Source organism: Armigeres subalbatus, chromosome 3 (genome assembly GCF_024139115.2).
Source record: "Armigeres subalbatus isolate Guangzhou_Male chromosome 3, GZ_Asu_2, whole genome shotgun sequence".
Taxonomy (NCBI): domain Eukaryota; kingdom Metazoa; phylum Arthropoda; class Insecta; order Diptera; family Culicidae; genus Armigeres; species Armigeres subalbatus.
In genome coordinates this window covers 221,594,795-221,665,069 of record NC_085141.1, presented here as the reverse complement: position 1 = coordinate 221,665,069, position 70,275 = coordinate 221,594,795, and the positions used below count along the sequence as shown (strand labels likewise).

At 40.1% G+C, this 70,275-nt stretch overlaps 7 protein-coding genes and 1 long non-coding RNA gene across 11 annotated transcripts; 4 read left to right on the top strand and 4 right to left on the bottom strand.

The window, feature by feature from the left end:
* The first annotated feature begins 5,341 nt into the window (after positions 1 to 5,341).
* On the top strand, positions 5,342 to 9,055 carry LOC134220115 (integrator complex subunit 8). Its single transcript, XM_062699099.1, has 5 exons — positions 5,342 to 5,551; positions 5,637 to 7,046; positions 7,105 to 7,972; positions 8,033 to 8,495; positions 8,849 to 9,055. The coding sequence occupies exons 1-5, from the start codon at positions 5,440 to 5,442 to the stop codon at positions 8,966 to 8,968; spliced, it is 2,973 nt and encodes a 990-aa protein (XP_062555083.1). The 5' UTR covers positions 5,342 to 5,439; the 3' UTR covers positions 8,969 to 9,055.
* LOC134220116 (flap endonuclease 1) lies at positions 9,007 to 10,778 on the bottom strand. 3 transcript variants are annotated; one of them, XM_062699100.1, is made up of 3 exons: positions 10,625 to 10,778; positions 10,431 to 10,554; positions 9,007 to 10,154 (listed from the first exon to the last, which is right to left on the bottom strand). In XM_062699100.1, the coding sequence occupies exons 2-3, from the start codon at positions 10,510 to 10,512 to the stop codon at positions 9,094 to 9,096; spliced, it is 1,143 nt and encodes a 380-aa protein (XP_062555084.1). In that variant the 5' UTR covers positions 10,513 to 10,554; positions 10,625 to 10,778; the 3' UTR covers positions 9,007 to 9,093. The 3 variants fall into 3 exon arrangements, with proteins under 3 accessions (XP_062555084.1, XP_062555086.1, XP_062555085.1); XM_062699102.1 differs by having other exon boundaries at positions 10,431 to 10,523; positions 10,625 to 10,770; XM_062699101.1 differs by having other exon boundaries at positions 10,431 to 10,559; positions 10,625 to 10,759.
* Positions 10,779 to 17,901: 7,123 nt separating this feature from the next.
* Positions 17,902 to 19,134, bottom strand: LOC134225816 (uncharacterized). Its single transcript, XR_009983331.1, has 3 exons — positions 18,771 to 19,134; positions 18,333 to 18,711; positions 17,902 to 18,156 (listed from the first exon to the last, which is right to left on the bottom strand). It is a non-coding gene; the product is annotated as an uncharacterized LOC134225816 (long non-coding RNA).
* A 2,106-nt stretch (positions 19,135 to 21,240) lies between these two features.
* LOC134220113 (CDK5 and ABL1 enzyme substrate 2) lies at positions 21,241 to 26,055 on the top strand. Of its 2 annotated transcripts, XM_062699098.1 has the most exons (6): positions 21,241 to 21,372; positions 21,524 to 22,293; positions 23,095 to 23,812; positions 23,876 to 24,066; positions 25,443 to 25,647; positions 25,712 to 26,055. In XM_062699098.1, the coding sequence occupies exons 2-6, from the start codon at positions 21,830 to 21,832 to the stop codon at positions 25,850 to 25,852; spliced, it is 1,719 nt and encodes a 572-aa protein (XP_062555082.1). In that variant the 5' UTR covers positions 21,241 to 21,372; positions 21,524 to 21,829; the 3' UTR covers positions 25,853 to 26,055. The 2 variants fall into 2 exon arrangements, with proteins under 2 accessions (XP_062555082.1, XP_062555081.1); XM_062699097.1 differs by having other exon boundaries at positions 21,245 to 22,293.
* A 6,930-nt stretch (positions 26,056 to 32,985) lies between these two features.
* On the bottom strand, positions 32,986 to 34,107 carry LOC134225812 (exosome complex exonuclease RRP42). The gene is made up of 2 exons (XM_062706175.1): positions 33,924 to 34,107; positions 32,986 to 33,850 (listed from the first exon to the last, which is right to left on the bottom strand). Exons 1-2 carry the CDS (start codon positions 33,978 to 33,980, stop codon positions 33,008 to 33,010), a joined length of 900 nt encoding a protein of 299 aa, XP_062562159.1. The 5' UTR covers positions 33,981 to 34,107; the 3' UTR covers positions 32,986 to 33,007.
* A 3,846-nt stretch (positions 34,108 to 37,953) lies between these two features.
* On the top strand, positions 37,954 to 40,616 carry LOC134220111 (DNA mismatch repair protein Mlh1). Its single transcript, XM_062699095.1, has 3 exons — positions 37,954 to 38,083; positions 38,363 to 39,646; positions 39,772 to 40,616. Exons 2-3 carry the CDS (start codon positions 38,379 to 38,381, stop codon positions 40,496 to 40,498), a joined length of 1,995 nt encoding a protein of 664 aa, XP_062555079.1. The 5' UTR covers positions 37,954 to 38,083; positions 38,363 to 38,378; the 3' UTR covers positions 40,499 to 40,616.
* On the bottom strand, positions 40,537 to 41,925 carry LOC134220112 (succinate dehydrogenase assembly factor 2, mitochondrial-like). The gene is made up of 3 exons (XM_062699096.1): positions 41,768 to 41,925; positions 41,515 to 41,690; positions 40,537 to 40,881 (listed from the first exon to the last, which is right to left on the bottom strand). The coding sequence occupies exons 1-3, from the start codon at positions 41,783 to 41,785 to the stop codon at positions 40,608 to 40,610; spliced, it is 468 nt and encodes a 155-aa protein (XP_062555080.1). The 5' UTR covers positions 41,786 to 41,925; the 3' UTR covers positions 40,537 to 40,607.
* Positions 41,926 to 50,083: 8,158 nt separating this feature from the next.
* LOC134225811 (arginine-hydroxylase NDUFAF5, mitochondrial) lies at positions 50,084 to 51,420 on the top strand. Its single transcript, XM_062706174.1, has 2 exons — positions 50,084 to 50,367; positions 50,441 to 51,420. The coding sequence occupies exons 1-2, from the start codon at positions 50,234 to 50,236 to the stop codon at positions 51,288 to 51,290; spliced, it is 984 nt and encodes a 327-aa protein (XP_062562158.1). The 5' UTR covers positions 50,084 to 50,233; the 3' UTR covers positions 51,291 to 51,420.
* Positions 51,421 to 70,275: the final 18,855 nt, after the last annotated feature.

Genomic DNA, 70,275 nt, shown 5'->3' with positions numbered 1-70,275 from the left:
TCAATGGTATCTACATAACATGGAGAATGCCGGATAAATGTTTAATGGGCTGTGAATTTATTCTACGGCAATATTTATTAATCTTCACCTGGAAGATTCTTCTTGAATACAAAAAAGTTCCGTCTACTTATTTACAGATTGTTCCTTAGATTGTTATTGTTTCATTTTCAATGCTTTCTCGCCTATGTTATAGAGGCAGATGAAATCCTTCTGCTTTTATCCCTTGCCAGCAATACTTCCATTCAAATCCGTGATGGATCATATGGTAAACTGAGCTGCCAATCTAAACCAAAGCCATCAAACACAGTTCGAGCGTTCAAGCCAGCAGTTAAATTTAATTATCAAAAAATCATCGATTCCCCGATGGGAAGAAAAAAGAAAGAACGCATTAAAATATAAACAAATATTTTCCATTGCATTTTTTTTTCGTTCGGTTCCAATTCGTCTAAAAATTTTGACATTTTGGCTTTACTGGGTTCCTACAATAGGCGTTGAAAAATAGGTAGGGCAAGCATTATATCAGCCAAATAATTCTCCAAAAGTGGCTTTTGAGTAGCTCTAAAGAATATTTTAAGTCTTATTAGCACTGTTGACAGGGTTTTATTGCGACTATAGAGCCGAAATAAAGTCGATTTTAACGGCTTAATGGTTACTTGGGTTATTTCTAAAATCCAAATTTATATTTTAAAGGAAATTGTTGACGCAAGATACCAGAGCTCATCGATAACTTTCGTGCCGTCCCACCTACGGAAGAGGAAATCTCCGACGAGTAAACGACTCTCGAATCTCCCAACTGGCGCGATGCAACCATCTTGGCGGAATGTCTATCAGATTACTTTATTTATGGGTACTGTACACCTCCGGTGGTGCAAAGTAGTGCAAAGGGCCGACTTGAAAGATCTTCATCCTGAGCGATGTCTAGCTATCGCTTTAATCTGTTGCCATTGTCCGGTCGACCTATTTTATTTCTTTATTGAGACTTCGTCGTCATGTCTATTGGATGAATCCGCTATTATTGAGATGAGTAAAGTTTACGAAGTAAATAGAAAATTTTATATAATATTAGTTTAAATCTCCTCTTGCAAAATTGAAATTGTAAACTTTTCTTAAAATAAAAATAAAATATTACGCTGAACAATGATCTAAGATGGTTTTGTTTTGTATTTCTCTCTCTCTCTCTTTTGATTTCGTGAAAGAGCACAAGATATATAAAAATCGTGTTGAAAATATCATGACCTTCATATAAATCAACTTTTGATGTTCATAAGATTCCCTTATGAATTGCTTTACGTGCACTGATTAGACTTAATATTTTCATAAGACAAACTTATGAAAATCATTCTCGGTTCATTCATAAGAAAATCATATAAAACTTATAACTAATTTTTATAGCAAAAAAACATAAGATATTCGTACACTGAGGAAAAATTCTCGCATGATTTTCATAAGATCAGCTTATGGACGAACTTTTTTTTAGCTTTTTGCGGTAGACTCTTATGCATTGTATACGATTGCGAACAAACTTCATAAGATACCAACCAGCTTTTCATATAGCAACATCATGATTGCCATAAGAGCACTTATGAATTACGTTGAATGAATCGGCGAACAGAAAAGTATAGCAATCATAAGAGTGCGCTTATGAATTTCATTTATTATTCATTGTGAAAAAAAAACTCTAAAGACGTGTCGCAGTTGAAAAAAGGAATATGGCGATTCGCTTCGTTAATTTACCACCGGCTGATTAAAATTTTCGAATGATTCAATAATAGTGAAACAATATATTGTCAACAGATTTTGTTACAAGGTAAGTAAAAAATAATGCTCAAATACAATTTTTCTCACCAAAAACATTTATTTTAAACCAGCTGAATTCGTACCCGGACATAGGCACGAATAGTTGTGGATTGTCGAGCGCTGAATACATCCGAGACGTTTGTTGCACAGCCAGTCAAAATTTGATGCCGTCGGAATGCCAACATGTTTGCGACTTTTGTGTTTTGTGTTTTAACAGGTTACCTTTTAAGTGAACATGATAACTTTAGCTGTAAAAATCAATTATCTAGATCAATTACCAAAGTGTAAAACTAGATGGTGAAAAATAAAACTAAAAAAAAATGAAAAGTGAAAATTGTGAAGTGATTATTGAAAAACTTGAATTTACAACAAAAACGATAGTTTTGATAAAAATTAAAATTTAATACCAATTGACGAGCCAATTGAAATACATTTTTAAATAAAACTCGTGGATTTAAATTTTACGGAAAAATGTACAAATAAAAATTTAAAAAATCAATTACGTGCAAAAATATTGATAATGTTAAAAAATGTGTATCTGTTCATGCAATTGTGGAAATAAATACTTGCTTTGACTTTGACAAGTTTGACTTTATTTTTTTCCTCTCCTTTTCTGATTTATGTATTAGGTTTTTTCATGATGATTAAATCTATTAACGAATACGAGAGAAAACAAGAAGAAGACGTGCGATGGTGAGAAACAACAAAGTCGTTCATGGCAAAGTATTATGGCGAAAAGTAATTGTCTGTATAAAATTTTAAACGATTCATAATTAAAAACATCAATTCAATCAATGTGAAGTGCGAGAAAAATAAAAACTACATTTTAGGTGCATTACACGAAAAAAAAATCAGAATAAATAAGAATAAGCTTTTAATTTTTCTCGCACTTTACATTGATTTGTTTTTAATTATGAATCGTTTAGAATTTTATGCAGACAATTTAAAATCGTCGCCATAATACTTTGCCATGAACGATTTTGTTGTTTCTCACCATCGCATGTCTTCTTCTTTTTACCTCTCGAATTCATCAATCATGATACTCTCTATTAAGATTCATATCTAATTGTTATGAGAATCATAAGATTGACTAATGGTATTGAATGAAGTGAGAGTTCCTTTCCCAATGGTTTTCCATAAGAGCATCTTATGAAATCTATACTCTCTTCATTTTGAAATTCATACTTTTTTTTACTGCGCTAAATCATGAGACGATCTTATGACCATCATAATTATTTCTTATGTCCCCATTTCATAAGCAAAACTTATGACGGTCATAGGTGCTTTTTCCTCAGTGTACACATAAGTTTTAACGAGTCGTGATGAAAACCATTCCGACGGTATCGAATTATCTGCAGCGAAGCTTATCAACCATGTATATATTGTCTATCCGGAATAAATTTATACCGCTTTTTATACCGAAGTTGGATTTTTCTCCAGATACAGGCAACTTTTCCAACTTCGTAAGTAGTGCGCTGGATTCGCCTAAAGATGCGCTAAACAACGCATCAATTAGTTTGACAAATAAAACTTCGGAAGAAAGTTCGGTTCGGAAGTCCCGACTTCCGAATTCTAACTTGGTGCTACGCCGACAATATTCTGATGTTGGCGTTCGAACAACATCAATCCGGAACAATCCGTGCATGCCCTGGGATGAGAGCACCTGGTTTGAAATAAATGTGTTTTTGAGTAAAAGCTCGAGTAAAAGTGTATTTGAGTATTATATTTTCTTACCTTGTATTGTCGGCGTAGCACCAACTTAGAATTCGGAAGTCGGGACTTCCGAACCGAAATTTCTACCGAAGTTTTATATGGCAAACTAATTGATGCGTTGTTCAGCGCATCTTTAGGCGAATCCAACGCACTACTTCCGAAGTTAGGAAAGTTGCCCGTATCTGGAGAAAAATCCAACTTCGGTATAAAAAGCGTTCAAACTTTGTTCCGGATAGACAATAACGAAAACAAAATCACTTAGTCTGTTGACAATACTAAAGCACTACTTGAATGACACATTACAACATTATACTATTACTAAATATTAATTAGTCGGTGGCAAATCAGCGAGCAAGTCGTTTCAGATACACGGAAGCCTCCATTTACCCATTAATGGGTACTTTCGTACCCATTTCGAAGAAAAGCGGCATAACTCATTTAATGGGTAAATCGCATTTACTCATTAATGGGTACTCTCATTGAACTTCAAAAAATGAGTAAATTTTACGCCACGTTCTTTGGCAGAAAATGTATGAAATTTACCCATTATTTTTTGAAAATGCTCTTTCAAAATTGCAATTTATTCAATATTTTGAAGGAAATTTTAAGTAAATACAAAACATAACAGTTTATCGGAACATGGCTTTTTATTTTATTTATATCTAAACATGATAGTGATTTATACAGCATCCGGATAAAAAACCTTACATTTTTCCACATCAATTGTTTGATTTTCTTTCTTGGTAAAATCGCACAGCGGTGTTTTAAACACTTTATCCTGCACTCTATGGATCGCCCGGTTCCGTCGGTATTCTGGATTATGCTGTCTCCTCAGATAGCAGCTCCCAAAATACTTGCTGCAGGTGAAGTGTTCTGATCCGCCACTTTTTGCATCATCCGTATTGTGTTTCTGTAATGGGCAAAAAATCTTTTATTCAGCTATTTCAGCTGCCAATAATTACACATACCTTATTCTGACAGCCCAGCGTTGCAATTCCTCCATAATTGAACATTAAACTAGTTTTTTGTGCCGATTTTAAAGAGATTGGTTTTTCTACAGCAGAAGGCAGGCAAAATGGCTGCTTTTATTTTTGAACTTTTAGAAGGGTACGATTGACCCATTATTTATTATCAGAGGACATTCTCTATAATGAGGTGAAAATACTCATTTCGTGTTGATAAAAAATCACCCATTATTTGACATATCGGTATTGAAGCAAAAAATGGGTATATGAAACCCATTAAATGGGTACTTGTCAGCTTCCGTGTAGCCATATTCTTTTTTCAACTAACACTTTTCGGGAGGGTTTTTTCACAATGAATAATAAATGAAATTCATAAGCGCTCTCTTATGATTATGTTTCGATTCATTCAACGAAATTCATAAGTGCTCTTATGGCAATCATAATGTTGCTATATGAAAACCTGTTTGGTATCTTATGAAGTTTGTTCGCAATCGTATACCATGCATAAGGGTCTTATGAAACCAGGAAAAGCTAAAAAAAAGTTCGTCCATAAGCTGATCTTATGAAAATCATGCGAGAATTTTTCCTCAGTGTAGTTTTCTTGGTTGAGTGGCATGTAAACAATTTACCCAAAGCTGAGTTTAATTTATCCAAAGCGGACCTTGATCAACCCAAAATAGAGAATATTGAATTTACTCAAATTTGGGTTATTGGGCTGAGCAACCTCGGTGAGGTGTTTGCATCTTGCTCTATAGTTTTGATAGCAAACATGGGAAAAAAAGGGAAAACTACCCAAATTTGGGTAAATTTTTTCTGCGATATTCTCAATAGTGCGTATATTGAACTCAAAGTTTGGGTTGATTTATCTGTCCGTGAAGACCGTGAAGACGGGAGCTCACCTTTTGAACGAGTGCTGGATTATTGCTAATTTATCTCTTAAAATACTATTGAAAAAATAACAAAAATGGACATTTTACGTCCAAAAACGTTTCCTCTCTCAGAGGAAACAATTCTGTGGTTTGAATTCCTTTTGAAGCCTAATTTGCTGACGAAACATCTGACCAAAGTATCTCCTGGTATGTATGCACAATGTGTTTAGAATGGCAAAAACCTGGGCAAAAACTATATCAATTAAGATTTTAATCAAGCAATACTTTACAGATCCATCTGCTACGGAACTGATAACGCAGTTTCTTTCGATTGCGCCAGAGAATCAGAACCAAAATGAACTTAACTCCCCAGAGGCGGATAGCATGAACAAGAACGAAGGACTCAAGTATAGCAAAAAACAATTGGCACTTAAAATTTTGGCCCTTAAAATAGCCGCCTTCATGAGATGGGATCTGGATGTGCTGGAAAAGGAGCTACCCTTGCAGAGACAAGTGCAACTACTAAGTGATTTGTGCAGTGTTACTGCCGGAAAGGCAGTGAACCTCCCCCTTTCGTTGGTGCACGAATGTCCGATAATCGGGCCAGAAGGCTCAAAGCATTCGCTCAACTTTGCTCTCACTTTGTACCACCGTTGGGTGCTGCGTGCGCAAGTCATTCGTGGGTCTGCTGCAAAGTCCATGAAACCGTTCAACGTGGTGACGGGGGTTCCGGATACAAGCCCCTACACCATGAGGGACGATTCGTTTATCAATTCGCTGGAACCGTTCACTAACATTAGCATCGATTTCTTGAGTCAGGTTATAGCTGATCCGGAACCGTTTAGAATTCTGACGTATGATTCTTTTGTTGCGCTAGATGCACACGTCGAGGGTGTCCAGCAACGATTCGATACGGCCGTTGTGATTTCCAAAGAAGAACTGAAGGCCCAGATACATTATGACCTATGTTTGCTCTATTTGTACGTCCAGAAGTATGAATTGGCCAAACAAAACATCCTTCTGAGTAAAGAAAATTATGAGCTGCTGAAGATTGAGTACAGTAAGAAATCCTCGCAAACTTTCTTGTACTGTAGTGTGGACGAGGAACAACTTTACGGATATATGCTGGCATGCGGCGTAACTGGAGAACCGATAGGCTTATTGCAGCGTTTGAATGAGTCGGTGTTCAATCATTATTCGGACATTGTTGCTATCCTAAAAGAGGATAACATCGCACGGGAAATCCCCATGACTCAGAGGAAAATTCTAGAGTTGAACGTGGAAGGTTTTGTGTCCATGGGAAGCCCTGAGTCACACACGAACGACCAGAGAGAATTGGAACTTGCGGTAGTTGCTCTGAATGCGATCCGCCACGTGCTGGACGGAGATGATATTCTTGGATCAAACATTGCTTTCCAAAAGTATAAACCACAACAGATAAAGCTGCTGGAGCTTATGCTGCAATATGGAGATGATCAGTATGATGATTTTAGTCTCTCGGATCGAGAACTGTTGAAAAGGTATTTCATTCAAACGATCGGTGTTATGAGTAATGCCAACGGCATAGAATCTGTGTTGAAGACATATCAAAAAATAATATCCTACCAGGAGTACGAAGATTTGAAAAAGCAAAAATCCAAGGATGACGTTCAATTTAGTGGAATCGGGGTTCAAGCTGACTGGACTGTTTGTGAATCGAAAAGCAAGTTTTAATGGAAAACCCTTTAAAAACAGTTTAACAGTTTTTTTTTTAATTTCAGTGCTGCGGCTTGATGTTGGAACCTACGAGCGCCAGTTGATTACTTGCACCCATGCCAGCGGGGTGCGTAAAATGTTAGTTAAACTAGCGGGAACAAACCCGACTAAACCTTTGTGGAGTATCAATCCTAGCTGGTCGATCCCTCTGTCCATGAAGCAGCTATTGGTGTCCTTGCAGCGGGGATTCCTGCAAGACTTTGCCTACATATTGGTTGGTAAATCTCGCGAGCTTGCAGCGAAGAAAGACTATTCAGCAGCGATTGCATTGCTGACCTGTCTCAAAAGCGAAACGACGAGACCAGAGCTGGCGAACAATCCCTTAGTACTAAAACTGGGAAAAATGGCTGCTTGGGAAGGACTTTTAATTCAAATCCAGCAGGTACTGGACGAATGGCCAAAAAAGCCAACCGATCAGGTACAATTCATTCGAAACTGCAAACAATGTCTTAACGCAAGCACAAGCAACGATGTAGCTCCCCGCGCAAAGATTCTCGAGCATTGTGCCGCAATTCTGTTGAATTTGAACGACTGGAATAGCCTCCTGACCCCAGATAAACGGTATCCTGCCTTGGAGCTCAGTGCTGCCATTGCCCAAGCTTATTTGGATATCGAAAAGTCCAAAGGTCAGAAGAAAACTAACCGCGAGGCATGGGATTTGATTTTGCAAATGTTCATAAACCAGCAAGGCTCTCGACGACATCCGTCAGAAAACAGCATGCTGCTACAGCAATTTTTCTGCAAACTGAGGGATCCCGTGGTTATTTCCATTGTTCTATCATTGCTGTCTAAGTTGCATAACATTTTGAAAGATGAAACCAATTTAGACCTAAACGCAGAGTACATGTTTCTTTGGCCGACAAATGTGAATAAGTAAGTTGTTTGTGCCATGTGTATGAGATGACCTTTCAGTAAAAGATTTCTATTTTTCAGCCCAGCTATCTACAATCTCAAAATACTAGACGAAACTCTCAACAACTTGTTACATCAATCGCTGAAATATTATCCAAACAACATTCCTTGGATAAAGCTCAAAGGCGATTTCGAATTTGCGAATGGCAATTTCGAAGTTGCCATGCGTTATTACGTCACTGCTCTCGTGTCTGGCTCGGAATTCTGCACGATCCACCTACAGCGTCCGTTGATCGACGACTTTATTGTTCGGAGAATGATCAAGTGTAGTTCCAATCTTGGCTGTTTCATGCAAGCGGCTATCTTGTGTCAATTTTTGGACGAAACCGACTACGGGTTGGCATTCAAGAGCGTCAGCGAGAAGACATCAAGTTTCTCCGACGCCATGGATTCGTATTACAGCTGCATTTGGGATCCCACTTTGTTGGAGTTTATCGTCAACTGGCACTTCAAGAAAGGAGAACACAAACGACGGCTTCAAGCGGTAAGTAAAAAATCTGTTTATTTTTGGCTTAGTGCAGATACACATGGTATTAGCTGTTTTTTTCTACGAGAGTTCCAATTATCGGTAACGGTATCCACCTTGACAGGACAAAGCACATGTTACGCAAGATACAATTGTGCTAATTCTACAAAAGCCTGTAGAATTGTCGATTTCAACTATTCTAGCGTGAAACTATTTTGTAATTCAAATTAGGGGTATCGACAATTCTCACTTCTGTCGCTCTAGTATAATATAAAACAAAATCTCACTTCATCCGAAACACCTTACCTCATATGATACGTAGAAAAGGTACAAATTTATGATTTGGTTCGTCAAAAAATATTTGTTTTCAGATAACATACCTGGGACAGTTGGAACTCAACGCAAACAACAACGAGGAAATAAAGCGCGAGGCTGCCGCAGCACGAAAAACACGTTTCCTTCGTTCATTGGCCAGGCAATACATGCTATAAGAAAAGTAGGAGATTCGAAGGAAACTTACAGAAAGCACTGTGGTGAATACATATGTTTATTGATGTAGGAAAAACGACAAATATAAATGAATAATGAGGTTCAATATAGAAAGAACATTCCAACTTTACTTCGGCTTTCGGCCCGGCTTGCCTCCGGTTGTCTTCGCTTTCTTCGAAGCCGGTGTCTTTTTGTCTTCGATTTTCCGCTTCGGATTTGGTGTCGATGGTAGTACTTTGAAGAAAGAATCGAGCCTTCCCTGAGTTGCCGTCGACTTGGTTTTCATAATCTTTTTGGCCCCGGCGCGGATGCGATCTTCGTTGAACTGGCGGTCTCCGCACAGGTACTTCACAAGGCCCTCCTCGTCCGGCTCACCCCACTTAAGTTCCACTTCATCCGCGTTGGTAACATCGGGTTCCTTGAAGAGCACCCTGGCTTGTTTGTAGTTCCAATCTTCTGGCACGATATACTTCTTGGTATCGAGGTTTTCCAAAATTTTCTCGATTGAACGATGTTTATTGATCAGCTCGATAGCTTTCTTTGGGCCGATACCGCGGATGCTGTCACAATAATCGCATCCCAACAATATGCACAGATCAATGAACTCATCGCGGGTTAGTTCAAGACCTTGCAGTAGCTTATCATAATTGAACTCCTGCACTGGCATCTTACGAGCTTCACTAAAAGTCAAATGACGAAGCAGTACGTTCGAGCCAAAAGTCAAAGCATCCATGTCCTCCGTCGCCGTGGCGTAGACCTTTCCACCTTTGACCAGCGCGGCACACTGAGCTTCAGCTTCACAGGGAGCATCCACATACGGCACTCCCATCAGTTTCAACAGCTCTTTGGCTTCATTCGAGTGTTGCTTTGTGACTTTTACTAAACGTCGATTGAATTTATCAATCTCTTCGGTGGCACCAGCTTCCGTGGCCTTTTCCAACGCTTTTTGAGCTTCCTCTCGTTTCTCTGCACGTTTGGATAGTTCGCCAGATTTTAGGTCTGGGGGCTTACCATCAAAAACGTATACCGGCTTGATGCCGTTCTCCAGCAGTCGAATCGTACGGTAGAATGTTCCCATCAAATGGGATGTTGTCTCTCCGTCGACGGATGTCAACTGAGCACCTTCAGCTCGTACCGCGATCAGAAATTGATACAAACACATAGACGCATCAATAGCAACCTTCCGACCTGTAAATATTATTAATAAAGACTTTTAAGTTTGCATTTGCAGTATTTTATATAAATGCAATTTAGTGGCAAACTGTTTGTTCTGGCAGTAGAAAACCGGACTAATGACACACTGGTGGTATAAGTACCATGGTACAAGAATCTTGAAATGAGTACCGTATCGATTATTGTCTTTATTAAAGATAGTCTTGGAATAATTTTCTTGTCCTCTTGTAGCATGGTACAAGTACCACAGGTGTGTCCTTAGTATTAATCTATGTATAAAAAGGGACCTACCAAAAAAGTTTTTCATTTCCCCTTCCTTCACAGCAAATGGAGCCAGATCGGCAATCAATTGGGAGAGCCCTTTAATTCCCATGGCGGTGTTCGCTAGTTGAGTCAATATTTAAAATTGTGTATCCTGCATTTGAAAATATACATATTTTTACGATGAGCTAATTAAGCAATGGTGAAATCTACAATTTACTTACCAGGTATAAATAAATTTACGAGAAGGATAAATAAATAGTTCAGAGCTGTTCAGAGAAAAACTTTAGTGACAACACAGCTTCAAAAAATCCACAAAAAACGACAAACGCGACAGTTTGCCGCCAACACGAAAAACGCAAAGTATGCGAAAATGACTTTTAAATTATACACTGAAACTAAGTGTGAAGTAAATTTAACCATAGACGTGTAGTAAAATTTACAATATCAAAATATTGTTGAAAGAAATGCTCAGATGTTTAAAATAACAACAATGTTTTCGAAAGCACCATAAACTTTACCATGTACATGGTAATAATAACAATATGTTTTTCTGTCATTTTTTCGCCTGGAAAAAAATCAAGCTGCTCATACAGTTCCTCTGTTATTTAACTAATTTAATAAGACATAATCCGTAAAACAACCATAAAATGTTCGAAATTTCTATGTACGGATAGACAGCTAATTGATGGTTAGTGTGAATATATTTTAAGAAAAATGTGAAGTAAACATAGATTTCTCTTATTTAGCTAGAGATGAGATTCCGGGGTTTCGTGAATTTATTGCTGCGAATTAGAAGTCAACTTCAGCAATTAAGCCCCAAACGCAATACAACGGAACGGCGACGGAAACGGAAAATTTGACAGTTAGCCCATATATTTTCTGTCAAATTTGCCGTTTCCGTCGCCGTTCCGTTATATTGCGTTTGGGGCTTTAGTCATATTTTAAATGGTAAGGTTCTTTTTTGTTAATTTTCCTTGATCTTATTTATAATTTTCGTAGGACTTGGACTTACGACGGCATTTGAGGTCACTAACGAGGCGAAAAACGATCGACATTTCCAGCCGTCAGGTGGCGAAGATGTAAAGATGGGAAAATTTTGCTTGCGCTGAAGCGATTTGAGGAGCAGCAATTTGCCGTCATCCGCATCTTTGCTACGTCGGCAAAAACCACTATAGGGCACTGCACGGACTGCTTTGTCTCTTTTTCGCTGCGAAGAAATTAGAAAACAACAAGGCCAGTAAACGTCAAAATTTATGAGGAACGAAAGAGAAAGAGATGTTTCCGTGCAGTGCCCTATATCTGCTCATGTTCAAAAAAAAATAGAAAATTTTGCGACCGTTTGTTTCTCTATAGCAGACCCCACACGAGGCATATATTGACAATACTTTTCTCATCAAACTTTTCATCAAACTTTTCTTCAATATATTCACTGAATAGCCGACATGGCCATAGCTGAAGAAAAATTATAATTTTTATTGAACTAATACGAATCAAATAGCGGTATAACCCGCAAAACACGCACACACTGAACCGTCATCGACTCCGGTGGGCAAACTGCGGAGAGAAACGATGGGAAATATTGAAAAGAACATCAAACTTTTCTGCTTTCCCTCAATATTTACTTCAATATTTTGGGTTCGCACTCACACGATCAATCTTTTTCTTCAATAATCAAGAGTTTGTCAAACTTTTTCCGTCGTGTGGGGTCTGCTTATAATCAGAGCAACATGATTGATGCTCATTCTAAAATCTGTTGAATAAAGATTAAAAATGCCTATTTATTTGCAATTTTCAATTCGTTTGACAAATCAAGACAAAATTTTCAAAACGACTTATCTGCTTTTGTAAACAAAGATTAAAACGTCGATTTGACGAATCTGATAGCACCCCCACGCAAACCAACACCACCAACAGGTAGCAGAAACCTTCAGCTACCTATTGATGGTGTTGATTTGCGTGGGAGTGCTATCAGATTCGTCAAATCGACGTTTCAATCTTTGTTTACAAAAGCAGATAAGTCGTTTTGAAAATTTTGTCTTGAAATGAGCCCTGAGTGAGCCCCGCATAATTACAAACTGTAAATGGATATTTTCCCGTGCGTTCGGCCACAGTATCCTATACTGTTGACAACTGTAAATGAACAATCTCATGTAAAGTTTCAACAGTTTGTGGTACGGTTATTTGACAAATAACAGTATGTTGAATGGGTTGTTAAGTTATGTCACCATAAAAAATCGGCTGTTTTCGCGTGCAAAATTTTCGCTCGACAGTATGATAAAATGTTGACATATAATGCAGGAAATATAAAACTTTTTAGGAACAGCATGTTGTATATTGACATTTAGTGATGATGTCAGGTAGTTATGGTTGAATCGACCGAAAAATATTTGATAACCGCAACGTAAACTGTGAAGTTATTTCTTACATCGTAATAATGATTCTGACCATATAACATGTTGTTTTTTATTATGCGGGCCCTAACGCATAAAAATACTACATGAAACAGTTAAATATACTACAATTTTAAATGCAACAAATCTCGAGCAACATATGATTAGGGCCGAAAAACCAACAAAGCTGAACCGAGAAAAATGAGGTTCAAATTTTCTATGAATAATTTAATTCATTTATTGAAGCAGAAACTCATTTCATTGCCAAAACCATGTCAATAGTATATGTAAATGTAAATGTAAATTATATTATAACAGCAGATCAAGATTAATTGAAAAACCATTCGAAATCTACAAAATTTCAGCTTAAATAAAAATCGCGCCGTTTACTCGCATCACCGGCAACACGTTTGGTTTTTAAGCCGTTTGCTCAAAGCTCCTAACACCATCGGATTTGTTTAGATTTGTGAGCCAGGTCAGTTCTGCTATATGCGATATTAGAGATGGGCAAAACAGCTCATTGCATAAGCGGATCTGATCCGTTCAGTTCATTGAAAAGAGTCAGCTCCTTGGATCAGCTCTTCAGTTCTTTAATGCTACATATAATAAAACATAATTGTTAATATTATTATTTTAATTATTGTTCAAAAATTTGAAAAATTTATGTCATTCATTGATTTATTCATTCGTTCATCATTCATCTATTCACCTTTCTTTGAAATTTTTAAAATGTTTGGCTACAGTGAGGTAATAATTTCTATTGAAAAACCGACAATTTTAAACTAATAACATTTATTACGCTTTTTCTGACCGTCTAGTTTTGAAGTCTAGGAGTTCATTTAGAACTATCACATTTATTTCTATACAAAAACTAACTCAACGTTATTTTCTATTCATAATTCTAAGTTACATTTTGTTGATAACGTTTCTCAAATCGTTAATTTAAATAATTCAGTCCCTAGTCTCTGATATGTATATGAACCATATCACGTGTCATAAGTTTTCTCTTCATACTGGGTGCAGTAAATCAATGTCTTGTTTGCGCGCGCTTCTAACCCTTCTAACCATGCGTAGTTGACATTTTCATACAAGCGAGCCCATTCATCTATATTGGTTCCCGAAATGCGAGAGAAATAAAAACAAGAGAGTAAAAAAATACAGAGCACGGTGCTACAAACAAACCGAGTGCACATGTAGCAGTATGCTGGCGGGAAAACCCGTCGCAAGTAAAAGATCCGCTCCGTGCAAGACACAGCACCCAGCTCGGTTCGTTTGAACCACACGGTTCGCTCGCTAGAATCGGTCGCGACTGATCCGGATCGAGATCCGTGTCGCACGGATCTGAGCTAGTGGCGCAGCTCTCGCTTCCATGTCACAGCAATTTCGAGACGGACGACGACATGAGCGGAACTGAGAGTTGTTCGGATCTTCGGATCTTTTGCTTAGTACGGTTCGTTCGCTACCGCACTACTAGGTATCTTTTGTGTGTCCGTTCGTAGCGCCGAGTATGTGGGTATGGGTTAAGAAATAGGCGGCAAGCTAGATTATTTTTGCTTGTGTGTTTCTTATTCCTCTCTGCAGCAGAAATGATTTCTGTTGCTTGGCTAGATGGTGCTGTCGCTTGGCTTGAAGAATAATAAACGATCAGCACGTGCGCGGTACTGGACTGGAATGCTCATACAAGCTCGCTTGTGTTGTGTACCGTGAGCGTGGTATTTTCGTTTGTGCTGTACAAAATACAACAGCGCGCGTACTCGAGTGCGTACGCTCGAGGGAGTTTCTCTAGGCGCGTGTTTGACAATGATTTCATCAATTTAAAGTGAGCTGCTGAGCTGGGCTTCTTTAAAAAAGATCCATGGCTCATCAGCTCAATGAAAGGAAGCGAATCTTTGGAACAGCTCCTGAGCGGAACGCCCATCTCTATGCGATATATCGAAAACCTAATAAGAATATACATTTTAAAATAACTTGAAGCTAGTTTTTCTAAATAAACAATATAAAGTGAACGGCCTAAAAACCAAAGCAAACATTCCGCATGGTAGTTAAGGGCGCCAACAAAGGACTTAAAAACCACTACGATGCAAATGGTTCATAAGACGTTCACTCAAAATAGCAATTAATGTGTTTCTTAAGAGATATCAAGTACGGAGTTTTAACTAGCATGAAGAATAATTTACAAAGCAATCGTTCATACCAGAAAATCAAAAATCATGGTTTTGGTTTATAAGCCGTAATCATATGTTACGCGAGAAATGGTTCAATTTTTAACTATAAATTTCGGTTCGGTTGACCATGTTCTATGGTAATTTTGACATTTGTTTGTTTATTATATAGCCATGGTAAAAAATACTACGAACATTGTTAAAATAAATGCGGCACGTAGTCTGCACAAATCAATTGGTGTTGTGCATTTAATTTAAACTATCAAAATGGTATTTTTTACTACAATGCTGTTTTCAGTGTAGGTTCACGGAAATCTGAGCCTACACTGAAAAAAACTTTGTAGTAGAAATTACAATTTTGTGGTAAAATCTGGGTGCTGCGGATAGAGCCGCTTTTCTGCGCTCAAGCGAGTAGAGGGATATTTTGAACTCACTCCCATGAACAAAATTATTTTGCAGTTACTTGGCTGTCAAACATTTCCCGCTCTTCGAATTTCTCTTTCCACGCTGCATGAGGGCGCACAAATGCGCTAGACTCTACATGACTTTACGATTGTTTACATACAATCATGCTCCAATCAGCTGCTGAATATCGTGAAATTTCGTAACGAGTGCTTTTTAATTGCATTCCTACTAATTTTCCGCTAGAAATATAATGTGAAAATATTTGTTACAAAGAATACAAAACTCAAACAAAGATTATTTTTAATTTTTCCTCAAAGAATAACAATACTTCTCGATATTAGATCAGAAACTAACATAACCACAATCTTCAATGTTTGGCTCCGGCACAATAGAAAAGTTTGGCTTCAGTTTGACAACCAAATCGATTCTATTCGCACCACCCAGGGTAAAATTAAGAATAGTATACCGACGTTTTTCAACCGAAGGGACAAATCGCTTAATTTCATCATAAATGTAGTAAATCTGACTAATATTATTTTCAATTTTACCATAAAAATTGTTATTTAGCATAGACTCAAACAAAATAGTTGATTTTACCACACATTTTTACTATAGTAATATATATATATATATTATAAAATATATATATTTTCAGTAAGAATAACCATGTAAGCGGTTGAATAAACTATTTTTATCGTAAAATAGAGCATATTTTAGTTATTTTAAGACGATTGGCACTTCGGTTGAAAAACGTCACTGTTCTCAATATTACCCCTAAAATGGTAGTTTCTACTATAAAATTTTTCTCAGTGTACACTGTGCCACCAAAGTACTCTTTAATGGGTAAAAAAGTACCCATTATAAAGTTACACTGAAATAAATCTAGCATAGTTTTCCATCAGAAATGTCTAATAAGTTCAACGTGTTGCTTAACACGTAAGCATTATATGAATTCCTATGAGTAGTACGAGGTAAAGTATTCATATTCATAAGTGCAAATATGAATAATAATGACAACAGTTCATATTGAATGTATGTGCTCGTTACATGTTTGATATATATGCTGTGCACATAACTCCGACCGATCTGCTTTTTCTTGTCATGTATTCAGCGGTGCTAGTGTTTATTGTGCAATGGCGGATCAGCAGAGAAGCGGTTTTGATATTTCCACTCAGTTTTTTTTAATCTTGATGGTAAGTACACACAAAAAAAATACACACGTTGGTAAATGTAAGAACACCATTGGTAATTTTAAGAATATTCGTTAGTGATTTTCAGTAGAAAGTAAATAGTTGTTAAAATTACCAATGCAAAGATTCTTATTTCAATAAAAACTATTTCTTTTCAAATCGAATAACACGCTTGTCAAATTAAAAGTTTTATTGTTGCCGTAAAAATTCATTATACTGTTAAATTAACAATTTATTTTGCTTGATTTATTGTCAAATTCACAATCTGTTTCTCAAATTTAATGATTTTCATTTGGCTAAATTTCCCATTGGGAATCAAGAAATATTTTGTTTACATTGAAAAATCTTTTTATTTTTATATTAAGGTAAATTATACACATAATACACATGAAAAAGTAGATGCGATGCGATGCTGAAAATGATATTATTTTAGAATAGAGCAAATCGATCTCCTTTTCTGATGGTTCGGAGACTCGATCCTCCGGTACAAGGGGTGTCTCACATAGAATAAATTGAATTTATCTACCGAAAATTAACAAAGCAACCGAAGCGACTTTAATTCGATTCAAATTGAATTTAATTGCAATCCCAATTGCTGATTTTAGCAACACAACGAATCTTTGACATCATTTGTCAAACCGAACAGTGACATTCAATGTGATAGTCATTGTAAACATGTCCTATTCTATTCAACGCGGATTAGGAAATACAAAATTAATTGTTCGAATTCCAGAATGTTCATCTTGGAAGTGCAAATATTTTGAGCAGCGTACAAAATGTTCTACGTTTATCATCTTCAACGTGTATTCATCCTTTCCTATCAAAGGAACATCCAATTGTTGATCAGGAACTATTGTTGAATCCCGGAAAACACTTTGTGCTGCTTGGAACATATTCCTTTATGCAATCAGCCTTTTGAATGCTCCTTATTTGGACATAATATGTCCGACACCCCGCATTGACCAGCTTCTAAAAATAATCCTTTCCAATGAGAAATATCCGAAGAATAATCGCTATACTTCTGAATAGAAAAAATCTCTTTCTTCGATCTAAAGCTTGATCTAAAGGATGTTTTCGAATCCGATACGTTGTCCACCTTCTGAGCATAGTATATGCAATACAAGATACAAATTCATGCCATGGCAGGCATAGATAACATTTCTATGCATTTCTATAAAAACATTTCTATGTATCTAAAATTGAAGACAAAGGTAGAGGAACGCCTAACAGAAAGTGATCGATAATTTTAGAACCTTGAATAGCGATCAATCTGAGAAAAGCTATAGTAAGACATTTTTTCTAGAGTTATTTTATTTTTATTATTCAATTCTCAAAACAGAAGACGAAGTTCAGCGAGATTAATGATGTTTTTAGACTTAATTTATTTTGTTTATTTTTGAGCACCATAAAATTTCGAACACATTTGAGTGCTGCTTTTTTCAAAAATATTTCGTACCGTTAATCTTTACTTCTTAAATACGTTTACCGCCCTTGTACAAAGATTGACAGTCCGTTTATTCAGAACATCTTAACACCTACAGTTACAGGTACAGAAACTGCATCCTGAAATTACAGTTTGTTGAGAATATTTCCAGTCCCAGAAAGCCTAAAATATGAAAACATTATATTAATAATTGAAGTTAATAAGTTGTTGTAATATCCTAGGTTGTAATAACAGAGATCCTGAGATTTTGCAAAATTTTGTTTTGATGATGGAAAAAAAAACTTTTCATGATGTCGTTGACAACGTGAAAAATCCACGATTGCTTTGTCAAAAATTACAGTTCAATGGAGGGAAACAGTTCTGTCAAAACGAATTAGGTGCGTTGCAATACTGATCGAATAGTATCGTATGTTAGGAATCAATGCCATTCGCTTCAATCGACTTTATTTCGATTGATATTCGCTATCATTAATAGCGGTGAGACACCCCTTGCTCCGGTATCAATAAGATTCGGTTCATCTGCCTCCTCGTCCATTTCCAAAATGTCTATAAATTTACATCTACCCATCTCCGCTAGTTTTTCTGACAAGACCACTGAGTTCGCAGAATCACAGCACCATGCTGAAGCTATAGCACTTTAGACCAGCTGGTCCGCTCAACCATGGACACTTAAATGCGATACTCGCTAAATGGGATCGCCTTTGAGACCGGGTAGTTCTGTAAGAACGGAAAAATTATCAGTATTTGCAAAAAGGGACGCTATCCTTTGAACTCACCTGAAAATGCTCCTTCAAATTGCGCTTCAAAATGGTGAAATGCGGATGCCCAAAGTTGATCACCAGCTCTCCGCTGGATCGAATTCTTCCTTAATGTTCGAAATCAGAAGATTCCTTATCATCTGTGTCACATTCAAGTGCTCGCCCCTGCGTAGCCGACAGGGCCAAACAATAGTGTTTGTGATCACTATGGCTTTTACCACTTCCGTATGACCGTACCGACCTTTGGGGCCTCATCCACCAATCACGGCTTTACTCCGTCTACCGGGAAGTTTTACTTTGGCGAGTTTATGTCCGCCATCAGAACAACCTGGGGCGTTAGAAACTCGCTTGCTTTGTCACAGTCTGGAGGGCCAGCAAATACTTGGACTGTACAAAAAAAATAAACAAAAAAGTTCAGTCAGTTGCCAGAAAACTTGTTTTTAAAACAAGTGTTGCCAAATTAAATGAAAACAAAAAGGTTGATTAAAATCTTTCGTACTTTCATTTGAAAAGTTTCAGCTTTCAAGATCACAATTTTCGGTCATAAATTTCTTACTGAAAATAAATACTTTATTCTCAATTTAAATATTTTACTATTCAAAAGTACCAAATTTGATCGACTTTCAATTTCAAAGTACAAACTTCTTAAAAACACAATTATTTTTTTCTCTGTGTATAGAAAATACTTCCTTATTTTTTAATCATATATACTCGATTAAGTTGAAAACCGGAATACGGGACTAGCGAAGTTGGATTTCTCTCGCAATCCGTACGTTAAACCTAACTTCGCTAGTGGCGCGCTAGTCTAATTAGGGTCTAATTAGACTAGCGCACTACTAGCGAAGTTAGGTTTAACGTACGGATTGCGAGAAAAATCCAACTTCGCTAGTCCCCCATTTCGGTTTTCAACTTGACTAGCGATAAATAATTTTTACCGTGCATAACATTAATATTTTGTATATAGGATTTGGCAAGTAAATCATCACCGACGCTTGGATTCCTGCTGGACAGGAGCCCTCTTTTTTCGGAACACGTCGAAGGCCATAGTGCGTAGTATTCCCAAAAAAAGGTAAGTCTTTGTTATTAATAATAGATAAAATGTATGTCCATGTCTCTGTTATTGATTTTTAGGGAATTTTGGATATACAGTGAACATTCGCTAGTTGGGGCGCTTTTTAGTTGGGGGTTCGCTAATTGGGGCGAACCCCAATTAAAAAGCAGCTAAACGTCAGAATGTGATGTCAAAAACGCGTTGACGTTTTGTTTCCGTGTTTGGCGGGATCGATATTTTCTGGCGCGTAAAATTATCCTTTGTTCAAAGCAAAAAGTAAACAACATTGACGCTTGTCAAAACGCCCCAATTAACGAACGGCATTCACTAGTTGGGGTGAGGTCGTGCCCCAATTAGCGAACGATCACTGTACCTAGTCGGAGGTAGTTATACACGAATAAAAAAGTCCAATAGAATTACAATAGAAATTATTGTAACAATACGATAAATTTAATTGTATATACAATAAACTCTATTGTTGCTCACAATAGAATAACAATTAAGAATATTATTTTCCACCATAAATCCTATTGTAAATGGAAGTTTTACAATAGAAAATAGGGGTTGTTAGTTACCGTAACAACAAAAAAATCGTTTATTTCCGAGCCGGTGACAAGCGTGGTGTCATCATCATCAATAGACATAGCCCGCTGTCATCATTGAAACGCAGTATGAAGAAAATTATAGCCCGGGACATCCTGGCTACGATCTGGCGATGGGCTAAACAATAGGATGTCAATAGCCTGTTTATTTCTCGAACAAATTTTTGCAATTACAATAGAATTTATTATAATTCTATTGTCAACATTTTTCTGTCAATAGATTTTATTGTACGTTTATTGGAACAACAATAAGGAAAATTAATTGGTACAATAGAAGAACAATAGAATTGATTGTTCATAAATAAAATGTATTATTGTAATTTCATGATATTTTAATGTATTTCTATTGTATTTTCTACTCGGGTATTTTTTTTAAATATTTATTATCCGGGAAATCAAAATGAGCTCAACGCTCAGATTTCCGTGTATCGTGCGGCGGCTCAGTTCGAATGACATTTCTTCAGAACCAGCCGCCTGATGGGCCGCTGCAGTTGAAAAATAAAAACATTCGAAAAGAAGAAAATTCAAGTTCAGTCGTCATAGACCAGTGCATGATGACGTAGGTTGACAGTTCACAGAGCTTTTTCACAGGGACTTAGCCTCTGGCGAAGCTTCCGATAAAATTGTTTCGTCATTTTATTCGCATGTAGATGTACTTTGCGATTGATTTCATGCTGAATGCAAAGAATATCATTGAAATATTCGGATCGCAGCAATTTTAAACTAAAAATATGAATTTTAATTTTCTTCTCATCGATTTTTCTTCTAACACCTTATAAACAAGCTCTGTGAACTGTCAAATAAGTGAGGTTAGATCAAGATCTGGCATTGGTCTATTTCGCAGGCGGAGACCGACATTATTTTTTTTTCAACTACGTGTTTACAAATCCATTCAATCTCCGGGATCGTGTTTTGTCGCGTCAGGATTTTTTTACCAACAAACGAGTGCTATCATATTCTTTCTCCAGTCCGTCGTTCGATATATCAAGCTGAAGAGAACTGCTGCTGAAGCAGCATTTTCTGCTCTGTGGTGGAAGTTTTGTGTTGTGTAATCTGAGTGTGTGGAGGAAACCGGAGGAGCTGCACGTAGCTAATGATTATTGTTTGTTCTATATTAGTTTCCTTATCAGCAGAAACGAAAGGAACCAGCGGAGAGTGTTTGGCCCATAACGACCGCGAGGAGCGAACCTACCTTCAAGATGATTCCCAGTAAAAAGAACTGATATTTGCTTCGCGGCACCACTTGGAAGAGGATCTCTCTACCAATTCGGTTTAGTAATTGGGTTTGTCTTTGTGTTTTGGAAGGAAGTCTGGTGGATTGATTTGTCTGTTTAGTGGAAGTGCATTCAGCATTGAATAGTTTAAGCGAAGTGAAGAAATCGTAAACCGACCTCGAGTTCGAGTCAGCCGTACTTCTCCAATTAATGGCTAGTTCTATGAACAGCAAGTCCCGTTTTCGTCGTAGATTGGCTGCGATCTCCTTTCTGTCCAACATTTCGCTGGACGGCACCCACAGAGATACGAAACTTGGCCCCTTACACGGTTCCGGTGCAGGCGGTGGCCCCCTTCATTCCAATTTAAACAACAACAATGTCGACGGCGTACGCACAGGCAATTTCGATGACTCCTCCGAGGATAACATCGACGACCCTGGGATGGGCCCAGACGGTGAATTCGCGAACAATACTGAGTATATGGAGTCCAAGCTGATGGGAGGAAATGCAAACGGTGCGACCAACGGAACCATTGTGCAAGGTGCTACTGTGAAACGAACCCGTGCCCGAACTGGCACGTTTGGCAAGAGTCCTGACAGGAACGCAGTTCATCGGATTGACAGCGAGGGCAACGTGGTGTTCTCGAAAGTCACCTCTACCGCGTTAAAGGACAGGTAAGATTTTGCTTTTGTTTGTTTGAATTATTGAATAGGCAAATTAATCTTTATTTCTGATTATGCGCCTGGAGTCAAATGCTTTATTACCTACTTGATTCATTTCATTTCCTATAAAAAGCTCAATTTGGTGTGAACGTACAGCCTTTCAAAATATTTTGATTGCACTCGAAAAGCAAAACCATATTTAAATATAGGTATACGTCCGGAGATAATTCAGTATCAGTAAAAAAAAAGTACCTCCTATGAGATTCGCCAGAGAGGATTCGAGAAATCGCTCTGCTGTGTCCAGTTGATAAACATTTCCAGTATGGGTAGGACAAGCAGGATTTATTTCCAGTTTATGCCGGTATTCACATCTCTCGTTCTATCGTGCCAAAGGTTGTGAGTTCATCAAACTCCGACAAAAATTTGATTCCACCGAAAATAGACAGATTTTTTCAAAGGTTCAATCGCCAGACTGTCTAACAGTTTGCGATTCACATTGAATATTGATAATGAGGATGTATTATAATATCCCTTGTAAGAATTTGTTTGGAATTATATGAAGAATTAAAATAAGTCATGTGGCGATATGAAAGAAAAATCTTCAAGCACAAGTTATAAGTGGATTGTGGAATAAATAATTCAAAGAGGACATTGTGTTGAGTTAAGATAAGGCAGATGACTTGATCAAATCAATTGAACGTAAATTGTCTTTCAACTTTCTTTCGATTCAAGCAAATAGAAGTGTTTAGACGTTTAATTTATGCTCAAGCCAAGTGCGGTGTTACTAATTAAGCTATTTGTTTGCTCCCACAGAGAAAATGTAAATCCCAACGACAGTATTCATTACTATCATCCCGCGGACAAGCGGGCCCGGGCGAACTCTACCTCGTTACGCGCAGGAGCGCCTGGTGTAAAGCGTACACTGCTAGTGAACGCTACCGGTGACGAGAAACGTGAACTCCCGAGCAATAGCAGCACGGAAAGTCTGATTCAGGGTCGTCGCAATGTCTTGATTCACGAGCCCGCATCACGCGAGGTTAAATTTTTACCCTCAAACATAGGGCGTAACTACAATTTCCGCGATGAGCGCGTCGTGCTGGTCTCGAAACGCAGTCCCTGTTTCTTGTTTTCGGTGATTCCTTACTATAAGGGAAAATCCTCGCGTGCTGAGATACGTCGTGAGGGACGTCGTCGTAATCCATCCGGTACCAGACCGTTGTCTTCGATCAACGATTTACCATTCGATGCGTTCCGGCTGCTTGGTATCGAACGGGGTGGCGAACCAGGTCAAGAGATTTCCTACGGATATTTGTTAATCCCTTCTAAACAATACCACAAAGAGAAGAAGCACGAAAAAAGCTCCCGCAGTGGATTCGAAATAACAAATTTTGCATCGTTGGAAAACCACGCCGCTGCACGGTACTACAGCTACGAGTCCAACCGTAATGCCACCGCCAGTCCCTCACAAAACTTGAACAGTTTAGATGCAGTGAAATGTGACCTTGAAGACGGATTCGCCTCAATATCAGGAGTATGTGAAGCCTAATCAACCGGCGGGACTAGTCGGATCGCTAAAATTTTCTTTCACTTTCAGATGCAATACTCGCCGAACATTTTGGACGACCCGGAGTTGATCGCCGGCAAACATCGTACACTGTTGACCTTCACCTCGTACATGACCTCCGTGATCGATTACGTGCGTCCATCGGATCTCAAAAAGGAGCTAAACGACAAGTTCCGAGAGAAGTTTCCCCACATTCAGCTGACGCTTAGCAAGCTAAGAAGGTGAGTGATTGTTTGTGGAGCGGTGAGACGTTATCATTTATTTGCTATGACAGCAACCTAAGCGACAAACTGATAACGGAGGAGTATTCCTTTTGTCCTGGTTATTTATTGGATCTACAAATAAATGAAATCCATCCGCTACGTACATATTAATACAGATGCAGCCTAGTGAGACGTAAGAGTTTATTCAGGCAGCTATCTCCCTCGGTATCAGCGATGCTTTATTGCTATTTTGCGATTCATTTGAGGTTGACGAGCGCCAAGAGAAGTTTTATCATACAGTTTGTTTATCTACGACAATATTGATAACAAATCAAAATGATAGACTTACAGACAGAAAATTTTCTAGATTTAATTCGTTTTTAAATTGCTTGCAACTACTGTTTCCAAAACAATCAACAAAATTGTTTTCTCTGACAAACATGACCATGGGCGTGACCGTAGTATCTAACGGGTGGTCACTAAAAAATGGGAATTTCAATACTAAGTATATAAGTCTTCAATACTCTATGAGAACATTAATGCTTTCAGAGCTACACCTCTTGATGAACTCCTAGGTGTTAACAATTGATCTGCTGGGGAACGACTTCGGCATACTCTGGAACTCCTTGACTAACCACTTGCCCAAGTTTTGTGTAGGGGATCCTACTGATGAAACTATTTCTCGCATCTCTGTACCTGGCTAATGTATCTTTGGTAGTCCTTGGATCCTTGGTAACACAGTGTTCGTTATTTTTACCCGGCATTCCTTTATTGATCATTGCATTTTGACAATTTTCCAACATCCCCCTCTAATTGATCAATTTTTAGTGTATCCAGTTTTCCGCGAGCGGTAATGGCCGCCAGCTTGCCTGCAGGTTAGTCTCTGATTTGACATTTCTGGAGATCAACTGCACCCACCGCTCCGAGCATTCTGACCAATGTAGCATATAAGAAGGTGCTGATTAAGTGAATTCAAGCCTTCTTATATACCACATTGATCAAAATGCTCGGACGGTGGGTGCAGTTGACCTCCAGAAATGTCAAATCAGAGACTAACCCGCAGGCAAGCTGGCGGCCATTACCGCTCGCGGAAAACTGGATACAAACACAGCTGATCCCAAGACGAATCGATTAGTGACAAAATCTTGTAAATCGGTCCATCTGTTCGTGTGTTACAATGTCCTCAAAGGAAATGCAAAACTCATTTTTATGTATAGAAACTAGAAAGAAATTAAGAAGATTACTGTCTTCGTTAAACACTACAATGAAGAAAGGGTCCATGCTGTTTCAATCTCAATTATATAATCAACTGCTCTAGCAGCACAGCTGCATCGTTTGGCATGAACCTTTCGCTGCCTAAACAATGTTCCAATTTATGTTATTTCCATTCACAGTATTAAACGCGAAATGAAGCGTATCAATAAAATGGACGGACGCATCGATTTCCTAACCATCTCGCAAGCATACGTCTACTTCGAGAAGCTAATCCTGTCCAATATGATCAACAAGGACAACCGCAAGCTATGTGCTGGTGCTTGCCTGCTGCTCAGTGCCAAGCTGAACGACGTCAAGGGCGAGGTGCTGAAAAGTTTGATTGAGGTAAGCAAGTTGAGAATAAATAACAAGCATCAGTCAGTATTCAACTGTGAACTTTTTTTTGCAGAAAACGGAAAGCGTGTTTCGTCTGAACAAGAAAGAGCTGATCGCTTCGGAGTTTGCCGTTCTGGTGGCGCTTGAGTTCAGTCTGCACGTCCCGACCAGCGAGATTCATCCACATTACCAGCGTCTTCTGTACGAGTCCTAGGGCCGTTCGCCATGCATTGCAGAACAGAATTACTCAGATGATGCTATTATTGAACTTGTGCTATTTTCCCGTTGTATTTAGTTTTGGTTCTATTATTTGTACTCCGTATTTTTGTCGTTAGAATTTATTGTTTTAAACTTTATTTAACGTTTAAAATTTGAAAAAAAAAGTTACGTTTATAATAAAACAGTTTAAATACTTGAGTTACATGAATATCTTTTATACGAAAATGTCCTGCATGTTAATGAACACGGCTTCTATTGATAATGCGTCTAATTATGATTTCCAGTTGATTAACTATTTGTCTATTTGTCAATTGTGCCACCAAAAACACGAAGTATAGGAGAGGAGAAAACAATGATTTTGTGTTTCTCTTCTGTAATTCGAGTGGTCACAAGTGAGAGGTCAATCTGACAAATTTTCAGCAGCGTAGTCGAGAATTGTCTCTGAAAATTACGCTTGTGACTTTGTTGTATACTGCCCTTATTGGAATAGCTCTGTGAAATCTGCAGTGGCGTGATATACCCATTCTACCGCCATATGAACATCGCTGCATGCTGCTCGGAATCGAAAACTGCATGCTGCTCGGAATCGAAAAGAAAGACCACGATACAAGCAGTCCTCGTTGCAAAAATACTGACCGGCGGAATCGATGCCCCTGCTATTCTAGCTGAATTGTATACTGCCGCTACTCGCATATCAGTCCCATTTCGGTTTTTGTCACTTTCGAGCTAACTCCGTGAATAGTATTCAACTTTATCATACTTCCTCATAATATGATAAAAAATGAGACTTTGTTCGGGAGAAATGTGAAAAAATACCAAACCAACCTTGTCCCATATTGAATGTACCCGCATACCAGTCCCATTAAAAATTTACATAAGCTGATTGCTCAAAATTCAATTATTTTTTCATTGATCTGAATCGTTTTACATTAACTCATTGAATGAGGAATGACTCTGCAAAATTTGAACCAAATCGCGAAATGTTTGAATTTATTAGATTTTTTAAAGTTTTACATGGAAAATGCGTTTTGAAACTTCATCGGCTATTATCTCAGTATGCGAAAAACCAATATGGGACTGATATGAAAGTACCGGCAGTATATTTATGTTCCAGAACGACCTCTACCTACCTGGATACCTGGTTGGCTACAGCGTCGATACACCTATGTCTCACGTATAGTAGAGCTCCATAATCTTAATCCAAAACCTTGGGCGATATTTCTCCAGTTTCCCAGCACGTTCAGAGTCCCCATGTCCGATTCCACCGCGTGCAGCCAGCGTGTTCGTGGCCTTCCACGAAGTTGCCGGCCCCTATCTGGTTCTCTGTTGAATATTGTTTTCGCTATTCTTTCTTCCGACATTCGCATCAAGTGACCAGCCCACTGAAGTCTGCCGTATTTTATACGATTCACAATACTTTCTTCTTTGTATACTTGATACAGCTCATGATTCATGCATCTGCGCCACACACTATTTTCTAGTTTCCCTCCGAGTATTGTACGCAGCACTTTTCGCTCGAAAACCACGAAAGCTCTCCGGTCCGCCTCTTTTAACGTCCTTCATGTCCATGTCCATGGTGGAATCAGAGTTTTGTATAGAACAAATTTCGTTTCCGTCTGCATGTTGCGGGACCTAAGCTGGTTACGTTATCCGTAAAAGGCCCTATTCGCAACAGCAATACGTCTTTTAACTTCACGGGAAACGTCATTGTCACATATCACAAGCGTTCCAAGGTAAACAAATTCTTCTACAACTTCAAACACATCTCCATCAAGCACTACCTCAGCACCAACACCGTTAGGTCTTCCTCTGTCTCTACCTGCCACCATGTACTTTGTCTTGGTATAGTTAATGGTTTAGGCCTATCCTCAGTGAGACAAAAACCTCCACTACTGCTCTGTGATCGATGCCAATAAGATCGATGTCGTCCGCAAAGCCCAGGAGCACATGCGACCGTGTGATGATAGTGCCGTTCCTCTGCACGCCAGATCTCCTAATAGCTCCTTCGAGTGCAATGTTGAATAATAAATTCGAAAGTGCATCACTTTGCTTCAATCCGACTAAGGTCACAAACGAGGTTGACAGTTCGTCTGCAATTCGAGCCATCCAGCGTTGCACGTTCGTGTTGCCTTTTTTTCTGCGGTGGATTTGTTTCTCTTCTGCCCTTGCTACACTGTACCGCTCTCTGTTGGAACGGGTACGAGCCACTAGCAAAGATGCATCTGAACACGAGAACGCATGTTCGTGTTCAAAAAGTTCTGAACACTGCACACTGTTCAAGAGCACTGACCTAACTTAGCAACTTGTATCCTAGGAAAACAAACTCAAGCGACGGCATGCTACTCATTTTTCGGCTAGTAATGGAACACGTGGGCATCTAACGGATAGAAATCAAGCACGCTCGTATGTTTTTTCATAGTTTCAAATCTAAGGAATCTTAGTTACCATGATCGTTTTGCTTGCGTACCAACCCAGTGCACACTGAACTGTGTTCAGAGTTCAAAACTTAGAACACCAAGGGCGCGGCTCATGTTCTGTTCAGGATGCATCTCTGGCCACTAGCAACATTTTCTCGTGCGTCACCTGCTGGCACTCCTAACCAACCATTTCGTTGGCGTCGCTATGCAATGCCTAAAGCCCTCAGTCCACTGTTTGTCATAATGACAAATATTTGTCAAGTTGATCCGGACATCTACCAAACCGATTAGAAATCGACATGGATATCAGACTGACTTGACAAATATTTGTCATTATGACAAACAGTGTACTGATAGCTTAACACTTCCTGCGCTGTTGTAGTCACAGCTTCGAGGATATTTTCCCACAATCTGTTGACGTCGCCAGATCCGGTGGCACCTCCAGCACCATCTTCGCTCGTCCAGCTTCTGGTGGTACTGTTCAGCAACTCCGTCAACTGACAAGCGTTGGATATTGAAACGCATCGTTCTGTTGTTTCGTGAATTCGTGACGCTGAAAAGTCGCATCCGAATTTTTGCAATCACAAGGTAGTGATCTGGAATGGTAGTGGTAGTGGAATGAAGGCTTTCCGTACCAATCTGCGATCTGCGCATTTGCATCCCCGATGACAATCTTTACATCATATGTTGGGCACTCTTCGTAGGCCTTATCAAGGCTCTCGTAGAACTCATCCTTTACGTCATTAGGCTTATCGTTCGTTGGGGCATAGATGCTGATCAGGCTATAGTTGAAGAATTTGCCCTTCATTCTCAACACGCAAATGCGGTCGCGTATCGGCTTCCACCGGATAGCACGCTTCATCTGATTCCCGATCACCATCAAGCCACCTCCTCGTTCTGCTCTGTCACCGCCGCTATAGTAGTGTGGTACTTGAATGAAGTGTTCGCTATGGGATCCACCGCCCGAAATTTACGATCTCCAGTTCATTTCCTGGATTGCTGCCACACTCACGCCGACCTTCTGCAGCTCGAGCCAGGAGCTCAACTCCAAAATTATGGGTAGGAGACGTGCTTCGACATGTCCTACTTGTCCCACCCACTCACGGCTCCACTGCATATATTGTAACATTCGTAAAATGTTCCAACCAAAAAGAACTCTATTTTGGTGTCAGTTTTGCTCACAAAATTATGAATAAAAATCTTTGAAAGTAAATGTAAATAACACACAAGAACTTGAATTTATTCATGGTGGGCTTCGTAGCCGTGTGGCTAGTGGCGTCAATCATCTAGACGCATGAGCTATGGAGCGTGGGTTCGATTCCCGCCCCGGTAAGGAGGGAACTTTTCGTGATCGAAAAATTCTCCACTGGTTCACTGGGTGTTATGTGTCCTGTCCGTTGTCTAGGTGTTAAGTGTTCAGTCTGTACGAGTCTTCTCCATTCAGCTCGGTCCATGGCTGCACTTCGCCAACCACGCAGTCTGCGGAGGGTCCGCAAATCGTCCTCCACCTGATCGATCCACCTTGCCCGCTGTGCACCTCGCCTTCTTGTTCCCGTCGAATCGTTGTCGAGAACCATTTTCACCGAATTACTGTCCGACATTCTGGCTACGTGCCCGGCTCACCGCAGTCTTCCGATTTTCGCGATGTGAAGGATGGATGGTTTTCCCAACAGCTGATGCAACTCGTGGTTCATTCGCCTCCTCCATGTCCCGTTCGCCATCTGCACCCCACCATAGATGGTACGCAACACTTTCCTTTCAGAAACTCCCAGTGCGCGTTGGTCCTCCACGAGCATCGTCAAGGTCTCGTGTCCGTAAAGAACTACCGGTCTTATAAGCGTTTTGTAGTTTGGTAGTTTGTTTTGTAGTTTTGTCAGTTTGGTACGGCGGCGAACGTACGATTTCCAAAGTACGTACGATTTCCAGCCACTATGCGTCTCAGAATTTCTTTGCTGGTATCGTTATCGGCGGTTACCAGTGAGCCCAAGTACATGAATTCTTCAACCACCTCGATTTCGTCACCACCGATAGAAACTCGCGGTGGGTGGCTTACATTGGCCTCTCTTGAGCCTCTTCCTATCATGTACTTCGTCTTCGACGTGTTGATGACTAGTCCAATCCGTTTAGCTTCGCTTTTCAGTCTGATGTAGGCTTCCTCCATCCTCTCAAAGTTACGTGCCATGATATCAATGTCGTCGGCGAAACCAAATAACTGGACGGACTTCGAGAAAATCGTACCACTCGTGTCAATCCCTGCCCTTCGTATTACTCCCTCCAAAGCGATGTTGAATAGCAGACACGAAAGGCCATCACCTTGCCGTAACCCTCTGCGCGTTCCGAAGGGACTCGAGAATGTCCCTGAAACTCGAACTTCGCACATCACCCGATCCATCGTCGCCTTGATCAACCGTATCAGTTTATCCGGAAATCCGTTTTCGTGCATTAGCTGCCATTAGCTGGTCCCGATCGATTGTATCATATGCGGCTTTGAAGTCGATAAATAGATGATGTGTGGGCACGTTGTATTCGTGGCATTTCTGCAATACCTGACGTATGGCGACCACCTGGTCTGTGGTAGAGCGTTCATCCATAAATCCCGCCTGGTACTGCCCCACGAACTCTCTTGCAATTGGTGTTAGTGGGCGGCATCAAATTTGGGAGAGTACCTTGTAGGCGGCGTTCAGCAATGTGATTGCACGGTAGTTGCTACAATCCAACTTATCGCCCTTTTTGTAGATGGGACACACGACACCTTCCATCCGCTGCGGCAGAACCTCATCCTCCCAAACCTCTAGCCAGTGCATCACCACCGTGTTTAAACAGCTCTCCTGGTAGTTGGTCAACTCCAGGGGCTTTGTTGTTTTTCAGCCGGCCAATCTCCACCTGGATTTCCTGGAGATTCGGAGCCGGAAGTCGCGTGCTCCTAGGTTCATTTCCATACCGCCACCGTTGTCTGCCATATCGCCGTTCAGGTGCTCTTCGTAGTGCTGCCGCCACCTTTGGATCACCTCACGCTCGTTTGTAAGAAGGTTCCCGTTTATGTCCCTACACATATCGGGCTGTGGCACGTGGCCCTTACGTGAACGGTTCAACTTCTCATAGAACTTTCGTGCGTTATTAGCGCGGTACAGTTCCTCCGTCTCTTCACGGTCTCGATCTTCCTGCTGGCGCTTTTTCCTCCGGAAAATCGAGTTTTGTCTGTTTCGCACCCGGTTGTATCGTGCCTCGTTCGCCCTCGTGCGGTGTTGCGGCAATCTCGCCCATGCTGCATTCTTCTCCTCAACTAACTGCTCACATTCGCCGTCATACCAGTCGTTTCTCTGATCCGGAGCCACCGTGCCTAGTGCAGCGGTTGCGGTGCTTCCAATGGCGGATCGAATATCTCTCCAGCCATCTTCAAGAGATGCTGCGCCTAGCTGCTCTTCCGTTGGGAGTGCCACTTCCAGCTGCTGCGCGTAGTCTTGGGCTAGTCTACCGTTTTGTAGCCGCCCAATGTTTAGCCGCGGCGGACGACTCCGACGCGTGTTGTTCACCGTCTAGAGTTTTGAGCGCAGACATACTGCAACGAGGTAGTGGTCGGATTCAATATTCGCACTGCGGTAAGTGCGTACGTTCGTGATATCAGAGAAGAATTTACCGTCGATTAGAACGTGGTCGATTTGGTTTTCCGTTACTTGATTAGGTGATTTCCATGTGGCCTTGTGGATATTCTTGCGGGGGAAGGAAGTGCTTCGGACTACCATTCCGCGGGAGGCTGCAAAGTTTATGCATCGTTGGCCGTTGTCATTCGATACAGTTCCATGTTCCAAGCTGACTGGTGATCTTTTATTCGTTTCCTAGGTCGTTGCCGATTGTATCGAGTCGTATTATCTTCTATGTCGTTCGTAATGGTTGTTTTTAAAGGCGGGTTATTGGGCCTGCGCAAACCTCCTGTCTCGTCGGAGGGCCGTCGTGTCAGGGCTGTTTAGCGTCCCACCTAACACCAGGACTTGGGACAAGTTACAAGTTACAATACGTATATTGTATACAGAGATGATAAGTGAGAAACTTTTTCATTCTCTTTTCAATGCTAGTGGACTCGCACCACTGAGAGGAGACTGACGCTTGCCATCGTGCGCAAAATACGGCCTCTTCCAGTGAGGAAGGTGGCTGCGGCGAAAGAGACAGCTTTGCGGCAGATGGCCGCCAGCGCACGGTGGCAAAAATGCAAGATGCCTACCTCGGCACAGGCAGACTCGGCTGGTGTTAAGGGTAACAATCCAGAGGCGGCTCGAACGTATAGGAATAAAATGTCGGCGACAGAGTCTCGATTAGGTTACCGTGGGCGATATTAGGTCTGTTCCATGCCGTAGAGTAGGCGGCTATCAATGATAGCCTGCCCGATCTTTAACCGGAGCCTCCTGTTGTTGGTTCGATGAGGCTTAGCAGAAACTATTAACAACCGATACACCACGGCTACAATAAGATTTTCCGACGGACCCTTCACATTGCTGCTTCGAAATAATGTGGCTAGGTGTGGCTAACCTGTGCTGGTTGCAACTGATTCAGCCATAGTGCATTACTTGCATTGGAATCGACGAAAGCAAAGCAAAGAAAAATCACCTAGTACCTATAAAAAAAATCTCGGCAAAAAGCTGCCAAGTTACCAATTTGAAACAGTTTCCCTATAATGATTTTCTCTAAATAAATAAATTAAAACGAATAATAATGCTAATTATTAAAGCTAAAATATTCTATTTCAAAAACCCAAATATTTCCTTTTCCCCAAGTGGCTTGGTGTTATTCTCTTCATCGGCCTTCAACGCGGCCATTAGGGCTTTGTCCAAATAAGCTGCAGCACTTACCCCTAGGTCCAAGCTTTTCATCAGCGTATCCGAATGGAAAGAGCCTTCACCAGAAGTCCGGATCGACGTGACTGATGACTTATTACCCTTTTTACGCGATACGCCAATCACAACGCTGATTGCACTGCACTCCTCTTCTTCTGCCGAAGGATCAACCACACAGCAGTCTCCAATCTTGCACACAGTCACCAGCAGTGGGGCAGCGTCAATATTCAATCGTTCGCAATCATACGGGTCGTCGGACAGTATGATGTCCATAGCCCCTCCGTCCAATTCCGCCGAGGACACCCGGGGAAGCTTAGTATTGTAGAGAGCCGCCTTGACGGCCAGGGACACGGCATCGAAAAGATTACCACCGCATTCAAGAATCAGGATGTCCACGTAAAGTTTCCAGCATTGATGCTTAGCCAGAATACACAGCGGCGTCAGATCGAACGCTTGTTGGGAAAGGTACGCCTTTGACAGTGTGTTGGATATTTCAGTGGCCAGCTCTTCGCCGCCACGTCCCTCGAAATCCGGCGTGGCATTGGCCGAACAGTCCACAAAGAACTCGAGTTTACCCTCCTTTGGCCGATTGGGGCTGGGAATGTCGATGTCGGCCTTCACAGCCACGAGTATATCCGTGTTTGCCAGGCGCAGTCTAGCCGAACCCATTGCATGTACGACAACATCCGTTTCCAGTTCCATTGGGCGGTAATCACGGTTCGTTCGGCCGTCATTGCGGTAATCTTTCTGTGAAATTGATCATTAAATGATTTTGATTAAACGCTTTTGATGTGAGTTGTCTGGATTTTCTCCACATTACCTGAATTCCATGTAGAATATATGTCTTTTCGGCTTCGCTTAACAGAACATTTGCCATCGTTAAAACTAATTTATAGGTAAGTAAAATAAACTTAAAAAGACGCTTTTAGTTATCGGCCATAAGATATTTTGGAAACATCAGTGCATAAGCACATGTCATTATTTTTGTTTTGCTCCGGATCGGGGTTCTGTCGCAGTGTTCGAAAGTTGCGACTACGATGATGGGACCATCGAATCCATCAGACCTAAAGTTACTATGAATATAAATAAAGTCTGGCGGAGTTAAATAAAACGGTTATGTTTTTTCAACTTTTTTTTGGAAAAAGAATTGATTAATTTTGATACACATATTTGAGTTTGCCATTAAATTTTTTAGGTGTATTTCTTATATTGCAGTTTGCGTTGGGTTCGCCAAATGCACGAAGTTGCAGCAAACATGCAAAAGATCTTGCATACAGTGTTGCTGATTAATTTATCTTTCAAGAAGATTATGTTATAATCGAAGTCGTAATGTTTTGTCATCCTATTTAAGCAATATATAATAAGCTCTTACTCCATATTTAAAATATTGTGATAGAAAGTCATTGTTTTTTACTGGAAACTATGATAAAACTAATAAATAAAGTGCCAATGTTTAACATTCTTCCCCTGAAAAATAATTAAAATATGTTAGCACCACTGCTCCGATGTACACATCAAACTAAAACTAACGTGAATCCAATGCATAACACGTCTAAAACAGACGAATAAGCATGAATTTTGACAGCTCGTTCCTGTGCAAGTTGCTTGCAGGTTGTCTGCAATGCTAATTTTATTTGCAAATCGCAATACATATCATTAAGCGCCTACTTTGGCAAAAAATGTATTAGAAATCTTAATAATAGGGTAAATGATATATTTTGGACATGTACATATTTTGGACAAGCCTGAGCTTCTTCGATCAATTTTAGATAATGTGTAGGAAAATTTTTATCGAAAGTATTGCGCTTTTTGCACTTCATAAGAGTTTTGCGAGATTTTTTTTCTCACAGTCATCTTTTTCTCACACTCAATACACTCAAAAAAGTTTGATTTTCCGTGTATAATTTTTGTGGGTGAGTGCTCAATCTGAAAACAAATAGACGTCAAATCATGGCGGGGATCGATTTAGTGTACACGCTCACATGTGACTAACGAGTAATGGGTTATAATTGGGTAAATTTCAGTAACAAAAATCGATCAACCCGAAATAAGAGTGAGTGTGAGAAAATGAAGCGGGCAAATCACAATCTACACATAACTCTTCAAATTGGTGAAATCGGCAATATGATCATTGCATACTTTTACCTCAGCTCTAGCGGCTCCTAATGAGAATTCACAAATCAACTATTATTTATCTTTAAAATTACCTAAAATGTAAAGCTTTCTACCAAAGTGCCTGTTGGACGCCAGTATGCAGGAGAACATGCATTATAGGACTCTTCGTAACATGCACCTGAAACACGTTTAAATTGGTTAAAACGGCAATCTTGAGGTCTTGCGGCCAAAGTTTGATTGTAATTGAGATACTAACATATTCCAATCGCTTAACATGAACTTGAGACGGATGGAAAAGGAGTGACCAAAATGAAGTTATGTTTTTATGCATCAGACATTTATTGGTCACTCCATGTACAGTACATGGATGAACCATTAATTGCCAACTTTCAGGCTGTTTTCAATGATATCGATAAGATTGCGAAACAATGTTAATTTCTGGTTTAATCTGTGTCGGTTAAGCAAATAAATGCATTTAAATGAATGTGGATACGTGTAGGTAAGTCATACCATTGAGATCTGTAGGTGGCCATTTTTAAATTAGGAGAAAATGACTCTGTCCAAAATATATGCATTTTCCATGTCGAAATTATATATTTGATGTTCAAAAAGAAAATATTTCAGTTCGCAGTATATCACAGTTTACACCTAGTAAACGTAATTTACTCAAAAATTGAGCAATGGAGACACAAGACTAATCATAGGTTATGTATTTGGATGAACCTAGTGGTTTTCAATTGTTTTATACTATTCAATCTCGATATATTTTCTAATGAATGTCCTATGCTTGTCCAAGATACATCATTTACCCTATATAACATTATTTTTTTACGTATACATGAAATACGGCTTTTCGCATTATGTTTTTTCCTTGAATTTCATCTGCTGTAGAAATTGAACACATAAACAATTTGTTAAGAAAATTATTTTGAGCTTTTTAGTGGAATATCTTCACTTGTCATAAGACGAGTTTGTACCATCCCATTTAATTCCACAACTTGATTGTACCTTGACAGATACGTATTTCAACCTCAACAGTAAGGTCGTCTTCAGTGTTTCGTACTTGACTCGACTTATGAGATGGTTTAAGTCGAATGGGATGGTCTAAGTCGAGTCAAGTATGAGACACTGAAGACGACCTTACTGTTGAGGTCAAAATACGTATCCATCAAGGTACAATCAAGTGGTGGAATTAAATGGGATGGTACAAACTCGTATTATGACATAAACAATATTGAATAAAAAGATATTTTAGTTACTAGATAAACATTTTTACCATAGATATAATTATAATATACATTATAATTATATTATAATTGTTTTTACTGTCGTCAGGAACATCTTTTGCTGGCGAAGATAGGAGATCTAAATGTCAATGAAGGAAACATACATACGATTTGACATTTGTTTCGGACAGCAGAACAAAGGGAACTGCTGAAGCTACAATCTTTATCAAGTAACTAAAGTATCTTTTGTTGAATATACAATAATCAACAGAGTTAGAGAACACGTAAAAAAAATTAATGTTGTTTATTATTATTATTTTTTTTTAAAGCTTTATTAGAGTGATTTTAAAGTTGTTGACAAAGTTCATCACTTGTTTATTATTAATATTTCAAGACAAAATTTTCAAAACGACTTATCTGCTTTTGTAAACAAAGATTCAAACGACGATTTGACGAATCTGATGCTCTCCCACGCAAACCAACACCATCAACAGGTAGCGGAATCCTTCACCTAGCTATTGATGATGTTGGTTTGCGTGGGAGAGCTATCAGATTCGTCAAATCGTCGTTTGAATCTATGGTTACAAAAGCAGATAAGTCGTTTTGAAAATTTTGTCTTGATTTCTAATACTTTTTTGCGAAAGCAGGCGCTTATTGACATGTATGTATAAGAAAAAACTTATATATCGCATTAGTCACATACATTCAGAAACTTTTCATTAACTTATGAATGTTATTAGCTTTTTGATATGGGGTCATTCATTAGGTTGCATAATGAAGAGTACATATAAGTATTTTCGAATGGTTTTTTTGCCATAACATATAAGGTTATTTTTTTAAGGTGAACAACGATGATGATGACTAACCTTTTTTTCTTTATCGTTAAATTCATCATTTCGGTTTTTGAAAGAAAGGAACAACGGAGAAACCGTAAATCTTCACTCAGCTGATTCGGTATTATAAAACAAAATTTGTTTAATAAAGATTCAATATATTCATATGCATATGAGTGTTTTTTTCACCCATCAATTAGGCTTTCTGCGAGCGTTTACGCAAACGCACATTTCACTCGCACTTTTACTCAGTTTGTTTGCAACCACCAGCAGCTGTCACGGCAAAATCAAATAGGATTGTTGGTGAGAAATGTCGGCAAGACCCCAATTAGGCTTTCAGCGATCGTGTACGTACACGCACGTTTCACTCACACTTTTACTCGGTTTGTTTGCAACCACGAGCAGCTGTCACGGCAAAATCAAATGGGATTGTTTGCAACCACGAACCTGCGTTCGTGTTGGTGAGAAATGTCGGCGAGACCCTAATTATTGGTTATTTCGCAAACAGCCGTGTTCGTTGGAGTTTAATTTTTTTCAGTGTGGGAGGATTAAACTGGGAAACCGAAATGCGGAATAATCGCGTCGATCAATTTCGATGTGGCACGAAAAGATAACCAACGCAACCAAGTACCGACGAATCAACAAACCACAATAAAAATACACCAAAGGTATACCGTATACGAGAAAGGCAAAAACTGTCAATAAATAGACGGAGGCGCAATTTACGATACTAGTTTGTGATACAAAATCGAATTCATTAATGAATTTTCTCGTTATGCGTAAAATCCAGTGATATTTTATACACTGTCGTAGCCAAGCAAATTCGTCTTACGATTTGCTTCTTACCAACGAAAACAAGCGCGGAACACCGAAGGATAATTCGCATGTTCACGCCTCAAAAACAGAACACTGAATTCGTCTTCCGATTTGCTTCTTACCAACGAAAACAAGCGCGGAACACCGAAGGATAATTCGCATGTTCACGCCTCAAAAACTGAACACTGAATAATCGTTTATTTTCACAGTTCCTGTCAGCCTACTGAGATTGAATTTCAAATTTCTTCTCATTAGCTTATTATTATTAGTATTATTTAAACTCAAATGGAGAAACTAAATATGGAGCCTGGTGTGATTCGCAAACTTGATGAGGTAGTGGTGAACCGAATCGCTGCAGGAGAAATCATACAGCGACCGGCAAATGCATTGAAGGAGATGATAGAAAATAGCCTGGATGCCAAGTCGACCGGCATTCAGGTTGTAATAAAAGCCGGTGGACTGAAGTCGCTACAGATTCAGGATAACGGCACTGGAATTCGTCGCGATGATCTGGCTATCGTTTGTGAACGTTTCACTACATCTAAACTGAAAAAGTTCGAAGATTTGTCCTCCATCGAAACGTACGGTTTCCGTGGAGAAGCCTTGGCAAGTATCAGTCATGTAGCGCATTTAACGATAACTACCAAAACTAAGGATGAGAAATGTGCCTTTAAGGCCTCTTACGAGGATGGGAAATTGAAAGGAGACGTCAAACCTTGTGCAGGCAATCAGGGTACTCAAATAGCAGTGGAAGACCTGTTCTATAATGTTCCAATGCGGAAGCAAGCTCTGAAAGCTCCCAACGAAGAATTTCAAAAGATATCTGACGTTGTCAGCAAATACGCAGTGCACAACCCCCAGACTGGGTTTATGCTGAAGAAATTTGGAGAAAACGCTACAATTCGAACACAAGCCAAATCTACGGTTGAAAATAACATTTCACTTATCTATGGGTCGTCAATCGGTAAATCACTGCTGAAAATCACCATCGATGACGAAATTCTGCAACTACAAGTGGATGGGTTCGTAACCAACGTTAATTTCTCCTTGAAGAAAGGCATGTTTCTGCTATTCATCAACCACAGAGCTGTCGAGTCTACAAACATAAGGAAAGCTATCGACCAAATTTATTCACTTTATTTGCCTAAAGGAATGGCACCATTTGTTTATTTATCCATCGAACTGAACCCGAACAACGTTGATGTCAACGTCCATCCAACAAAGCATGAAGTACACTTTCTACACGAGGAAGAAATCATCGACAAGATCAAAGAAGCTGTGGAACGTTCACTGCTTGGCGGGAATGCTTCGCGGACATTCTACACCCAAGCACTTTTGCCCGGAGCACCAGAACCTGCCGAAACGAGTAAATTGAACGATTCAGCGAGTGATAAACCTAAACTTGATTACAAGTTCGTTCGGACGTCACACAGCGATCAAAAGTTGGATAAATTCTTCGGTTTGAATGTGTCCAGAAATGCCAGTATGAACGAAAACACAAACGGCGAGCAAGGAGGGTCGTTCATTCTACCGAAACAAGACAGATCTATTAGGTAAGTATTACGTTCGTGTAAGTGTCAATCCACTTTCCATTCGAAAGTTCAAATAAACATGCAAAGAGTAGTTATTCGTATTTTCTATTATATTAAACTTACATTATGTTTATTTTACTTTTCAGAGAAACCAAACTGACCAGTGTATTAAGCTTAAGAAAAGCAGTAGAAGAAGCATGCGATCGAAGTCTACGCACAATTCTTAGTGAATTAACTTTTGTAGGCGTAATTGATCGAAACTGGGTGCTCATTCAGTACGACACGAAAATGTTCCTTGTAACGACCCGATCCTTGTTCGAAGAACTATGCTATCAAATGCTGCTTTTTAATTTCGAAAATTTTGAGTCAATCCTATTTACGCGCCCGTTGCCGGTCCTGGAACTAGCGATGCTCGCACTGGAAGACGCAGAGAGCGGTTGGACCGAAGAAGATGGCTCGAAAAATGAACTCGCTGAGCGTATTTTGGAGATTTTAGTCAACAAAGCACCTCTGATGAAAGAATATTTTAATCTTTGCATCAGTGCTGACGGAATGTTGGAATCAATACCAATCGTTGTCCAAGAATATATCCCTTCCATGGCTTATCTTCCTATGTTCATTCTCCGCCTGGCGACGGAGGTGGAATGGGATGACGAGAAGGAATGCTTTGATACGTTTTGCCGAGAAGTTGCACGTTTTTACGCAAAGATTGCTCTTACCAAAGGTGATGACGAGTACAAATGGGAATTGGAGCATGCAATCTATCCGGCTATAAAACAGTACCTACTGCCGCCAAAGACGTTTGCCAAAAATGGATCTGTTCTGAAAGTGGCTAACCTGCCAGATCTATACAGGGTTTTTGAAAGGTGTTGAAGTCAGACATATTTTTTTAACATTTTAATAAGTGCATATTATACTAATCAAACAGCAACATTTTTATTCACATTCCTTAAAAACGACTAAATAAAAGTACTGTCATAATTCAATACAAGTTAGGCTGACAAATTCTTTTCTCACGGTCGGCATTCTTAACGTGTTCCTTCAGCAAAGCCATAATCTCGTTGTCATACTCGGCCGGAGTTGGCTTAACGCCGGTTGCCCAATAGAATATATCCCAATCGTTCGTAGGCATGTTGATCAGCTGATCATACAGTTTGGTTTGCTTAGCATCCATCGCTTCCAAGTATTTTGCGGCAAACGTACTCAACAGCAAACCGTTCTCCAGCATTCCACGCTTCCTTGATTGATACAGCAACCTAAAAATCGCATTAATCCATGCAATGTTAATTGTTGGATATGGAACTTTATGAATGTTTAAGAGTACTCTAATATACATTATTGTCAAATTGTGCCTTGCAAACTCTTGCGCCCGAATTTCAGAAACCATAGGCTTGACTAGGGATCCTATAATGAGAGATATGCGAAAGCGGCCATTGTAAGCCAATCGAGCATTGAGAACTATCAAAACGTGAGCCAAATGAACGTTGTTATTGTTGCAGATTGAGACGAGGTTGAGAGGTATTGAGATAGATTTTAAGAAAAGTTTCATCGAATAAACAATTTGTTTTACTTTCGCGAGTAGAAGTAATATAGTTTATGTATCGTGTTTCGCCTGTTTGTATGGCACTTTTATTTTAGTGATAATGCTTATTTCAACACTGTTAGTGGACAGACAAAGATAATCCAAATTGTTATCAAATGCAAAGTCATATACAAGCTTCAACATTTTGCGCTGCGGCAAGTGCTGGAAGCGTTTTCTAACAAAAGTAACAGCGTTGCTAAATCGTCTGGAAAAGTATTTGCATATCTCTCATTATAGGATCCCTAGGCTTGACCTGTCCTTGACCGACGGAATGTACCAAAATCACAAATACTTTATATTTATATACCTTGACTTCTGCAAGCGCAACGGCTCATTTTTCTTCTCTTTGTAAATGGGAATCGGAATTGATTTATCTTCCAAATCAATCATCGGAGTAGGAGGTTTGTTATCATTGTAGCGGGAGCCTAGAATGATTTGCCCGGTACAAATAGATCTAATACTTCTGTTGCCATTGCACCGGAACTGTAATGGAAAACGGTTGATTGGGTTCCAATACTTCCTAGATAATCTTATAATGGGTGTTCTAATTTTTAACTTACCAGACGAAGCAAAGACATATTTGGGTTCTGTTCTGATTTCGTTATATAAATCTGAGAATACTTTATAATAAATAAAAAAGGACAATAATTTCACATCGCAATTTGTTTTGTCACAACAACGGTCTATGCTCGTTTGATCGAACCTCAAAGTGTTCGCGTCTCACATGCATACAAAGAAAAAGGCGTTATTCGCAAAGTCGAAACTGCCGTGCTCGGGCATACATACAAACATCAGGGCCTGTTCAAATATTACGTGACGCAAAAAACGTAGTTTTTAAGAACCCCCCACCCCCTCGTAACAATCCGTAACAATTTTCAGAACCACCCCCACCCCTATGCGTAACGCGTAGCAAATGCTATTTTTAAAAAAAGGTCTTTATTTTATTTAATAGAATTTGAAGGACGGTGCCATACATTATTATCTATTGCATATTTCATGCTTTTTCAAACATAATGAATATTTTTAATTTTTAAAATATTTTTTCTCTATGCAAATAATTTGTTACGCGTAACAATATTTCGAAGGACCCCCACCCCCTATATTTTGCGTAACAAAGCGTAACAAAAATCAAACAACCCCCCACCCCCTATTGCGTTACGTAATATTTGAACAGACCCATCAGAGTGTATGTTAATCTGGGTGGTGCGGATAGAATCGATTTGGTTGTCAAAGTGAAGCCAAAAATTTCTATTGTGCCGGAGCCAAACATTGAAGATTGTGGTTATGTTCGTTTTACATCTTATATTGAGAAGTATTGTTATTATTTGGGGAAAAACATAAAAATAAACTTAGTTTGAGTTTTGCATTCTTTCTAACAAATATATTCAAATTATATTTCGAATGGAAAATTAGTAGGAATGCAACTAAAATGCACTCGTTATGAGATTTCACGAGATTCAGCAGCTGATTGGAGCAGGAATGTATGTAAACTATCGGAAAGTCATGTAGAGTCTCGCGCATTTGTGCGCCTTCATGCAGCATGGAAAGAGAAATTCAAAGAGCGGGAAATGTTTGACAGCCAAGTAACTGCAAAATAATTTTGCTTATGGGATTGATTTCAAAATATCCCGCTACTCGCTTGAGAGCACAAAAGCGGCTCTATCCGCAGCACCCAGATGTTAATTAAGAGTGGCGACATGTGCCGCATTTGACAGATCTCCTGCTCGTTTGGAACGCGATTTTGTATGGGAATGACAGATGAATTTTGTTCCAATTCTGACAGTGTCGCCACTTTTATAGCCTATTCAGATTGGGCTATTTATGACTGTGTTAAGTGAGAGGGTATCCAATTATTACGAGGTGTTCAGACTGCAGCAAGATAATATATCTTGACGTTTCCATGTTTCCTCATTTGCACGCTAATACAGGGTTGAATTCAAGGAGAGTTTTAAAATTTAATTTGCGAAATCAAGCATTTGTGTGACGACAATCGAACATTTTTTTCTGAACAAAGTTTCTACGAAAAAAAAAAATATTAAAAAAAAATATGAAAAGGGATTTTCGAAGAATATTTGAAGCTCTCATTAAGGATAATGCGAGGGATAATGAGCGAAGCTACATTCATTAGTTGGGTGCGCCGTTCTTCGGGGAATCAGACTATTCCTCAATTTATTTTTAAGAGGAGATTTGATAGAAAAAATTAGATACTTTTGGGAATTCTCACAAATTTTGGATGAATTAATGCATTACCAATCCATGTTTTATTTAAGGTTATTCTACTTTATATATACATCCCATTCAAAACGTACAGTTGTCCCACGAAATCCAAAGTATATTAAGCCATTCAAGGAGCAGAATTGAAACAATTTATGAAATCATGTTTATTCATCAAATATATTCGTTTTACGACCATTCCTACGTTTTAAATTGTCTTCCGCATTGGCCCTTGAACTTTGAAAATTTATTCGATTTGTTCTATTAAATCTAGGTTTAAGTTAAATACTTCATGTTAATTCTAGAGAGCATCTGTTTTTAAAACAATTCATGTTGAATAAGTGGAGAATAAATAATTATCATCATTATTTTTCATCATATAAAATGCTTTCCACAAAACCATCACAATCCGAGTTATTCTTCAGCGCTCAGAAGATTTCCATCTAACATGCATTCGACCCTGCTGCGACAGAAAGAGCATGACTGTCAACTACGAAACGAAATGAAAACAGAGAGAATTTTCTCTCTGGCAAAGAGAGCGTGACGCTTGTCAGTTTTGTTTTGTTGAATTTCTCCCTGCATCCCAGTTAGAACGAAAGCTCTCTCGTAATAATTGTTCGTAATAAATTCTCTATGACTCTTTTTAGCGGGTATCTTTTGACAGCGCAAAATGTATGGAATATTACGTAAATAATGACATCATAAAGCGTATTTACCCTGAAACGCCAATTATTATGTCATTAATGGCGTAATCTGAATAGGCTATTAGTTACATACACTCTGACAAACATGAGTGATATCACCGATATCACTGAAATTTAGCATGGTGAAGGAAATTAAATTTAAAATACTTACAAAAAATGTAAAACTTTTTAATTAAAAACTAATTAACTTTTACTATCTGTAAGCCTTGTTCATTGTCTCGAACTATGCATGTCGATTTTTGACGATTTTGATTTTCTTTCAGAAATAAGCAAATGAACACATTTTTAAGAAAAACTGATAAAATAATAGGCTTGGTTCTAGAAATTTGAAAATCAAAACCCACTTGTGTTGTCTCATCTTGCATTCGCATAACAGTCACATTCCAGATTTTAATACACGTAAAAAATAACCTATGGCAAAAAACCATTCGAAAATACTTATACTCTTCATTATGCCTCCCCGCATAATAGAAAACAACATGTTATATGGTCAGAATCATTATTACGATGTAAGATATAGCTTCACAGTTTACGTTGCGGTTATCGAATACTTTTCGATCGATTCAACCATAACTGCTCGACATCATCACTAAATGTCAACATATAACATGCTGTCTCTAAAATGTTCTTTATTTCCTGCATTATATGTCAACATTTTATCATACTGTTAAGCGAAAATTTTGCACGCGAAAACAGACGATTTTTTATGGTGAATTAACTTAACAACCCATTCAACATATTGTTATTTGTCAAATAACCGTACCACAAACTGTTAAAACTTTATATGAGATTGTTCATTTACAGTTGTCAACAGTAAAGGATACTGTTGTCGACCGTACGGGAAAATATCCATGTACAGTTTGTAATTATGCGGGTTCTAATCAAGGAATGTAAAATAACAACATTGCCAATGACAACAACATTATCCTCTCTTGTAAATGTTGGGACAAACTCAACTCGCAATAAGCGTTTGTCCCAAACTGCGACAGAATAGGACAATGACCGCCTGCCACGCATTTCGAGAAGTAGTCGGTTTCCGATGATGTTTTTGGTTAAAATAGTATCAGTTATCATAGATTAGACATAAACTTAACCATCTGTTGACATGATTTGCGTTTTACTTCTGAAATAAACAAGTTATCGCAGTTTGAAAAGTTCACAACAATTACCTCTCCATGTTTGTTGCAAATAAAATGGAACGCAACAATGTCTTTATCCTCTGCTGATGGGGACAGAGTTATCGCTATTCTCTTTTGTCGCTTGTTTTTTGCATTTTTCAGCGACAATTACATTCCTTCAACCTAATGAATGATCCCATATAAAAATGCTAATAACATTCAAAGTTAATAAAATGTATAAGTTTCAGAATGTATGTGACTAATACAATGTATGTTTTTGCCTTTCTTTTACAACAAAGTTGTACCAGAAGGCTATAATTTCACTCCAAAAGTGTGTATGTGTGTAGCCCATAAATATTTTTTTTGTTAAACGCGTTTCATATGGAAGGGCTTGACAGATTCGAGTGCTACTGGTTTTATTCGACGGAGCAAATTTCGTAGTTGGACACTATTGTTTTTGTTCTTTAATAAATCAAGCAGTTTGGATTATATTTTTATTTTTTAATCAACAAAAACACAAATGCCCATTGAATCATTAATCATTTTAGCCGTGGCGCAACCCACGGTAACCCACGGTAAGTAATTTTTAAGCAACGTACTAGAATTGCACCAAATCTTTTTACCGCCGAAACGTAGGCAATAAGCACTGCATTTACAACATTAATTCGAATTCAACATATTGAATCGAGAAAGGCATCATCACCACCGGTGGATAAATTTGGGTTTTCTTATACATATCATTAAGCGCCTGTTTTGGCAAAAAAGTATTAAAAATATTAATAACTAGTCGACCCGGCAGACCTTGTCCTGTATAGTAGGGGACCAGGGGGCATTATGAACACCCGGGGCAGATTGGACACCCCCAATATTCATTTTTCTACACTCAAAATAATCCACACGTACATGCTACGTGGAAAATCACGTAGATCGCAGAAAATGAACTTCTTTACAGTTTTATCTGACAAAGGTAGCCATTATCGGACATAATATAGACGTTACACGAACATCCTGTCGCTTTTACAGTTACGGCTTCATCACTGTTACGTGAAAATCACGTACACGACTGATGTTCATTTTGACAGCTAATACTTGCATTCATTCTAAAAATGTACTGATCAGGCCTCGCGGCAAAATAGATTTGTTGCTTCCTTTTAAAGTTAAACACAGTAACATTATTATTTGTTTGTGAAACACCAACTCTATAGAAATATCGCAGATGGAAATGAAGGTAAATTAGGGATAGCCAAAAATAGTAGCGTATTTTTGTGTTTCATGTGTATCACAACCGGAGCTAGCGAAGCAAAAAAAAAACTACGCCGGTGAGAGATTATTTTCTAAATTGTGCTTGAATCAAATCGTACATAAATGTTTGCTTATATTTACAGGCAATTATTTGAAACGTGGAATCAACTCAGATGGCTGCCCAGAAACCCATGCAAAAAATTGCAACCAATTCTTTTATACACATCCACTATCAAAAGTTTTTTTTTACAGACTATGTTGCAACGACATTATGAATCGAGTTGAAAAAAATGTGAACTATTTTCAATAAATATAGTTAAAATATCTAAAAAACTCGAGAAGTTTTTATTTTTTATTTCACTCGATGAAATATTTGGACTAATAATAGTCAACGAAAAATAACTTGTATTTTAATCAAAATATGTATACATTTCACTGAAGCATCATTGAAAAGCTACCGCATCATATCGTGTAAGTCACCAAAAAATCACGTAGCTGTCACGTAACACTCAGGTGAAGTGAGTGTTCATGAGTTCATTTTTTGTTTACTTACGTTTCACGTAGCACTTACGTGAAAAAGGTGATGGAAAAAAGCCACCTATGTTTTCACGTAATAATGACGTTTGGATTATTTTGAGTGTACTTTCAATGCAGCGAACTCTATAGTCCTTTCATAAACAACTGGTTTATAGCGTAGAAGCCATTGTTTTATTTTCTTAGCGCATAAATTTGACAAAAAAGTTAGAATGTCTTCCAAATGGTTAAAAATTATAAGTTTCGCCTCCCATAAAAAAAAGCTTTACTTCACCACAGAAAATGATTTCTCAATTATTTGTCATCCCATAGCAAAATTATGTTATTTACAGTGCTCTGGCATGCATTTGTGACAAGTTTCCTTGATTTTTACAAAACTTCCAACAGTTTTTAAATTTGTTCACCTGTTGGGGCAAACTGAACATACTCTATATGGGGGTAGAACTGACACCTTAAAAATAAAAAAAAACATAACCTCAAACTCATCGAACTTGGCTTTCATATCGTGTTATTTTCGTGTTATCATGGTGCGGAATTATAAATCGCTATAAAAGTTCCAGTACATGACACATATACCATAGAAGCATATATATATACCATAAAAGTCGCTGAAAGTGCAACATAAAAAGAAGTGTTTTGTATAGATTTGGCAATTTCGTTGGCAAGTTGATCGGTACAACCCATTGGAAGGATTGGCGATGCCAGTATGGTGAATAATATTTAGTATGCATAGATTATGCAATGCTTAGAGTAGAGACGATTGGAAAGGGGTCTTGCAATAAATGTGAGGATCCATATAAAAACAATCATATGCTTCAGTTCGACATACATGTATAAGGCCGGCTGAAAGTGGCATATTTTTGCGTTACGTAATCTATCTTCGTCTATTCACCATGGAATTAATATAGAAAACGACCATATATTACCTCGCTTAAGAAGAGGGAAATAGATTTTCGGATGTTGATGATCCAAACACAATTTTAGGTGTCTCATACAAAATCATGACAGGAAGATGAACAATTGGGTAATATTTATGTTGGATGACCCATAAAATAAGTTACAATGGCATATAATCAGAACTTCATATTTTATAAGGGTGTCCATACTGCCCCATGGGGGTGTCCAATCTACCCCGCTACCTTCCCGAGAATAGTGAAAAATGAACTATTACAAAATCATCCTATTTGATTGAAATTGCCTTATTTTCAATACGATTCAAAACAGAACTGGTAGTTAACGAGTAATAGTATCATGTAATTGCTAGAAATCCGAATTATATTCAATTTAAATCACCTAATATTGATTAAAACCTTAGGGTGTCCATATTGCCCCTTGCCCCCCTAGGCAAAAATGCGCGTTGTGAACTGCTCATGCGAAATTCCATATGAATCTTAGTTTTAGTTTTTGACCATTTACTCAACTTTATTAATAACTAGTCGACCCGGCAGACGTTGTCCTGCATAGTATGCGAAAATGCGCGTTGTGAACTTCCCATGCGAAATTCCCATACAAATCTTCATTTTAGCCTTTCACGATTTAATCAACTTTACTAATGATTTCCGAATGAGGAAATATCATATAAACCTGTAGAAAACTATAACGAACATATCTGCAGAAGGAATGAAGAAAATCCATCCAGCCGTTTTCACGTTATGCGGATACGAACACAGACCATTTCATTTTTATTATATAGAAAGATAAATAACATTATTTTTTTTACGTGTAAACTCTCGCACTAAACATCGATGTAATTATGGTCCATTTAGGCTCGATGCCCACATAGCGTCTTTTCAACTCTGCGTGCTGCACACGGAGTTAAAAATACGCAGGTGTGTATCGGAAAAAAGCGTTAACGCAGCGTCACCACGCCGATGCACACCTGCGTTATTTTAACGCTGCGTGTACGCTGCGTTGAAAAGACGCTATACGTGGGCATCGAGCCTTAGGGCCGATGTCCACGTAGCGGTTTTTCGCGCTGCGTGCACGCCGCGTTCACGCAAAGTACCCAGCATCAAATGGAGTAATGCACACGTAAACGTGTGCACGACTACATTTGATGCTGGGTACCTTGCGTGGACGCAGCGTGCACGCAGCTTAAAAAAACGCTACGTGGGCATCGGCCCTTAATGGGGGAGGTTCCTTCATCAGTGCTGCCATCTGGAAAAATTTAGAGAAAAAGCAGAACCATGGAAATTTGACATGGCATGATATAGAAAATGAGAATTAAAATGTCTCTAGAACGTTATAGAAATTTTTTTGTCCAATAATTTTTAGCTTGTGGGGTATAAAAATCGAGATATCATGTCTATTTTGTGTGCTTTTTAAATTCTAACCCCGTAAACTAAGATTTTTTTGAGAAACGTCCTTAATTTTTGTTTTATAACAAAAATATACTTCATTTTCTATACCACACCGTGTGAAATTTCAATGAATCTACTTTTTCTCTCGGTGACAGCTGGTGGTCTTCTCCTCCCCTATAGTTCTTTAGCAATGTATACAGATAAAGAATATTTTGCCAAATTTTTAGAAAGATTGCTGGTTTCATCGATTTATTAAAAAAAAAATAATTTCTCCATGTAAAACGAGTTTGAAAAATTCAACGGCATATTTCTCATGTTGAAGAAAACTGACATGGGAAGTTAGGTACAGTAACCCCCTCGCTTATCCAGACCTCGCTAGTCCGACGGCTCGTGAGTCCGGATCTCGCTAATTCGGAATTTTCCGGATTAAAAAGTATCAACACCCATTTGAACACATTATGTTGTCGCAGTTTCCAAATTTGTGCTGTGATTTTGTTTTGGTTCATTTGTATGGATTTGACAGTCGGATTAACGAGAGAAACCCCGATAATCCGGCCATACATTTGTCGGATCAGCGGGGGTATACTGTACCAACGTCTACGTTGGCCAACTCAATATTTTCGAAAAAATATTATTTCCAGCAAAAAAAAAAAAAAAAAAAAGAAATATTATTGAGAAAAAAAAGCGATAAAATTGATTATTCGACTCAAATTGCTAACACCCCCAACACCTCTCTCCGGCTTTTCGATAGTTTGTTTTTTTTATTACGTTTTAAAACTATTCGTAAATATCGGTATCCCCGCCCACAAAGCCGGGCTGTGCTGGTAGCGATCCTCGAGACTTCGCTTTCGTGCACCGGTGTTGTGATAATTATTATTTATTTTATAAACAATTTCTTGTGTACCGTATAAAATATGACCCAAATTATCCGCAATATTGCATCCAGATCCTATCTGAATGCGGTCTTAAAGCGCTCGTATTGTACTCCGGTTGTTAATATATTCGACAGGAATGTAAAACGAATCCAGCGTGAACGTGCGGCTAGAAGGTAAGCAAGGATTGTGGATCATAAATATATTATGCAATGAGAGATGTTTTGATTTTTTTTTCAAATATTTTAGTGAGGATGTTGAGTTGTACGACTACATTAAAGAGGAAGTGGGCTACAGGATATCGGATCGCATTTTCGATGTGAAACGCGTATTCACAAACGCTGTAGACTTAGGAGCAGCCCGAGGGTACGTCACGAATCACGTGCTTGGAGAAACGGTTCAAAAGCTTACCGCTGTGGACCTAAGCCCATCAATGCTATCTAATGTGAAAGGAACGCCCGGATTGGATTTCAGCGTACGTGAGATGGACGAAGAAAAGTTCGATTTCGAACCAGCGAGCTTAGATTTGGTTGTTTCGAGTTTGAGTCTGCACTGGGTCAACGATTTACCGGCTTGTTTTAGAGCCGTGAATAAAGCATTGAAACCAGACGGAGTTTTTATTGGTGCAATGTTTGGCGGAGAAACTTTGTACGAGCTGAGATCGTCGTTACAGCTAGCCGAACAAGAACGAAGAGGTGGCCTGTCTCCGCACTTGTCCCCCTTCACCCAGATTCGAGACGTTGGGATGCTTCTGAATCGGGCCAATTTCACAATGCTGACGATCGACACCGACGAAGTTGTGGTGGGATTTCCTTCCATGTTTGAACTAATGTGGGATTTGAAAGGAATGGCCGAAAGTAATGCAGCATTCAGCAGACCTTTGCATATTAGTCGCGAGACTTTAATGGCAGCGGCCGCCATTTATAAAGACATGTATGGGAAAGACGATGGAGTGACCGCCACTTTCCAAATAATATATTTTGTCGGATGGAAGCCTTGCCCAAGTCAGCCAAAACCACTACCCCGAGGATCCGCAGATGTATCTCTTAAAGACTTGGGGAAGTTGATGGATCCGAAAAACATTGGCGATAAGAAATAATTGTTTCCTGCTGATATAATGTTTTGCTTCCTAGTTTCTCCTTGTAGGTAAATGAATAAACGTTCAAAATAATAACGTTTAAAAAAAAAATAAAAAATAAAAAAAAATAAACGTTTAAAGTTCAGAATAATTTGAGTTTTTTTTAACTTTATTAAAGTTTTACAGAATAAGTTCACCACCAATTTGAGTTTTACTTTATTTGAGAAGATTTTTTTACAGTTATTTGTGGTTATGGTGGTTTTTTTTTTTTTCCAAGTTCGTTTATTTGGTAGGCTCAGGCGTGTATAACACTTTACGGAGCCATGGTTCTTTGTGATATATACAATCAATATCATTTAATTTTTCAGTTAGTAAGAGAGGGGTAGAAGCCAGCGTACTCGTGGTGACTCGAGGTTAGTTTACAATGTTTAAGGATGGACAGGGCTAAGGATTTGGGATCAGGGAATTTCAGCTTCTCATCCGGGTATTTGGCGTCAGGGACGATGTGGCGTGTCGTCGTGCTCGAGGAATGGTTCGACTGGGAGCATCTTCCGGATGGCAGAGCTATGGTGCTCTACGGAACAGAAAGCAGAGACTAAACACAAAAAAAACTTTGAAGAAAGAAAGATATATCAGATATCAGAAGCACAAAGGAAACTATAAATGGCCTGCATATAGACCATATCACGATCTCCCAAAACACCTCGAACTTCCCTGAAGGGTTATTTACCTCGGGCCACTAGGGTATCCAATAATTGCTCTCTGGAGGCGTCATTTTCCGAGCAGGACCAAACTACGTGATCGATGTCATCATAACCGGCTCCGCACCTACATAAGTTGCTATCGACAAGTTTTATTCTGTACAGATGTGCGTTTAGTGAATAGTGATTAGACATAAGTCTCGACATCATGCGAATGAAGCCTCGACTTAAGTCCTCACCTCTGAACCACGCTCGCCCAGAAACTTTTGGAACTATAGAAAATAGCCACCGTCCAAGTTCGTTGTGTGTCCAATTATTTTGCCAACTTTGAAGAGTACTCTGACGGACTAATGGGAAAAACTCGTTGCTCGAGAATTGTCTATCATAAACCTCACCTTCCTGTGCGCCCACCTTTGCCAGCGAGTCTGCCTTCTCATTGCCGTAGATTGAGCAGTGAGAAGGGACCCAAACAAAGGTAATCTTGAATGATCTTTCGACCAAAACACGCATCTGCTCTCTTATGTTTGTAAGAAAGTAAGATGCGTGCTTAACGGGTTTCATCGACCGGAGTGCCTCGATAGAACTAAGACTATCCGAGAAGATGAAATAATGGTCTACGGGCTGATTGGAAATTATCCCCAAAGCGAAGTTAATTGCTGCCAGCTCAGCAACATAAACCGAACACGGTTCCTGAAGTTTCGGAAGGTGGTTGAAGTCACATTGAAAACACCGAAGCCAGTGGATCCGTTGATGCGAGAACCATCAGTGAAATATCTGTTGTTGCAATTGACATGTTCATATTTTTCAGAAAAAAGTGAGGGAATAGATATTTGTCGAAGATGATCTGGTATTCCTTGAATAGCATGTTTCATGGACAGATCGTATACAATTGAGGAACTGTCGTTGGTGAAGTGAACTCGAGGTGGATTATAACACGGAAGACAAAGATCTGATGATATGTAGTTGAGATAAACTCTCAGGAATCTTGAACGACAAGTTAGTTCAAGCATATTATCGAAGTTATGTAAGACAAGTGTGTTACTTGTCCCACATTTGATGAGTATTCTAAGTGAGAGCTCCCAGTAACGGTGCTTTAAAGGAGTGACTCCAGCAAGCACCTCCAGGCTCATGTTATGCGTTGAATGCATGCAGCCAAGGGCAATACGCAAACAACGATACTGAATTCGTTCCAATTTGATCAGGTGGCAATCAGCTGCTGAGAGGAAGCAGAAGGAGCCATACTCTAAAACAGAGAGAATAGTCGTTCTATAGAGTTTGATGAGGTCTTCCGGGTGAGCACCCCACCATGTTCCGGAGATAGAACGTAGAAAATGGATCCTTTTCCGGCATTTTTGTATCAAATACTCAATGTGGAGTTTCCAGGTACATTTGGAATCAAACACGACCCCAAGGTATTTAGAAGATAAAGATTGGTTGATGTCATCATTCAACAGCTTGAGTTTCAGTTGAGCAGGATACCGCTTCTTAGTAAACACAACCAACTGAGTTTTTGCGGTGAAAACTCGATCCCTAGATGTCTGGCCCAAACAGTCAGATTATCCAGGGTACTTTTGTAATGGTCATTGCAAGACAGCTGCACATGGACCTCTTAGAGAGACCACGGCATCATCTGCAAGTTGTCTGAGCGTGCATTGTCCTTCCAAACAATTATCAATATCTTTGACATAGAAATTATAAAGCAAGGGACTTAAACATGAACCTTGGGGAAGGCCCATGTAACTATTTCTGGAAGTTGTCAGAGTGCCGAGTGTGAAGTTCTTTTGTTTTTCTGACAACAAAGGATAGCCCATTACTGTGCAGATTGTCTGACAGTACTTCAATGGAAACTGAATCAAAAGCGCCCTTAATATCCAAGAATACTGAAGCCAATTGCTCCTTGTGCGCAAAAGCCAGTTGTATATCTGAAGAAAGCAACGCTAGACAATCGTTTGTTCCTTTACCTTTACGAAATCCAAACTGAGTATTTGACAGTAATGCATTTTGCTCGACCCAATGGTCGATTCTTGAAAGGATCATTTTCTCCAATAATTTTCTCATGCATGATAGCATGGCAATCGGTCGGTATGAATTGTGATTAGACGCTGGTTTCCCAGGCTTTTGAATAGCTATTACTTTGACCTGTCGCCATTCAGGTGGCACAATGTTGTACTCCATGAAACAGTTGTACAGGTCAAGTAATCGTCTTTGCGATATCTGGGAGGTTTTTCAGAAGATTGAATTTGATGTTATCGCATCCCGGAGCAGAGTTATTCGATGAAAGAAGAGACATAGAAAGTTCCAGCATTGTGAATGGTCCACCCAAAGAACCGGGATCATTGACTGATTCTCGAAACAGCGGTTCTGCTGGTACGGAATCTGGACAGACCTTTTGCGAAGTTGAATATCCATCGATTGGAGTATTCTTCACTCTCGTTGGTGGAAGTGCGGTTCCGCATGTTGCGGGCCGTTTTCCAAAGTGTTGTCATTGAGGTTTCTCGCGATAGTCCCTCGACAAAACGTCACCAGTAGCTACGTTTTTATTTGCCTTGATGGGATTTTTGAGCTTTCTTTCAAGCCTCAAAACTCTTCGAAAAGCTTAGACCTTCCGTATTTACGGAAAGCCTTGAAGGCATCAGATTTCTCAGAATACAACTTAGTACATTCATCATCCCAACCAGGAGTGGCTGGTCTTCTTATGACGGTTGTACTTGGAACGCGTCGTTTCTGAGCTTCTAGTGCGCTTTTTTTAATTAATTCGGTAAGGAATTGATATTCATCCAGCGGTGGAAGAACATCAGTTGATTCAATACCAATATTTACCGCCGATGCAAATTTTTGCCAGTCAATGTTCTTCGTGAGGTCGAAAGGAACATTAACTGGCTCAGATTGTTGATAGCTACTTTTAATTGTGGTAACTATCGGCATATGGTCACTACCGTGGGGATCTTGGATAACCTTCCACGTGCAATCTAACGATAGTGAATTTGAACATAAAGACAGATCAATACGGCTTTGTTGACCATTTGGTCCTATTCGAGTTACTTCACCAGTGTTCAAAATATTCAAATTGAAATCGTCACACAAATCATAGAAAATAGGCGCTCTATAATCGTCATACGTTTCGCCCCATCCAATACCATGTGCGTTCATATCACCCAATATCAATACTGAAGATGATAGGAGGGAGACTGCGCTCCAAAAATGTCGACGATTAATAGAGGCATTTGGAGGAATGTACACTGAAGCTATGCAAAGGTCTTTATTCTTCACATTTACTTGGCATGCGACGATTTCTAAGCCGGGAACAGACAAAATGGAACTTCTGTAGAAGGAGTAGCATTTTTTGATCCCCAAAAGAACGCCACCATAATGATCATCCCGATCTTGGCGAATAATGTTAAAATCGTGGAAGTTGATTTCATCTTCAGAAGAAAGCCATGTTTCACAGAGTGCAAATATGTCGCAATCGGAATTGCGAATCAAAAACTTGAACACGTCTAATTTATTTTTAAGACTATGACAGTTCCACTGCAGCACAGTGATTGTATCTTGTGGAATAGCCGTATTATCCATCGAAAGATACAATTCCTGCAAGAAGGGCCATGAAACAGTCAATTGCTTCAGATAACTTTCCACTGTTGGTATAAAGAGGTCAATGATTGGCCTCAATGAATTCGGAATATTGAATAAATTCAAAAAACGGTCCACAAGGTCCTTAAAGGAGATCAATCCTCGCTTGGACGGAGTACTTTTTTTGGGAAGAACGAATTGAAGTTTTTCTTTCATTGATTCTCCTAGCCGGATGTTTCTTGGAAACATCGGTTTTGGGCAATGGCGGGAATGTCTTGCTGCAAGATGGATCCAAAGGAGCAGTGAAGACAGGTTGCTTCGGGATTTTAAATAATCCCCCATTGCCTTCAGATTTGGGCAAGCTTTTATGGATGACTTTTGATTTCTTACGGCGCGATCCCGGGGAAGACGGTTGCTTCCTCTTTTCGGGCACGTGTACCTCCGTAGAATCATCCATATCAGCTGTGTCAGAGTCCAATTCGTCAATGCATATGGAATCATAATAATCACTTACTTGAACGGTAGCTGAAATAGCAGCCTTTGCAGTGGTATCGGCGGATGTGTCTTGCGCTTTAACCATTTCCGCATAAGTCTGCTTGGAGCGCTGTACCAACGAGCGCTTCACTTTTTGGGTGCGCTTTCTGTACACCGGGCAATCTTGCAAACCATGGGCAGGAGCCATACCGCAATAAGCACATTTTGTGGCTTGTTGCTGGCAGGATTCCTCCGATGTCTTTCGAAACATTTACCACAACGTGGTTTGTTGTCACAAACTCGGCAGTGTGACCAAGTTGTTTGCAATTGGTACAATTAAATACCCTTGGTACAAAAAGACGCACCGGAAACAACATATTCTCTAAATCGACATATTTTGGGAGAATCGAACCGGCAAACGTCACCCGAAGCGAGCCTGACTTAGAATATACCTTTTTGCCATCTACCATGGTTGCTGAGTGCAATTCCTTGCAATCCAGAATATCCACGGTAGACTCCATTGCGTTCTTTAAGCGGCCTTTTCCCGCAAGTACATCCTTGCAAGTCAGGCTCGCTGCGTTGATCACACCTTCGATTTCGACCTCCCGCGAGGGACATAAACCAAATATTCAACATTGTAGGCCTTGTCTTTAGCAATTTCGTTCGCCACCTGATATGTAGGTGCGGTGATTCGTAGCTTGTTCCTGTTGATCTGACTAAAATCAAGCTTCGTAAAACGACGCGTCAAATCTCGCTTAATGCCGAGAAAGTCTAGACTTTTCACTTTCTGCCGAAAGTAAACAACCCAAGGCCCAGGCGAAGCCGCATGGTACAATCGTGTGCGGACATCTTTCAGAGGACTACCGCCCCCCATAGTCTCTGCCTCCATTCTCACCTCGCAAGGTGGAAGGACTATTAATTCTTATACTAACTTAGAACTAATAGCAAATTAGAAAAAATATAAAAAAAAACTAATTTAATGTATTATAATTAATCCCACTCTGTATCAGAGAGATGGGAGAACAATAAAACAATGCCTTCCACTTATCTGCGCTGCTGCTGTAGGTAGCAGCAGAAACAATAGCCTGCTTCACTGGCGTCGCCAGAAGCAGCTACTTCGCTCGCCGACAGTAATCGCCTTGGATCCGTAGGTAGGCACCACACAATAGACACGCACTACCGAACAAAACCCGCGATGAGACACAGCACACACGTCTGGCTCGTTCGAACTATCGGCACGGAATGGTTATGATGGTTATAGCATTGCAATCCAAAAACATAGCATAGTTACATTGCACTTGATTGGATACTCGATCATGTTACTTTTGAAATCTTTGTCCAGATTGCTGTCAGAAATTTTGGTAGCCTTTTATTTCAATCTTAGGCAAAAATGATAAAAGCACGGGAATCAATATTCTTGGCAACGCCCATCTTCACCGTAACTTGGGATGGGAAGGAAATATTGATGTACAGTACAGGGTGCTCACTTAACGAGAGGCCCTGACATAGCAACGCCTTCATAAGTCCACTGAGTTGGATATTGGGGAAGGTATTCGTTGGCCATCCTTATCCTTGCGATACGATGCCTAACTATAAAGCAAGACCATGCTGTCGGTAACTGTGGAAGTGCTGAATGAGCACTAAGCTGCAAGACAGCAATGTCCCAGTGGGGGATGTAATGCCAATAAGAATAAGAAGAAGGTTATGGAGATAAGATTTTTTTTGTAGTGCGAAAAAACTGATCATAATAGCCAGGATTTACATCAAATTAGAGAACACAGCAAGTTTACAGAATAGAATAAGGGGCCGTCCAGAAACCACGTGGTTTTATAGGGAGGGAGGGGGAGTTTGGAAAATGGCCAGGATAAGCCACTTGGAGGGAGGGAGTTTAGCTACCGAGCCATGCGTTAAAAAAACGCGAGAATCTGGTTGAGTGAAAAGTACACATCAATCAATAAACGCAAAAAGCATATTTAGCTCCTATTTCTATCCAAAAAAATAAACTAAATAAATTTGAAAATGTAATGTAATACGTAAAATAATGTAATGTAAAAATGTAATACGTAACACACGATTTAAAAAAACAAATTTGCGCCGTGCCGTTCCGGATGATTTTTAGACAATTCTCGTAAAATTAGAATGAATCTCTAAATAAAATACGAGAAAAGCAATCTCCAGTATAAAGTCCAAAAATTTTTCCCTAGAACTCCGATAAAATTTCCATGGGATTTTTTTTACTTACTTATGGATCCTGTACACCTCCGGTGGTGCAAAGGGCCGACTTGAAAGATCTCCATCCTGAGCGTTGCCCGGCTACCGCTTTAACCTGTTGCCAGGTTAGATTTCGGTCGACTTCTTTTATTTCTTTATTGAGGCTTCGCCGCCATGAGCCTCTGGGTCTGCTTCTGCAGAGATGTCCCGCTGGGTTACAGTCTAATGCTTGTTTACAGATTTCGTTTCCGCTCCTACGTAGAGTGTGGCCGACCTCACTTCCGATCCCGAATTTCTGTTGCTATATCGGCCTCTGGTGACAACGACGATGGAGCTCGTTGTTTGAGATCCAGTTGTGAGGCCACCAGGCCCGAATTATATACCGCAGGCATCTGTTAATGAACACCTGCAGCCGATGAGTGTTCTCCACTGATACACACCATGTTTCGCTAGCGTATAACAGCACAGATTTCACGTTAGAGTTGAAAATTCGTATTTTGGTGCGTTCACTTATGTTACCGTGGGTAATTCCGACGGCCCTGAAAGGGTGAATGATGCGAACGCGACCGACGTAGGATGCGACGAACGCGTTTCGTTTTGTTGTCGTTTAGCGTCGCCGCAGCTCATACAGCGCGAGACGGCCACAACAAGATTGTTGATGTTGGGAATGAAGATAGAAGGAAGATGGTTGTTTCTCCATAAAAATGAAATTTGTGTATGATTGTATAATTGTGAAAGATTGAATGTGAATTTGTTGAGTATTGTGAATATTGTAGTGAGGAAAAGTATGATGCATTATTGATGTAATTTGTGATTTGTAGATCGTTGCTGGTGCGAGTCATCGTTAGGTTTAGTTTCCACTGTGTTAGTCACCGTCTTTTGTACATTGTACTACCGTTACTTACCGTAAGTTTGATCCTCAAAAGTTTATAGTTAGATTTGTTTATAATTGAAATTAATTGTTAATATAGAATCGTCCGCTAGCCTACAGAGGTAGAGAGCAGAAAGAGGCTAGTTGCTGTGGGAGAAAACTAGATTGTATGTTTGTAGTATTGTTTATGTTTAATTATTAATGTAAAATATACTTTTAGTTGAGTTCGTTCACCAACCCACTTGAGATCGTTTTCTTGCACCCGGAGGGTGTAACATAGCTCAAAATCTACTACCATGTCCTACAAATACCCGTGCTGTGATCAAGGAGAGGATTTCGATGCTAGCGTCCAGTGTGAGAAGTGTCGAGAATGGTACCACTTTGAGTGCGTAGGCGTCGATGAAAGCGTCGCCGAGGTGGTCTGGTTCTGTGCGACCTGTCTGGGAGAAGATCGATCCATCCGAGCCTCGTTGGGTGCCCCAGGCAGCACAGCCATCTCTCCAGTGGTTTTCAAACATTCTGGCCGGTATGAAGGTAGTAAGACGGAGATTGGTAAGTCGGGAAAGATGAAGTTGACTAAAGGACATATGACGAGGGAACTAGCGCAGGACAATGATATAGAAGACGTCGATGACGTTGAAGATTCGACAGAAGTAGGAGATCAGGGACAGGCAGAGATAGGCAAGAAGCGCGTAAGCGGAAGCGAAGTCGTCGCGGAGGATGATCACTATGATTTGTTGCATGCGTTGTCGGACATGATCGGTCGGTATTGTAACCGCGTGAAACGTGCCGAGTCTGTTCCGGTCAAGAATACCAGTCGCGTTCGTGGGTGCTTAAAGAAAGGTGTTAGTGTTCCGTCGGCGGAGTCGACGCGGACCCGCGCTTTGAGAGAACTCAGAGAACTCGAAGAGTGGAACCGACTGGAGGAACTTGAAGAGGAGAATCAGCGAAGGATCTTGGAGCTAGAGCGGAAGAGAATTGCCCGCCGGAAGAAGATGTTAGAGAGAAGATCAGCTCTGAAGATTATCATCGATCTGGACGGGAGCGATGGGGATTTCGTGCTCGACGCTGACGATTTTCCGGAATTAGGGGATGGCGCGAAGGCTGATGTCTGCCTCATCCTCAGGTGAACTGGAAGATCTGTTTCCGAGAAAGCTTCGGAGCAACGTGAAGCCATCGAATCCACGCAAGGCAGAGGTAAAGCGGGGTACGGACAGATTTTATGCTGGAATACCCGAGGTCACACTTCCCCGGCCATCGTTCGAAAGGGAAGTTATTGCTCATTCTTCGGATGATGAGTTCGATGTCATTCAGGAGAGAGTCTCCACGAGAGTGAAAGCGACGGAGATAGGACCATCTCGTCTTCAGATTGCGTCGAGGCAGGTGTTTCCGAGAAACTTGCCAAAGTTTAACGGTGCCGCCGAAGAATGGCCAATTTTTATTAGTGCGTATGAGCAGGCAAACAAGTCGTGTGGTTTTACCAATGCCGAGAACCTAGTCCGTCTGCAAGAAGCTCTCCAAGGCAAGGCGTTGGAGGCAGTACGAAACCGGCTTCTCTTACCTGAAAATGTACCGTTGATCATCGAGAAGCTACGGAAGAGATTCGGGAATCCAGAGATTCTATCAACAAGATTGGCTAACAGGATCCAGGAATTGGAAGGACCTAAATCTGAAAGCCTAGAGTCGGTGATAGAGTTTGGGAGTGCTGTTGAAGAATTCACACAGCATCTCAAAGCTGCGGGATTGGCTGATCATCTAAAAAATCCTATTTTGATGCAGAGCTTGATCCAGAAGTTACCTTCATACTACGCCATGGAGTGGGTGGAGTATAAGCGACGCGCGCAGTCAGTTGATTTGGAAACCTTCGGGGGCTTTATGGAAGGTCTTGTGGAAAAGGCGCTTGAAGCTACCTTTGAGAAGGCGGAGGTACAAGAAAAGGCCAAGAAAAACGATAAGCCGAAAGTAAAAGGATTCGTCCAAGCAACAGACGGAGGAAATATTTCGTTGAGCAGTCAGCCATGTCAGTCGGATGCGGTGAGGAAACCGGAGCAATCGTTTCAACCACGTTATCGGGATGTAAAATGCTCCGTGTGCCGAGAATCAGGACATTTCGGACGAAACTGTCCGGAGTTCGTACAGCAAAGTGTCGATGAACGGTGGAAGACGGTAGAGCGGCTGGATCTCTGTCCGTGTTGCATGTACGATCACGGGGAGCGGCCATGTCGTATAAGGAAGCGCTGTACGGTAGACGGTTGCCCAGAATTTCACAATCATTTGTTGCACAGTGGATCTGGGTCAGATTGTAGAACGCTGGAGGTTCAATGCCACAGTCATCGTCAACTGAATCCAACGGTGTTCTTCCGAATGGCTCCAGTGACCCTGTACAATGGATGGAGAAAAGTCGATACCCTAGCTTTGATCGACGAAGGATCAGCTGTAACCTTGGTGAGCAGGAATCTAGCAAAATTGTTACGAGCAGATGGACCGATACAGCCACTGCAAATGTATTGGACGAATGGCATACAACAGAAAGAGAAACAATCGAAGCTGGTGAAGATCAAGATTGCCGCCAGAGGCTCTATGAAGCTGTTTGATCTAGTCGATGCTCGGACAGTCCAGAAGTTACAGCTTCCCTCCCAGCAAGTGAAGGCAGAAGATTTTGAAGATTTCGATCATTTGGTTGATCTGGAAATTCCTTGCTACGGCGAAGCATCTCCACAGGTGCTCATAGGAATTGACAATTTGCATCTGATAGCTCCACTGGAGTCGAAGGTTGGAAAGTCGGGAGAGCCCGTAGCTGTTCGTTCCCAACTCGGATGGACTGTTTATGGTCCTCGTCCGAGAGAATAGAAGCGAAGGTGAGACTGCCCGGAGAGCAAAGATTGCGGCGGAGTCGCATTGAAAGGGAACCATCGAAGAGTAAAAGATCGCGGCGGAGTCGCACAAAGCCTAAATGATCGAGAGGCAGGGTCTTCAGCGTGTATATGGAAGCCGCCTGGCAAAGCAATGGGTGAAAGTTTTGGAGAAGGAGGAAGGTATGTGAATGTCGAATGTTCAGTACCACATTCGTATGTAGCGGAGCTACAACAAGCCGAAGGCTAGTAAATAGATCTGAGTAAACCATGCGCTGCTGAGAGCCGCCACAGGGTTTACGGGTGGGGGAATGTTGCCGTGGGTAATTCCGACGGCCCTGAAAGGGTGAATGATGCGAACGCGACCGACGTAGGATGCGACGAACGCGTTTCGTTTTGTTGTCGTTTAGCGTCGCCGCAGCTCATACAGCGCGAGACGGCCACAACAAGATTGTTGATGTTGGGAATGAAGATAGAAGGAAGATGATTGTTTCTCCATAAAAATGAAATTTGTGTATGATTGTATAATTGTGAAAGATTGAATGTGAATTTGTTGAGTATTGTGAATATTGTAGTGAGGAAAAGTATGATGCATTATTGATGTAATTTGTGATTTGTAGATCGTTGCTGGTGCGAGTCATCGTTAGGTTTAGTTTCCACTGTGTTAGTCACCGTATTTTGTACATTGTACTACCGTTACTTACCGTAAGTTTGATCCTCAAAAGTTTATAGTTAGATTTGTTTATAATTGAAATTAATTGTTAATATAGAATCGTCCGCTAGCCTACAGAGGTAGAGAGCAGAAAGAGGCTAGTTGCTGTGGGAGAAACTAGATTGTATGTTTGTAGTATTGTTTATATGTTTAATTATTAATGTAAAATATACTTTTAGTTGAGTTCGTTCACCAACCCACTTGAGATCGTTTTCTTGCACCCGGAGGGTGTAACAACTTATCTGCCTGTTTTTCCAGATATTTCTTAAACTCGCAAAGGCAGCCCTTGCTTTCTTGATCCGTGCGCCTATGTCGATCTTGGTACCGCCGTCTGACGCCATTTGGCTACCAAGATATTGGAAGCTTTCAACATTCTCCACTGGTTGCCCGGCTACTGTGAAACTGGAAGGGGTCACCGTGTTTACATCCAACGATTTGGTTTTGTTGACGTTGATGACTAAACCTGCGGAGGAGGAGCGCTCGGCAAGGTCGTTGATCTTACTCTGCATATCAGAGCGCTGTTGCGCGAGGAGTGCAACGATTAATTATTTTAGAGCGTCTAAGGGGAAATGCTACAAGGTTAAAAGACTATTATTCTTCAATTTACTTCCAGTATTCACTTTTTATGTATCAACAAACAGATACGTATTTCGTTTCGTATACTTGGAAACTTCTTCAGTGTTTTGTTATCGACTCAGTCGACCCCAATACCCCAACCCCAACTAACAATTTTGGTGCTAAAAGCTTCAACTTCTAGCCTTTAGCTGTATAATATTTGAATAAAAGCAGCCAATGCTGAATAAAAGAAAACCCTCCGCAAATAATCCCTTAAACTTCAACTCGATTATTACCCAAATATCTATCAGCTAGTCAGTTTGGACCGAATTTATTTAATCTTTTATCGTTTATGCAGCTTTCACATAGTCACAGCTCTGTCTGAATTAGCAACAAAGCTTATCGGTTAATGTAATTGAGTTGCTTGTTAGCAACTTCCCATATTACGGTGAGTAGCATTCACAATGAAAACGTTTTCTCTGCTGTTATAGCACTAACAATATAGCGTACTGGCGCTATAAATGAACTAACGAAACTTTTAGGCAACTTCTGTATCTTTGAAGATTACACAACGTTTAAGTAAACCTTATACTGCTTCTTTTAATAGCTTATTAGTATGGAACGTCAAAACCGCAATGTTTACATTTGATTTTTGTTGCCGGAGCTGTGTATGAGCTATTGATTTCTGTAATGCAGCTACAGTATTCACCTGGGTGGTGCGGATAGAATCGATTTGGTTGTCAAACTGAAGCCAAAATTTTCTATTGTGCCGGAGCCAAACATTGGAGATTGTGGTTATGTTCGTTTTATATCTTATATTGAGAAGTATTGTTATTATTTGGGGATGAAAAAAAAAACTTAGTTCGAGTTTTGTATTCTTTGTAAACGCATATTTTCACAATATATTTCGAGTGAAAAATTAGTAGGAGTGCAACTAAAAAGCATTCGTTACGAAATTTCACGAGATTCAGCAGCTGATTGGAGCAAGAATGTATATAAACAATCGTAAAGTCATGTAAAGTCTAGCGCATTTGTGCGCCCTTATGCAGCATGGAAAGAGAAATTCGAAGAGCGGGAAATGTTTGACAGCCAAGTAACAGCAAAATAATGTTGTTTATGAGAGTGATTTCAAAATATCCCTCTACTCGCTTGAGCGCAGAAAAGTGGCTCTATCCGCAGCACCCAGGTATTCACATGCTCTTATTGCAACTGACAAAGCGCTGTCATTAATGCTAGTAGATAGTGTAAGAAAACAAGCCATTTAGAACAGCCCGGTGGCATCCCTATCTCACACAATAGGTTTGTTTCGCAGCCAACATTACGCGACCGTATCCCACTGACAGTTCTGTATCCTAATGAGTATCAAATGTGATGATTGTAAACAAAACACATACTATCATGAATTTTACACTGAGATGTTGGCTGCAAAAACATGGCGTCGTGCCACCCACCTGATTTAGAAGCGATATTTCTCTTGACGGCTACTGTTAAACGATTAGCAGCAGAGTAGTATGTATACCACGGGGATGACAAGCTACGCCATCTTTGTCACATCTTTTCTGAGTCACCAATACGAGTGCACTGCGAATGCAACATAAACAATTCCGAGGGTGAAAATGATATAAAACGAACAAAGGCATAGACAGTACCTTGTGCAAATAGTATTCTGAAGAATTGAGCAAATAAGTTGAACATTCTTATGTTTCAAGCATGGAATCGAGTGTAAAATAGTTTTAATTCATAGTTCGTTAATTTTTTCTCCATTTTCTCATGATTGTATCATGTTGGATTAGGGGTCGTTCAACAATGATGTCACAGGTTTTAGGGGGGGAGGGGGTCTAAGATTTTGTGACAGTACATATACTAGGTATACAAAAAAGCGTGACAGAGGGGGGAGGGGGGTCTAGAAATCTCAAAAGTAGTGGACGTCATATTTGAATCGCCCCTTATTGAGTGGTATGGGCGTTTTGCATCATATTCTCCTATAAAAACGTAAACATTCAAAATTCGCGCACATACTAATGCAAAATAAATAAGTATTGGGGTAATTTGACACTGGGGGATAAATTTATCCCCCAAAAAAGAACGAACAGGTAAACCTGTCAAAATCCATAGTAAAAAAATTGGATGTCGATCCTCTGATGTATACAGATCGAGAAAATGTTGCCTAAAAACAATTTCAGCGATTGATGTTGCATAAAAGTTAGCCAACAGAACGTGCTGATAGATGTTTGAATAATGGTTGAAATAATGCTGAAGGCATAATTTTTAAGCTTATGTGCTAAAAGATAGATGTATTCTAACGTTTATACAGCATGAATCTGAAAATAGCGTTAGTAAAACAACCTATGGGGTATGCGAAGTAGCACATCCGCAATTTTCTTTGTTATTTACATATGTCAAAGTGACGGTGATCACAGAGCAGCGGCCATTGAATCAGGAGATCAGGAGTTCGAATCTAGGTAGCAGCAAAATTGATATTTCAGTTTTCACAAAAAAAAAACATTAAATAAACTACGAAATTTACTCTCCTCTTAAATTATATTTAATCAAATTGAATTCAGTGGCTGTATAAAACTTATTTAACAGATTCAAAACATCTGAATAAGCGCCATTGAAGCGAATTATATTACTAAATGGTTTAGTAAAGATTGAGAAAAAATTGTGTAACATACTGTAAAGCTGGGACGGGACTTGCAAAGAGGAAAAAATGTAACTTCATCTGCAACCACCAAGCGCTGTCACGAATTGTCAGATGCAACCAGCACCTTTTTGTGTAAAAGTATTGGTATCCCTCAAAAAGTATTCCGAATGATTTTGTTTTACGAGTACTTTTTCACTTTTATAAGTATTCTAGAAAAGCCGGACAGCTTAATATTGAACTGTTATGAATACGTGTTTTATTTCCGATAGGAAAATCTTTATAAAAATAAGTTTACAAATCCGTAAATCACAAACACTTTTATTGTGCTCAGAAGATTCTACCCGGGATTTAGGTGAAACACTCAAGGAAACACTTGAGAATCGATGATCAACTGTGATGAAAAGAAGAACAAGTGTCAAAACAAGGAAAAAGAAACCGTCTTTGCAGGTCTCGTCTCAGCTGTAAAGTAGTTGTCCAGGCACGTCAAAAATAGCTGAATAGATTCGCCAGATTTGCTGGTAAAAGAATTGAATAGAAGTTCTTGATCATATGTATAGCACACATATTCAGCTTGAAGCCGTATAGACGAGTTGAAATTACATTCACATTGACATTAAATGTTAGTTGGGACGTATCTGTTTGTTGATACATAAAAAGTGAATAGTGGAAGTAAATTGAAGAATAATAGTCTTTTAACCTTGAGGAGTGCAACGTCATCAGCCAATTCGAAGTCGTTTAGGTGCTCCATGGTTATAGGCTGCCATAACAGCCCGCGGTTTGGTTTACGGTCAATCGCATCTACCAGAATCTCATCGATTACGATGAGGAACAGTAACGGTGATAGAATACATCCTTGCCTCACACCATCTACGACCCGGTTAGGGTCCGACAGGACCCCATTGTGCAGCACTCTACACGAAAAGGCCTCGTACTGTGCTTCGATGAGGCCGATGATTTTCTCAGGAACTCCCTTGCGTCTCAAGGCACCCCACATATTCTAGTGATTTTGACGGTCGAAAGCTTTTTCGTAGTCAATGAATACCAAGTAAAGGGACTCTTGGAATTCGTTGACCTGCTGCAGAATGATGCGGAGCGTGACAATATGGTCCACACAGGATCTTCCGGCACGGAATCTGGCTTGCTGCCGCCGGAGAGTCACATCGATCTTCTCCTGAATCCGAGCTAGGATAATTTTGCACAGAACTTTGAGAACGGTACACAGCAACATAATGCCTCGCCAGTTATCGCATACAGTCAGGCACCTTCACTAAGATACCTTGCATCCAGTCGACCGGGAAAGCTACGGTGTCCCAGATATTACGAAATGATCGATGCAGTAGTTGAGCGGATGTCATGGAGTCAGCTTTGAGCATCTCGGCTGATATGCGGTCGACCCCTGGGGCTTTATTCGATTTCATGCTTTGGTTGGCTGTTTGAATCTCTAGCAGTGATGGAGCTTCGGTATTGACGCGTGTTATACGTCGGATCCTAGGCGGATCATGCCGAGGTGGTGATGGCCTGTCTGGCACTTGAAAAAGTTGTTCGAAGTGCTTGAACCAGCGTTTCAGCTGGTCAGTTGGGTCGGTCAATAACTGATCATTCGCGTCTTTCACAGGCATCGTTGCATTCATCTTCGCCCCACTTAAGCGTCGTGAGATATCGTAGAGGAGGCGAATGTCTCCGGTTGCGGCGGCTCTCTCTCCTTCGTCGGCCAGAGAGTCTGCCCACGCTCGCTTGTCCCGTCGACATGAGCGTTTTATTTCCTTCTCAAGAGCCGCGTATCGTTGACGGGCTAAGACTTTGGCTCCTCTGGTTTTCGATCGCTCTATCGCGGCTTTGGCTTCTCTTCGCTCCTCTATCTTCCTCCAGGTCTCATCGGTGATCCATTCTTTTCTCTGGGTGCGTAGTTCGCCCAGATTGTTCTCGCTGATGGTGATGAAGGCATTCTTGATTCACGCTGCCACCTTCCTGAATATCTGCAGCACGCGTCTCCAGTTTTTCAACGAAGGACCGTTTCATCGTGGCATCTTCCAGTCGGCGTGTGTTGAATCGTCGTCCAACTCTTTCCTCCTGCCGACGAATCCGCGCAATGCGCAGGCGTATTTCGCCGATGAGGAGGTGATGATCAGACGCGATATCGGCACTACGTTTATTCCGTACATCAAGAAGGCTCCGTTTCCATTTTCGGCTGATGCAGATGTGGTCGATTTGATTTTCTGTAAAGCCGTCACGGGAGACCCACGTGACCTTGTGAACCGGTCGATGAGGGAAGAGCGATCCCCCGATCATTATGTCGTTATTACCACAAAATTCTGCCAACAGCTCTCCGTTTTCGCTCATTTCTCCGAGACCATGGCGTCCCATAATGCGCTCATGGTTCGAGTTGTCAGATCCGATCTTCGCATTGAAGTCGCCCAAACAGATCTTGATATCACCCTTCGGAATTCTATCTACGACGGCATTGAGTTGACTGTAAAAGTTCTCTTTGTCTTGGAGATCGGCAGCATCGGTTGGCGCATAACATTGGATTATAGTAAGGTTTCGGACTCGTGTTCTAAATCTGGCAACGATTATTCTTTCACTTATAGGTTCCCACTTCATTAGCGCAGAGTGTGCCTGAGCGCTTAGAAGGAAGCCAACTCCGCGATGCCGGGGAGCGTGTTCACCTCGTAAACCAGAGTATAGCAGAACTTGTCCCGACGGCGTTCTGTGTTCTCCAAAGTTTGGCCAACGGACTTCACTCAGTCCCAGGATCTCAAGCTTCATGCGGCGTGCCTCATTGGCAAGTTGTGCCAATTTACCCTGCTGGGCTAGGGTTAAAACGTTCCATGTTCCTATTCGTGTCCGTTGTTTCGCGTCGTTCCATGGGAATTATGTTAGAAAATTCACATATTCAGGGTGCAGCGACAAAGGAAGAATCAGGATACCATCGATCCACACTTGTGCACTCTTGCACCCACTCCTGGGATAAAGATTGATGATTTCTGTAATTACCAGTTCAGTTACATTAAATATGCACTAGCTGAAGAAATCTTGTTTCAAATCCCATCATTCTACCTTCTTGTCACTGATCATTCATTTTTTGACGTAGAATTACGTCTTTCGGTAAGATAGGGGGTCATTCCAAAGTTTCAAATTTGAAACCGTCACGAAAAGTGGTCAGAAAGTAAGAGCCAATAACTGTCGTTTTTAACGGATTCTTATGAATCGAACACTCTAAGATTTCATACAACTATTGTAAACAACTGATTAAATGTATTTAACTATTGAAAATCCAATTTCGACAGGTAGTGTTAAAATTTCACTTTAAAAGTAAATTGCCTACATTTAGGCTATATCCATCCGCAATAAACATGCACAAAAACATTGAATTTTTTTTTGCGTCCACTATGGAACTATATTTAATTCTACGTTCAATTTGCGGTCGTGTCTTCAATACAACCTTCTACTTTTTTCATTTATTTAGTTTACATCTAAACAGATAACACTGAATCAACAATTTGACGCCACAATATTGTCTATCCGGAACAAATTTATACCGCTTTTTATACCGAAGTTGGATTTTTCTCCAGATACAGGCTACTTTCCCAACTTCGGAAGTAGTGCGCTGGATTCGCCTAAAGATGCGCTAAACAACGCATCAACTAGTTTGACAGATAAAACTTCGGAAGAAAGTTCGGTTCAGAAGTCCCGACTTCCGAATTCTAAGTTGGTGCTACGCCGACAATACACGGTTCGAGGCCGCATCTCTCCATCCTCGAATGCGCCCCACGCTCGCCAAGTCGTTTTGCACCTAGTCTGCCCACCTCGCTCGCTGCGTTCCACGCCGTCTCGTACCTGCCGGATCGGAAATGAACACCATCTTTGCAGGGTTGCTGTCCGGCATTCTTGCAACATGTCCTGCCCATCGTACCCTTTCGGCTTTAGCTACCTTCTGAATACTGGGTTCGCCGTAGAGTTGGGCGGGCTCGTGGTTCATTCTTCGCCGCCACACACCGTCTTCTTGCACACCGCCAAAGATGGTCCTAAGCACCGTCTCTCGAATACTCCGAGTGCTTGCAAGTCCTCCTCGAGCATTGTCCATGTTTCATGTCCATAGAGGACAACCGGTCTTATTAGCGTCTTGTACATGACACATGCGGTGGCGAATCTTTTTTGACCGCAGTTTCTTCTGGAGCCCGTAGTAAGCCCGACTTCCACTGATGATGCGCCTTCGTATTTTACGACTAACATTGTTATCAGCCGTTAGAAAGGATCCGAGGTAGACGAATTCCTCGACCACCTCGAAGGTATCCCCGTCTATCGTAACACTGCTTCCCAAGCGAGCCCTGTCGCGCTCGGTTCCGCTCACAAGCATGTACTTTGTCTTTCACGCATTCACCACCAGTCCAACTTTTGTTGCTTCAAGTTTCAGGC

Excerpts from the sequence above, each read along its gene's own strand:
- LOC134220115 (XM_062699099.1), top strand. The coding sequence starts at position 5,440 with ATGGACATTTTACGTCCAAAAACGTTTCCTCTCTCAGAGGAAACAATT. Across the intron at positions 7,973-8,032 it reads TGGCCGACAAATGTGAATAA|CCCAGCTATCTACAATCTCA; the intron begins GTAAGTTGTTTG and ends TCTATTTTTCAG. Across the intron at positions 8,496-8,848 it reads ACAAACGACGGCTTCAAGCG|ATAACATACCTGGGACAGTT; the intron begins GTAAGTAAAAAA and ends ATTTGTTTTCAG.
- LOC134220116 (XM_062699100.1), bottom strand. The coding sequence starts at position 10,512 with ATGGGAATTAAAGGGCTCTCCCAATTGATTGCCGATCTGGCTCCATTT. Across the intron at positions 10,155-10,430 it reads GGAAATGAAAAACTTTTTTG|GTCGGAAGGTTGCTATTGAT; the intron begins GTAGGTCCCTTT and ends TAATATTTACAG.
- LOC134220113 (XM_062699098.1), top strand. The coding sequence starts at position 21,830 with ATGGCTAGTTCTATGAACAGCAAGTCCCGTTTTCGTCGTAGATTGGCT. Across the intron at positions 22,294-23,094 it reads TCTACCGCGTTAAAGGACAG|AGAAAATGTAAATCCCAACG; the intron begins GTAAGATTTTGC and ends TTGCTCCCACAG. Across the intron at positions 25,648-25,711 it reads TGCTGAAAAGTTTGATTGAG|AAAACGGAAAGCGTGTTTCG; the intron begins GTAAGCAAGTTG and ends TTTTTTTTGCAG.
- LOC134225812 (XM_062706175.1), bottom strand. The coding sequence starts at position 33,980 with ATGGCAAATGTTCTGTTAAGCGAAGCCGAAAAGACATATATTCTACAT. Across the intron at positions 33,851-33,923 it reads ATATTCTACATGGAATTCAG|AAAGATTACCGCAATGACGG; the intron begins GTAATGTGGAGA and ends TCAATTTCACAG.
- LOC134220111 (XM_062699095.1), top strand. The coding sequence starts at position 38,379 with ATGGAGAAACTAAATATGGAGCCTGGTGTGATTCGCAAACTTGATGAG. Across the intron at positions 39,647-39,771 it reads AAACAAGACAGATCTATTAG|AGAAACCAAACTGACCAGTG; the intron begins GTAAGTATTACG and ends TTTACTTTTCAG.
- LOC134220112 (XM_062699096.1), bottom strand. Across the intron at positions 40,882-41,514 it reads TTGCGCTTGCAGAAGTCAAG|GTTGCTGTATCAATCAAGGA; the intron begins GTATATAAATAT and ends TGCGATTTTTAG.
- LOC134225811 (XM_062706174.1), top strand. The coding sequence starts at position 50,234 with ATGACCCAAATTATCCGCAATATTGCATCCAGATCCTATCTGAATGCG. Across the intron at positions 50,368-50,440 it reads CGTGAACGTGCGGCTAGAAG|TGAGGATGTTGAGTTGTACG; the intron begins GTAAGCAAGGAT and ends CAAATATTTTAG.